The sequence below is a fragment of the Solea senegalensis genome, linkage group LG19, assembly GCF_019176455.1.
Source record: "Solea senegalensis isolate Sse05_10M linkage group LG19, IFAPA_SoseM_1, whole genome shotgun sequence".
In the NCBI taxonomy this organism is placed as follows: Eukaryota; Metazoa; Chordata; class Actinopteri; order Pleuronectiformes; family Soleidae; genus Solea; species Solea senegalensis.
This window is the reverse complement of record NC_058038.1, coordinates 1,316,767-1,377,142: the sequence shown is the minus strand read 5'-3', so window position 1 is coordinate 1,377,142 and position 60,376 is coordinate 1,316,767. Positions and strand designations below refer to the sequence as shown.

Sequence of the window (60,376 nt, the reverse complement as noted above, 5' to 3'; positions counted from 1 at the left end):
TTTACTTGTGCTGAAGTAGTATGTTGGTACTTTTGCTTGTGCTGAAGTAGTATGTTGGTACTTTTGCTTGTGCTGAAGTAAAATGTTGGTACTTTTACTTGTGCTGAAATAAAATTTTGGTACTTTTACTTGTTCTGAAGTAAAATGTTGGTACTTTTATTTGTGCTGAAGTAAAAACATTGACAGTGAGAAAAATGCAAATGATCTTCTTATTTTTTATGTAATATTTCATTCTCCCATCAAAGGGAAACCAGTTGTAACTGCTGCAGGCAGCTGGAGACAAATGTCAAAAAAATGTTGAAAGCATAGATAAACTCAATAAACATGATCCATGTCCTTATAATAGTACAGATGAATAGTTAAATAGTTTGTGCCACATAAGCTTTTCGCTTTCATTGTAATGTAGTAATGTAGTTTTTTTTTTTTTTATATATGTGTATTATGTGTGTTTGTTACCTCCCGAGATTTTAACCAGGAGATGATCCGAGGAAAACAAAAGAAAATATTTCCTGGGAAAAAGGAAGTGACATGGAGAGTGATAAATGTGTATAAAATTATTCTTTATTACAGAAAAAGCAAAGTAATGTGAATGCTGGTCAAAAACTAAATCCCACACACCAGGAACACAAACCACAGGAAAAAAGGACCGTTTATCAACAATCCTTATAGAATACTACACAGTCAAACAGAACCATCCTCATGCTTCCACCACTGATGTCCACCGTCTCACTCTTCCCTTCTTTTTTGGGCTGCACTTCTCCTCCACTCTTTCACTTGGATCAGCTAATTAACAGAGATGTCATCACCTGGAGGAGTAGAGTGGAGAGACACACACACACACACACATTGTGAAGGTTCACTGCCTCATTGTGTCAGCATGAAAACTAGAATGATAAATAATCAATCAATAATAACTCAGTCCGCTGGATTAACAGTTTGAGAGAGTGACATCATAGACCTCACTGGATTATCTGGTCTCCAGTTCCTATAATCTGTCTGCAGCTATATACAAGCCAGAGAGTCAGATCACTGATGCTGGGCCAGAGGCTTGTTAACCTCAGGGCTCTGCTCTGGGATTAAGGTGAATGCAGACTTGGCACACACACACTGAGGAGCCATGCACAAGTCAGAGCTGGTGTTTGGAGATGCTGCTATACCTATACCGACTTTGAAAGTCGGTCATAAACTGAGACCAAGACTAAGCAGTTATTTTGAGTCAGTGTGTTATTAAACTGAGTTAAACTCATTATAGTGACTTACATAATCATCAAATAAAGACTTTCAGTTCAGCCATATTCAATTCAATTCAATTCAATTCAGTTTTATTTGTATAGCGCCAAATAACATAGTTATCTCAAGGCACTGTACATAGACAACATCAAGGAGAGCAGAGAAACACAACAGTTCACACAATGAGCAAACACTAGGCATCAGTGGAGAGAAAAAACTCCCTCTTAACAGAAGAAGAAATCTCTGACAGAACCAGACTCAGAGATGTGCGGTCATCTGCCTCGACCGGTTGGGGTGAAAGGAAAATGGGGGACAGAGAGGTGGGGGACAGAAAGGGGGGAGAGAAAGGACAAGAGGGAGATGAGGTTGAGACAGAAGAAAGAGAGGGAGATCAGGAGCAGATACACAACAACTGTATCAGGTTACAAGTTTATACAGTTACTGATATCGACTTTTAATTATAGCACAATAATAATGGTGATGATAAGCGTAGCCTCGAAAACTGGATCTGGATCCTGCAACCTGCATGATGAGAATACAGAGAGAGAGAGAGGGAAAGAAGGAAAGACACAAACTAGGGAGAGAAAGAGACAAGGTTAATGATATACTAAGTAAAAGTAGTACGAGTAAAAGTACTTTTACCCGTGCTGAACTAAAATGTTGGTACTTTTACTTGTTCTGAATTAACATGTTAGTACTTTTACTTGTGCTCAAGTAAAATGATGGTACTTTTGCTGAAGTAAAATGTTGGTACTTTTACTTGTGCTGAAGTAAAATGTTGGTACTTTTACATGTTCTGAAGTAAAATGTTGGATCTTTTACTTGTGCTTAAGTAAAATATTGGTATGTTTACTTGTGCTGAACTTAAAATGTTGGTACTTTTTCTTGTATTCAAGTAAAATGTTGGTACTTTTACTTGTTCTGAAGTAAAATGTTGGTACTTTTACTCGTGCTGAAACTGTACGGGGAGCCAGTGTAGAGAAGCTAACACTGGAGTTATATGGTCTCTCTTTCTAGTTCCTGTCAGAACTCGTGCTGCAGCATTTTTGAATAAACTGAAGGATTCTAACAGACTTGTTGGAACATCCTGATAATAAGGAGTTACAGTAATCTAATCTAGATTAACAAAAGCTTGAACTAGTTTTGGGCCACACGGTGGTGTAGTGGTTAGCACTCTCGCCTTGCAGCGAGAAGACCCGGGTTCGAGCCCCGGTTGGAACAAGGGCCTTTCTGCATGGAGTTTGCATGTTCTCCCCGTGTGTGCGTGGGTTCTCTCCGGGTTCTCCGGCTTCCTCCCACAGTCCAAAAACATGCAGTGTGGGGATTAGGTAAATTGGACACTCTAAATTGACCGTAGGAGTGAGTGTGAGAGTGAATGGTTGTTTGTCTCTATCTGTGTGTGGCCCTGCGATGGACTGGCGAACTGTCCAGGGTACCCCGCCTATCGCCCGATGTAGCTGAGATTGGCACAGCACCCCCCAATCGGAGTTTGTCATCGTTGCACCCTACCTGATCTAGCACTTCCAGGATTTTGGACTTTTTTATTCAATTCAATTCAATTCAATTTTATTTGTATAGCGCCAAATCATAACATACATTATCTCAAGGCACTGTACATAGACAACATCAAGGAGAGCAATCTGCTCTAGAGATCTCAAGTTCCTTGAGGCACTTGTTTATTTTGCGAAGGATGTTGTTGCGTTCTTTAGGAAGGTTGTTTCTGTTTTTGCTGTGGTCCTTTTAGTAGATGCGTAGTCTCAGTGCCTTTTGCATCTCCGATAGTTCCATCAAAAGAGAGTCTTCTGTATGTTTCCTGCACCTGTTGCTTTTTAGCACTCCTAAGGTGCTAGTAGCTGACTGCTCAATGCATTGTTGCAGGGAGGTTAATGCTTTGTTGGGATTTTGTTCAAAGCTTGTGTTGGCTAATTTCTCTTGCAGGGTTTTCTTGTACTGCTCTTGTGTTTTGGGGTCATTGGTGAGCTTTGCAAGGTTGTATTTGATTTGACCTTTCTGTCTTTGTGTTTTCTTATTGGCCAAGTAGATTTTGGCATCCTGATGCGCATGACTACAGGTTTATGGTCTGAGTTTAGGTCTGTTCCTCCGTATGTGCGGAGGAACAGATTAGAGTTCATACAGTGGACACGTTGACAAACAGATGCATGAAGGTCCTTAAACACGAACATGAACCCACGTGTTCAAGGTCTCTCTCTCTCTCTCTCTCTCTCTCTCTCTCTCTCTCTCACTCTCACACACACTCACACACACGGGGAGAGAGCATGCAGTGTCCGTCTCATTGATCTGAAGAGGAGGAATGAGTGCTGACACATCCACAGAGTCAGCGGAGGAAACAGCGGCTCACACGCTCAGCCTGAGGCTTTTGAGGGATGGAGACACTTTGTTGCAGCAGCAGCAGCAGCAGCAGCAGTAACAACAGCAGCAGTAGCAAGACAGCCACCTGGAGTATATCTGGAATATGTCTCTGCTGAAACAGCGGGGCAGAGAACTCGAGCGCTTTGACGGACTCTCGCTCATCTACTGGTAAGTGAAAAGTGAGGTAGTTCATGGAGGACATGTATGTATATATGTATATACACATGTATATATGTACGTCCGTGGGATTTCAGGCCAAGTTATTTATATTCTGTAAAGGAACAACTAGTCAGACATTGTCACATTGCCAAATTTTTCCTGATTTGTCAAACACTGGGTCAGGACCTTTAGAAGAGTCGCGGGTAGGGCCACTTCTAAACAAAGAGTTAAGAGTTTTTGTTGTTGTTGTTTTGCCTGTAACAGCGTTTTATCTGAGGAACAAGTGCAACTTTTCTTGCTTCCAAAAAGATGAATTCCATGGTTGACGTCAGGGATGTCTAACTCAGATGTCCTGTGGGCCAATGAGTGTCTGCTCTGGATAAAACAGATGTTCAGTAGTGGGTGGGCAATATGAGCTTAAAATGAATGAATGAATGAATGAATCACAACATACCATCATGACATCACAATCAAGATATGTCAAAGTGAAAGTGCTTGTTTTGATGAGAAATGACTTCACAACAGTAAAGTGTTTATTATTTATTATATTCAGAGACAGAGCCGGCTCTACCAAATTTTGTGCCCTAGGCGAGATTGCTCTCCGGTGCCCCTCCCCACCCACACACACACACACGAATTACACCAGCTAAATGAACAATCACACATGTTTAATTTGAACAACAACAGCAAACAGCAAAAAATCACAACTTTCAAGTATTGAATTACAGCAACCACAAGAACAATCACAACAGTTTCATTTGAACAACAACAACAAACTTTCAGGTAACTCTTTCCAGCGTGTCTTTCACTTCAACTAAAATTGTACACATCTGGACTTCCTTGCAGGAAAAGCATCTATGGTATCATCAAATGACACCTGCCTAGACACTTCACGGTTGATGCTCTTTTCAAGAGAGAACACACAAATGAGGGCGACTGGGAATAGAAAATCATTTTTATTTTCATTGTTTTAAAAAATTTTTGCTGGAGGGGCGCCCCTCCAGCAGATGGCGCTCTAGGCGACCGCCTATATCGCCTATGCCAAGAGCCGGCCCTGTTCAGAGACAAACAACAACACATTCCTACCTTTCCTACGGTCAACTGTAACCTCTGCATGCTGCAAGGCAACAGTGCTAGCCTCTGCTCCACCATGTGAACAGTAAGACTGTTGATGAAACTAGTTTAATAACTCAAACTAATAATGAAGCCTCAATAACAGCATAACTTTCAATTTATTTGAATGTGTGTATTTTCTTTGGTTGTGTTTGTCGTGTCACCTGAATCACTGTTGCTACAACTTCACGGCTCATTGATGTGAGGAGCCGGCCCTGGTTTCACAACGCTTTAGTTTATTTGTATCTGTAAAAGTTTATTTAAATAAATGAAGTTTCAATACATTTACCAAAAATATCTTGAAAATGATTTGTTGATGATATTAGCTGTTATAGATGCTAAATTAGTCACTACTTCTATAGTTTAAAAAGTGAGAAATTGTGTGAGTGAACTGAGCTGATGGAAGCAGAACCTAATTTCTGAGGAACTGAAGTGGTTATGGTTAAGGATAGAGTTAGACATGAAGTGGTTATGGTCAGTAGCGTACCGTGGGGTTTCAGTCCTTCAGTAAAAAAACAAAAAACAAAAAAACGCGCCATAGCGCACACGCACACCACTGCGCATCTATAGGCTACTGCATCATTACCACCACATCTTCTGTTAGGTCACTCAGCAAACGCAGTTTCACAAACCACTATATGACACAAAAACAAGCTTCCACATAAGCATAGGCGTCAGCTACGCGGGGAACACGTCCCCAGCACTATTTATGATCAACAGTTTTGTCCTCACCACTTCTAAAACATGTTATAAATTCATCATTAACACTCCAACTACCGTAAATGATGTACCTCTTGGGTGTAGGTCTTCCTCTTGAAATCATTTCCTTCTTTTCTCCAAACGACCGCCGTGAAAAGTGCACACGAAGGAGATCAGAAACATGATTACATTACATGTCATTTGTCACATGATGGATCAGTGGTGTTAATGCAGTGATCACAGTTTACTTCAAAAGCCGCCAAAGGTTCAAACGTCGTTAATGACATCACTGGGGGCTAGCACCAGACACACCACTGGACCTGGGGCGTTCTGTCACTATGATATCACATTTTGATTGGTGGACGACACACGTCAGTCAAAGTTCATCCAGGAAAATCCAGCTCAGCTTCACACAAAATAACCATATTCTTTCTGGAAATATAATCATAACATACTGAAAAAGTCATTGAATTCAGACACGTTCAGACACATATTCATTTAATTATTAAAAATAATAATATAATAAAAGAATACTTTTTTGATATTGTCAGGGTCAGTCCACCACTGGTTATGGTTAAGGTTACAGTTAGACATGAAGTGGTTATGGTTAAGGTTACAGTTAGACATGAATTGGTAATGGTTAAGGTTACAGTTAGACATGAAGGGGTTATGGTTAAGGTTACAGTTAGACATGAAGTGGTTATGGTTAAGGTTACAGTTAGACATGAATTGGCAATGGTTAAGGTTACAGTTAGACATGAAGTGGTTATGGTTAAGGTTACGGTTAGACATTAAGTGGTTATGGTTAAGGTTACAGTTAGACATGAATTGGTAATGGTTAAGGTTACAGTTAGACATGAAGTGGTTATGGTTAAGGTTACGGTTAGACATTAAGTGGTTATGGTTAAGGTTACAGTTAGACATGAATTGGTAATGGTTAAGGTTACAGTTAGACATGAAGTGGTTATAGTTGGTTACGGTTAGACATTAAGTGGTTATGGTTAAGGTTACAGTTAGACATGAAGTGATTATGATTAAGGTTAGAGTTAGACATGAAGTGGTTATGGTTAAGGTTACAGTTAGACATGAAGTGGTTATGGTTAAGGTTAGAGTTAGACATTAAGTGGTGCTGGTTAAGGTTACAGTTAGACATGAAGTGGTTATGGTTAAGGTTGCAGTTAGACATGAAGTGGTTATGGTTAAGGTTAGAGTTAGACATGAAGTGGTGCTGGTTAAGGTTAGAGTTAGACATGAAGTGGTTATGGTTAAGGTTAGAGTTAGACATGAAGTGGTTATTGTAAAGGATAGAGTTAGACATGAAGTGGTTATGGTTAAAGTTAGGGATGACAGACAGTTAATGCAGCGTCCTAATGTCACAGCTGTGTGACATGAGGTCTCACCTCTGCATTTATCCCAATGGGAATGTGGTGCCTTGCTCAGGGGCACTCCAGCCCTTGACCTGTCCCAAGAGTTGACTTGACTTGGACATGGGCTGCCCAGTGGGAGATGATGTTCATACCTAGAGCAGTCATATATATCATCATACTGTATATTTTTACCAAATTGAAGATTTATTTTGCAAATACTGGCAGTTTTTGGCTGAATAAGATTCTGGCTGAATAAGTAATATTATACAGCAACACCACAGCTCAGATAATAACTTCTCCTCGTTTGTTTGTTTCAAAAAAGTATCTGATATGAATTTGGTTGGAAAAGGGGGAGGAGTTTGGAAGGACACGCTCTGATTCTGCTTGTGTTGTCCACCCAGAGGGGAGGAGTCAGTCAGCAAAATATAGGTGCTGAGTGGACTGATGAGGCTGGAATGAGGCGAGCTCAGAGGTATCTCACACAACCAGAAGTATCCCTAAAGATTCTCTCATGATTCTCTCCTCCCACAAGTTACCAGAGCTCTGGGACTACTTTCTGATTTATGTGTCAGGAGCCCTAGACTTTAATCCTGACAGCAAAGACGTGGACCTGGGACTGTTTCCTCTCAGGATGAACCCTTTCATTAAAAGCAGGTAAGTGTGACTCAGGGACAACAGACCGGGGATTTTGGGAGAAAGTGCAACTTTCTCATGATTCTCAGGAAAGATGTGTTGTTGCTTCAGCTGTGTTTTGTCAGCTCGGTCATGTTGGTACAGATTTTTTAAATACTTTGTTTAACTGTGCTTGGTTTTGTGTGTACTTATACATGTTAATAATTACAGCCTAGAGAGTAAATGGTCTATATTTATTGATGAGCTGCTTTACATCCATCCAAGTGCAGCACGTTTTTCTATCACTCATCTTTCATACGCATTCACACGCTGCAGCACGGCCACCACGAGCACCGAGGGGTTCAGTGTCTTACCCAGAGACACATTAGCATGTAGACTAGCAGAGTGGGAATCAAACCCACAAGCTTCAAGTTGAAAGACAACTCACTCTACCACTGAACGACTTTACTACCACGACATACTTTATTGCAGAAACTGCTTTGCCATTTACTTCCACATTCATACAGCTCGCCTCTCATATGCCTTTTTTTTCAATCCAATGTTTTTATTGATCAAACTTTGTGAAGCGTAATGTAAGGAGACATTATACATTCAAATGTTTGGTCTAGCCTGGTCAAAAGGGGGCTGGACTAGAGAAAAAACTGGGCGGAAAAAAAGCCAACTCGCAATATGAGCTTAAGATTCATTCCATCATTAACACTTCATTCCATCATGATATCCCAAGAAAGATATTGTATATATATATATATATATATATATATATATATATACATATATATATACAGTGGTGGGCTGTCAGGGCCAGCAAGGCCTTCTCTGCTGGCCCTGACAATATCAAAAAAGTATTTTTTTATTATTATTATTATTTTTAATAATCCAATTAATGTGTGTCTGAACGTGCCTGAATTCAATGACTTTTTCAGTATGTTATGATTATATTTCCAGAAAGAATATGGTTATTTTTTGTGAAGCTGAGCTGGATTTTCCTGGATGTCATTAAACGCATCATAGCTCCGTGGACCTGCTCTAGTAGTATTGCTGGCCTTTCCTATTTGGTTATAACTTTGAATGACGTGTGTCGTCCACCAATCAAAATGTGATATCATAGTGACAGAATGCCCCAGGCCCAGTGATTTGTCTGGCGCTAGCCCCCAGTGATGTCATTAACGACGTTTGAACCTTTGGCGGGTTTTGAAGTAAACTGTGATCACTGCATTAACACCACTGATCCATCATGTTTCTGATCTCCTTTGTGTGCACTTTTCACGGCAATCGTTTGGAGAAAAGAAGGAAATTATTTCAAGAGGAAGACCTACACCCAAGAGGTACATCATTTACGGTAGTTGGAGTGTTAATGATACCTTTATATTTTTTTAGAAGTGGTGAGGACAAAACTGTTGATCATAAATAGTGCTGGGGACGTGTTCCGCCGCGTAGCTGACGCCTATGCTTATGTGGAAGCTTGTTTTTGTGTCATATAGTGGTTTGTGAAACTGCGTTTGCTGAGTGACTTAACGGAAGATGTGGTGGTAATGATGCAGTAGCCTATAGATGCGCAGTGGTGTACGTGTGTGCTATTTTACGGTACGGTACACTACTGTACATATGTATATATACAGTATATATACAACAACCTGTGGACAAATTTAAAACACTTAACAGGTGCATATACAGTATATGTACAGTACATACTGTATATATGATATCATTTAATGTTGAAAGTAATACAGAAATGTGAGATGTTGCAGGAGGAGGCCACAGCATCTTCTGTTTCTCTCTTGGTATGAATTTAAGCAGCAGGACTCTAAATGGACTCTCTGTGGCCCTGTGATGGACGGATGACCTGTCTAGGTTGTGACCTCCGCCTTTCACCCAATGTTACATTACATTACATGTCATTTAGCAGACGCTTTTATCCAAAGCAACTTACAAAAGCGCATTTAAACATTTGGGTACAAATAAGAGCTAGAAGTAAGTAAGAGCTTCAAATAGATCAAACTATGAAGTGCTAGTCATAAGTGCGATGTACAAGTTTTTTTTTCTCGTTTTTTTTTGTCGTCTTAGTCGAGGTAGATTCGGAAGAAATGTGTTTTTAGTCGGCGGCAGAAGATGTGGAGGCTTTCAGCTGTCCGGATGTCGATGGGGAGATCGTTCCACCATTTGGGAGCGAGGACAGTGAACAGTCTCGAGTTCTGCGAGTGCCTCTGCGATCCTCTCAGTGAGGGGGCAGCGAACCGGTTTGCCGATGCAGAGCGGAGTGGGCAGGCTGGGGTGTAGGTTTTGATCATGTCCTGGATGTAGGCTGGACCGGATCCGTTTGTAGCATGGAACGCAAGCACTAGAGTCTTGCAGCGGATGCGAGCAGCTACAGGAAGCCAGTGAAGGGAGCGGAGGAGCGGTGTAGTGTGGGAGAACTTTGGTAAGTTGAAGACCAGTCAAGCTGCTGCATTCTGGATGAATTGCAGAGGTCGTATGGCACACGCAGGGAGACCAGCCAGGAGGGAGTTGCAGTAATCCAAGCGTGAGATGTCAAGAGCCTGGACCAGAACCTGTGCCGCCTTCTGGGTTAGAAGAGGCCGTATCCTTCTGATGTTGTGCAACATGTATCTGCAAGATCTAGCTGTTGCAGCAATGTTGGCAGTGAGGGAGAGATGGTCGTCAAGTGTCACACCCAGGTTCCTTGCGGTATGAGAAGGAGTTACCACAGAGTTGTCGAGGGTGATAGTTAGGTCTGTGGTGGGAGAGCCCTTTCCTGGGAGAAAAAGAAACTTAGTCTTGTCAAGATTGAGTTTCAGGTGATGGTCAGACATCCACTGAGAGATGTCAGTCAGACAAGCGGAGATCTGTTCTGCTACCTGTGTGTCGGAGCTGGGAAAAGAGAGAATGAGTTGGGTGTCATCGGCGTAGCTGTGATAGGAAAAACCATGAGAGAGAATAACAGAACCAAGAGAGTTGGTGTATAGAGAGAAGAGGAGAGGGCCCAAGACAGAACCCTGAGGGACCCCAGTAGCTAGAGGACAGGGTTCCGACACGGATCCTCTCCAAGTTACTCTGTATGTTCGGTTTTGAAGATAGGACGAGAGTAGGGTAAGTGCAGAGCCTGAGACACCTAGTTCTTGAAGGGAGGAAGTAAGGATCTGGTGGTTAACTGTGTCAAACGCTGCAGAAAGGTCCAAGAGGATGAGCACAGAGGAGAGAGAGGCAGCCCTGGCAGTGTGGAGTTGCTCAGTGACAGCAAGAAGTGCAGTTTCGGTCGAGTGACCTGCTTTAAAACCAGACTGAAGAGGATCCAGAAGGTTTTTCCGGTGAAGGTAGGAGAAGAGTTGATTAAAGAAAGCACGAGGATTGAACTTTATAGTCTGATAGAAAGCTTGTTTGGCTGCAGAGATAGAGGCAGTGAAGGTGGAGAGAAGAGAGTGATAGGAAAGCAGGTAGTCAGGGTGTTTTGATTTCTTCCATTTCCTTTCTGCTGCCCGTATCATGGCTCTCTCAGCACGCACTGAGTCCGACAACCACGGGCCTGGAGAGGACTTACGAACCCGCCGGGAAGTAAGAGGACAGAGAGAGTCAAGAGAGGAGGACAGAGTAGAGAGGAAGGTGTCTGTGGCAGAGTTGGGATGCATGAGGGAGAAGGAGTCAGCTGAAGGAAGTGCTGATAGAACAGTTGAGGAGAGAGAGAGAGAGAGCGAATGTTACGACGGACAAGTGCAATATCTGATGAGATGAGATCATCAGATTGGGAGAGTGGGAGAGAGTAGGAAATGAAGAAATGATCAGAGACATGAAGTGGGGTTACCTTGAGGTCTGAGGTGGAGCAGTTTCTGGTGAAGATGAGGTCAAGGTGGTTGCCAGCTCTGTGAGTTGGTGGAGAAGGAGCAAGTGAGAGAGAAAGAGATGAAAGAAGAAGAAGTAGATCGGATGACTTCTCTGACTGGATGTTGAAGTCACCAAGAAGAACAAGTGGTGGACCATTTTCTGGGATGTTTGAGAGGAGGACATCTAGTTCCTCCAAGAAGTGTCCCAATGGGCCTGGTGGACGGTAGATGACAACAATGATGAGTTTTACTGGGTGAGTTATAGTTACAGCATGAAATTCAAACGACTGTGAAGAGAAGTGTGGCAGTGGGTAAAGAGTGAAAGTCCAGTTGGGGTTGATAAGCAGACCTGTCCCGCCACCTCTTCCAGTGGATCTGGGTGTGTGGGAGAAGGAGTGGGCGGATGAGAGAGCCGCAGGGGTGGCTGTGTTGGAGGGTGTTATCCAAGTCTCAGTGAGAGCAAGGAAGTCCAAGCATTGCTCAGTAGCAAAGTCAGAGATGAACTCAGTCTTGCGGGTAGCTGACTGGCAGTTCCACAGGCCCCCTGCAACAAGGTGTTGGATGTGTGTGGAGCGGGTGGGATAGATAAGTGAGGAAAGGTTACGGTTATGCTGTGAGTGAATGTGAGGTTTGAGTCTTCATCTGAGGAGTCTGCCGCTGAAGCTGCCGCTTCAAAGTGAGTGCTGCTTTTTAAAAGACACCTGATTAGGTGCTGATTGGTTGCAGCTGAGTGGCCACTCCCTGTAGCCAGTGAAACTTCTCACCTGGTGATGGTGATGGCTCAATAGGAACTACTAAATAACTTTCACCTTAACTAAACAGACAAGTCAAAAGTCACTAAAGTCAAGCAACACAGTTAGATAAAATAGCAATTAATGAAATAGCAACCAGATAAGAAAGACCTATGAGATACCCAGATTGTCCAAATGCACACTCTATGTCAGCTGAGATTGGCACCAGCAACCCTCATGTGGAGGATAAAGTGGTAGAAGATGAGTGATGTGAGGGCAATAAGGGGTTGAAAAAGGTTTTTGGGGAACAGGAATTAATGTTGGGAATGTTGCAGGTGTAATGTATTCTGAGACAAACAGCCACTAAAGAGTTGCTGGATGTCCTCCATTGTTGCCTATTGTGTCATGTTCAATGTCGTTGTTTGGTGTCGGCACACCGGCACTGCTACGCCCAAAACAATATGTTAGTTTTATTACATATTCAAAATGATTGTCAGTTTAAAAGAGTAGGAAATCAGCATAGAGTCAGTCAGTGGTCAGTAGCACGGCGTCTGTGTGTGTGTGTGTGTGCCTCAGGAGCAGCGCACAGGTGGAGCTGGGCAGCCCTACCCATGAGCCTCCTTCAGTCAGTTCACTCTACTCATGTTAGATAAGGAGAATCAGTTGCTCTTCAAAATAGGTGAGAAGCTGAAATTCAAAAAGAGCAGTGTTAACATTCTATGGGCATGTATGCTTTTTTCAGCACCATGTAGAACATACAGAAGGCCTCAAATCCCAGAACATATATATATATATATACATACAATCTTATATTATCATTATAAATTAATGACTGTAGGGGTTTCATAGAAAACAACAGATCTGACTTTGGGAATTCCTTAGTTGATAAAAACATGACTGGGCTATTTTTCTCACATATACTGTATTTCTAGCCTTGAGTTATTAAATGTCTTAAATAACTCCCAGTGTTTTTGCAGCTGACTGAACATTTGGAGGAAGAGGGTCAGAAGAGGGTAAGAAGAGGGTCAGGAGTGGTTCTGTTTCAGTCAGTGATTTCTGTCTCGTCAGAGTTGAAGATTTCGGGACATCCAGTTTTAATAAGCACCTCTGTAATGAGGCGTATCTATGAGACATGATGTTTGTGAAGGTGTGTGGTCTCCACAAGAGTAACATGGTCCTGCTGAGGCTTCATTCCCTGAACTCTGCCTGTGTGGGGTGTGATGAGAGAAGTGCTTTAAGGTAAGTTCTTAAAACAGAACTTAAGGTAAGTTCCCTGCTGCCTTTTTGACTTGACCATTTGTTGTTGTTTGCACTCGCAGGGTCAACGGCACTCCTGTGATGCAGATCTAACATACTGTACTGTAGACCACTTTCCGTGGGTGTCCCTGATGTGTCATGATTGTCATTCACTGTGACACACTACATGATATCAATTAGAGATTCCACAATATAATAAAGATACAGATTTCACAACCTGGAGCATCTACTGATACAATATCAGTCCAATACACTCATTTTAGACGATGAAGCTGCCAACAACACATCTGTGCTGTGATCCACATCAAGCCATTTCAAAGACATAATTCTCCATCTGTGGAACACATATTCTGTTATGTAACACTGATATTCATTCATTCATTTTTAGTTCCCACTGTTCTTTTATGTCTAAACTATTATCTATTGGGTCTTCTTGGAGGATTTTATAAATGTGTGATATAATCTTCCTTTTAATCAGCCGTCTATCGTCAATATAAAGAAACATTTTATATTTTGATGGCCCTTCCTTTAATATGTTCACATCTTTACGCCTCTCTAAGTAATGTCTTCATTGTAGATATCTGGAGAAATCATGTACGTGAAGATCACATTTTCTTTGATTTCAGAACTCCTCATCTATCATTGTAAGTCAGCGTCCATTTGGGAAGGTAGAGAGTCTACAGTCAGTGCAATCTTCATCACTCTTGATATGGAAGCTTTGTTCTTATTGTGGACCACACTTTATCCAATTATTACTGATTATTGACTCTGGAGTAACATTCAGGCACATCTGTGCTATCTAAGCTGAGCTGCCCAGGTTTAAACCTCCCCATTTTTTAAGTCTAATTCTTGGTCTTTTGTTTTGCCAGTGTAATCAGTGTAGTCATTCTATAGTCTCTATTCTTCCTACTAACAAAAGAGTAAGGACATCCTATCATGTAAGATCTGCCTTGATTTCCTTTATTCAGTTCCCATAGTTAGCTTTGAAACGCTGTGATGTGATAAAACTAATAATAATTCCTAAATATCTGAAACTCTGATTATAAAATAAGATAATGATAATGATATATATCAGTGTCTCTAAACTCTGATATTAATGCTGATGCGTCTTCTTCTGTTAACAAAGGCAGGTTCAGTGTTCATTTTCTTCTCTTTGGAATTGGGCCCTGTTTCTTCATATAGTTTCTATAGAATGACGCAAATGCATCAGCAATCTATAGGATGAGACACCATCTTGTTCGTGGTAGGGTGCAGTAGCTTGGGTATCAGCTGAAAGGTAAGAGGTCGAATAGCTCTGTTACCCGTCTCGTAGTACTTGTGCTTGGAGACTCTCAGAGCTCCTTCTGCTTTATGGGTCAGACGCTGGTCTAAGTTTCAGTTCCAGCAGAGTCCAAACACACACATCATGGTTCCCATGTTTTTGAACTTACATAGACATGGGTCATTGAAAGTGCTTGAATTTTGTGCTTGTTTGTTATGACACCACTATTGTTTGCTAATCAATAAAAGTGGACAAAGCGACTCTTATAAGTTGTCCTCTCATCTTAAGGTGAGTCAGCACAGTCAGTGCTTTAATTTGAGGGAACTGATCCTGGAAAGTCCTTGAATTTGATGTCAACCCTGCATGCAGAGGTTAACTGGACAATCTAATTGACCATGGGTGTGAATGTGAGCGTGAATGGTCCTCTATAAGTTAGTCTCTGAACTTGAAGGTGTGTGTGCGTGTGTGTGTGTGCGTGTGTGTGTGTCTTTGTGTGTGTGTACCTTACCTCCGGATGGTCTCATTAGTGTTACCAGCTTAACTTCTGATACTGGAGTTAAAAGTGCTCTTTGACTCCTTGTCAGATAAGAAGACTCAGCAACTCTGTGAGGTGACACAGTGTCACTGTAGCATCACATCACTAACTGTTAATAATGACTGTTATGTTTTAAAAAAACAAAACCAAGTTTCAAGTTTACAACAAACTACTCATTGTGAATATTTCTGTTTTAGAGGATGGGTTCTGGATTGTTCGTTAAACACAATTAGCTAAGACATAACTTAATTATAATTCAGACACCAGGGAATTTCACTTGTTAAATCAGACAAGTGACAAAACAGGAATCAAATGTGTGAGTTTGTGTGTGTTTCACAGAGTTCTACACTGTGCTGGTGTCAGAAGGAATGAAAGACCTACATTATAAAGTAGTTTCCATATAATGAAGGTATGGGTTGACCAAACTGGTCTCACTATAGCAACATGTAGACCAGTACCTTTATTGTAAATGGTTTATATTTAGATGATTTGTTGTATCATCTAAATGTTGGCCATTGCACATATTTCACCAAGCTAACCAGAAATCAGTGAAGTAGAAAAATCTTGCTTTCAGTGAACTTCAGTTTTCATATTTTTATAAATTCCTTTTCTGATCATTTCTGGCAGGGTTTACACTGAGAGGTGTGATCACAGTTCTTCTCATCCTTCTTCGTCACAGTTTAAAGTTCAGCAGCTGCCCTCTCCTCTCCTCAGTGTCACACTTTGAGGTTCATCTTCTTCCAGCACACTTTATTTTCAACTTCATCTTACCATCATCATATGTGGAGGACCCAGGTGTAGCTGAGTTCAGTGCCCCTGTCACCTCTGACCCATCATGCTGTCCAAAAGTTCATACGCTGGGTGTATGTCCCCACGTCCAGCTCCTTTTTTGCTGTCTCTATATTCTTTCTTGAGTTTATTAATTACTTGACGTACGGGTGAACCCAGCCTTGGCCATCTCCTTCATCAGTTCAGCAGAAAGCATACCTTTTCTCTAGTTTAATTTGAAACTCCACTGATGCTTTCTTCTTTAATGCTAAGACACGCCCACTGGTGATGTTACGGTTCACAGGGAAGAACCAGGTTCCCTCGAGAACCAACATTTTTCCGTTTCCAAATCTGTTATTTTTTGGGTCTGAATGCGCTGGCAGGTTCAAATTGGGTTTGGGAACCAGCACGGAGCCCTCCCGATGTGAAAGCCCTATGAGAGGTGCAACGCTGCCCTTCACAGGAAAAATGTTATCTGCGCTATCAAAAGTTCTTCAACACAGTTTTAAGTTCTTTATCGCAGTTCAAACTTCTTCTTCTTCTTTTTCTTCCAGTAAGTTCTGGCAGGCTGAACACCATACAGTTGTATCAATCAAAGCATGTCTCGACTCTACACGGCTGCAGGAAACTGCTGTGAAGTCATGACACACAAACTAGTGATGAGCAAAGCAGTTTTGTTCAGTGTACTGAATCATTAGAATCAGTTAATTAAAATGACTCATTCATTAGGTACTATCCTTGATGGAAAGGCTAAAAAAAAAAGAACAGTAGAGCTGAGCCATGCTGTGTCCACCAAAGTAGTAAACCTCATCACAGCTCAAAGCTCTGATGGAACATATAATGTGAACCTTAAATATTGTCATATTGTATAGTAATGTAATGTAATGTCATGATCTGTCAGTACTGCTGGTTTTACATGTGTCTTAGACATGGTTTGTTGTGGCAGATGTGACTGGATGCACTTTGACAGGTTATTTACTCAACTCCCTTGAACTCAGGCCTCTGGTGGAAACTCACATCACTTCAGTTTTGCTGTGACAGAGGAAAACAGCATGCTCTTATTAGGTCACTTAGACTTAGCATCTCTCACCTTTTATCTGGGACACTGCTGTGATTAACATACAACATTTCCATCATCATATTTTCTCCACTCTTGCTCTCTCAACCTCAGCCAGTATAGTGCTATCTCACTGCAAGCAGAAAAGCTCTTAATTATCCTAAATGAACATGACATGACCGTTTTGGCCAACTTCAGAAACACCATGGAAGCACCATGGTGGGCTGTTCCATGGTTCTCCCCCAGGAAAAGACTCAGAGAAAACTAAAAAAAGTACTGTATGTTTGTTGACATGTTTTCCTTTGCATACATCATCCGGATCATTAGTCTGATTGGTTGTAGGTCTGTCCAGTTGTGTACAGTCATTTTTATCTACCTCTTGAAAGTGGTAGATGACCTCACCCTTTGCCAGGCCAAATCTCAAATATGGGCTGCAACCAATAATTATTTTATAATCAATTAATCAGTCAATTATTTTTTTCAATGAATCAATTAGTCACATAAAATGTCAGCATTTTGAAAAATTATGATTGCTGTTTCCCAAACCACAAAATATCAATGTTTTCTAATCTTGTTTTGTCCACAAACCAAAAAGATTCAGTTTTAATGTTTCTTTATGTAAAGAAAATAAACCTTCTGTCCTTAGACCTTCTGTCCTAAGACCCTCTGTTCTTAGACCTTTTGTCCTGACACCTTTTGTCCTTAGATCTTCTGTCCTGAGACCCTCTGTCCTTAGACCCTCTGGCCTGAGACCCTCTGTCCTTAGACCATTTGTCCTGAGACCTTCTGTCCTTAGACTTTCTGTCCTGAGACCCTCTGTCCTGAGACCCTCTGTCCTTAGACCTTCTGTCCTTAGACCATCTGTCCTGAGACCCTCTGTGGGAAAAAAGAGCCACAGAGGAGGAATTTCTGTCCCAGGATGGACAGATGTGCTGTAAGTGTTCAGCAGATTACAAACATATACAATGCAGAAATGTAAAATGTAGAAAACAACAGAAATTGTAACAGAAGCTAATAGAACAGGGATGTTAAGTAATAATATTTTTATAATATTGTGATAATGATTACGTAATTCATTCTGGCTTCCAGACTTGGGTATAATCCTCTACCTGCTGTGCACACCTGGAACCACACAGTCTAAATCCTCCTATCCTCTGTCAGACTGGATTAGGATCACTCATGAACTTTTATCTTAAGGTCTCTCCAGATTGTCAGTGGGTTTGGCAGGAGCATAGAGTGACATCCGGAATCCTGTCCTAAAGCTGCTTGTTTGGGTGTGTTGGGTCATGATGCCAAAAGGTAAAAACTATTTGTGTTGGGCTTAGGAGTATTTGAATCTTTTACGATGTCTCTGCTTGGACGTCATTCAGATTTTTGGCTTTAGTCTTTTGCACTTCAATAGTGATGCAAATGAACAGCACGAAGTAAAAGTAAATCAAATATAAGGCCAGGTGGAAAACAGGTGGAGTTAGCATCTAGTGATGATGAACTGGTACTTAGTTCAGGAGCCTAAATATTTGGACTTGACTTTCGAATGTTTGTTGGAGGTCCCATTGGTTCGGGTGTCATCTTATTTGAACATCTGTAATCTCTCAGCATCTTATTCTGCGAGTCACTAATAAAACTTACAAACAGTTGACCATGATCCAAAAAATAAAAGCCTAATCATTGCTCAGTAAAATTCATTTGCAAATGTGACAACTAATCTTGTTGTTCCCCAAGAAAATCTGTGTGTTAAGGTAACCTGTGAACACGACACAACAGACAACAATGGAGGAATTTCCAGCAGCTCTTTTTCTGCTGCTTAGTGTGTGGCTGTTTGTCTCAACAAGACGTCAAGATTTGTATGGGAATAGACTGTGGGCGTTTGCCTCGACTTCCATAGGATTTTACACCGATGGCAAGGGAGTGACGTTTTCTGTTGCCCAGTCAGCTGACTGTAATCAATCAAAGAAATTTAGCTCAAATCCGCTAACTTTTGAAGAGATATGTGAATCAATGAGAACATACATAGTAAAATACTTAGCTGATCACCGACCCATCACAAAAAATGTGATTGTGAAAAAACAGTAGATTATTAACAGGAGGACAAATTCACTCAGATGAAAACATAACCCTCTTGACAGAGGTACTAACATCAAGCTTGTTTGAATGACTGATCCAAATAGTTGTGGCACTAATTTATTCATCTTGTAGGAATGCTTTCGGCAAAGCAGTGGATTCTTAATCGTCAATTCTTTTTTTTCACAATGACAGATATCAACCATGAGAACCTTTGCCCTGAGTCAAAGGCTACATATCTGTCTCAGGGTCAAATGTCCCTTGGATGTCATGTATTTTGGCGGTGTTTCATGTCATTGAGGTATATCTTCATATAATTGAGTTAAGTTACAACCTTGTAACCCTCATAGTACTTTTTCATTACAGTATTTAATGGAAATAGCCAGATCTACCTAGTAACAGAGGAAACAGGATTAAAATGAATCGGTGAGCACACCTGAACTTCATGAGACTAAATGGTGGGACCAAGATGTCATACCAGAAAAATACTCTCTTATTTTTACGTCTGTTCTTAAAACCCAGACAGCTTCACTTTGTGATTGTCTCTTACATTTAACAGACACTGTGAGAATCAGCTCCATGTTTCCTCATCAGGTAAAATCAATGATCACTAATGGGATTTCAATTCGCCCCTCGTCGACCACTCTGGTCACTATTCCCTGTGGTGATGCTCCATTGATTTGCTGGAAATTACTTCATTGGCTTTGATTTTCTCTCCACAGAAGATGTGGATTCTGAGGCAGAATGCTGACTGCTTTCACCTCAGGGAATTTAGCTTGTTGCTGATTTTTGTTCTTCCCTCCCTCTCAAAAGATTGATTGTTCTGTTCCCAGCTGCCTGTTCAGGTGTAATAATGGTGTCAGACACATTTCTGTTATTTCATTACAAACAGGAAGATAGAATGGAAGCTGGAATGTGCGTGTTGCATTAAGCTGAAACTGACTCAATTGTTTTCATGCATTTGAAAGCTAATTAAGTGACTGAGGACTTCCTCGCTCATGCATTTCACCTTCCATTCCATCCCTGTGAAGTGAAGAGTGTAGAGTTTTCCTTCTATTGGTATTCAGAAGAAGCCCAGGATATCCACCCATCCATCCATTCATTCTCTACCACTGTATCCTCCACATGAGGGTCATGAGAGACTGACTGGAGACGCAGGGCTAGAGTTGACTCATATGCCCGTTGCTGCCAAGTGGGCATGAGGGGCTAGAGGACTCCAGGTTCTTAGGTGATCAGGTTGATTCCAGGAGCAGGAGTTGACCTGATCCCCAACTGGACATGGGGAACAGGAGTCTGCCAGACCACCACTGGGGGAACAGGGCTGGGCGGTGGTAGCCAGCTAGCTGAAGTCCAACAGCGTGGAGTCTTACCAAATGGGAGATTGTCTGGAGGCTAACAGGCTGATGGTTGACTGAACCTGGAGTTTAAACCAAGTATTTAAGCCACTGAGGTTTGAGCTTCTAAGCCAGGGCTTACCATTAACCTCCTTTTATGCTACTTGTCGGGCATTCTCTTTCACCTCTGGACCTCTGGACACTTTAAGTGTTTCTTAAAGTGTCCTTAAATGCAAATTAGGATTGTGCTGAACTGTAACGTTATACTTTAGGACCAAAATGTAGCCGTTTCTGTGTGAACATTTACAGACTTTACAGACTTTAGTGACTAGTGACAAACAGACTTTCTGTCATAAATCTGAATACTTGAGAAGGAAATAAACAATTCTGCCACACGAGTGAGATAAGACACACACACACACACACACACACTGTGTTTCTATGGACACAGAGAATACAATACTTTAGAATACGCTATCATTCATTCTCTTGTGTTTGTTTGATTGTTGACAGTTTTCCCTTTAACTACTGTCAATGAAAATAACTAAAGTCAATGTGAAAAGACTCTGTTACAGTGTCACCTACAGTCCTGTCATATGTACTACAGCGTTTTGAGTGGTTTCAGGAGGTTCCATGTGGACGGAGATATTTCCTGAAACAATGCCATCTTTGCAAAGAAAAAGATTGTTGTGTTATATGTGTGGGCATGGCCTAAAACAACTGCTAAAAGACAATGTAAGCATTTTCATAAGTTTTAATCGCTAAAGTTACCTTAAAAAATCCACGTTTTCCCTTAGCGACAACTGAATATATGACAGCTCTGTCATATAGTTTTTATAGTCAATTGAATATTCATTAAAGTAAACTGTGCACTTGGTATTGTTTTAAGAGGTGTGAAGGTTAGGGTGAAGTGACTCAGGGTTGTAACTCATATACTGTATGTGATCAAATGGAAATAGATCCTCTACTCATGCGTCCATGGTGGCTCCAAGAATATTCTGCTGGGGTCTCTGCACTCTCCCTCTCCCTCTCCCTCTCCCATGCGCACACACACACACACACACACACACACACACAGAGGAGAAAGTATGCATGCATGTGTCTTTGTGTGGACTGCAGGCCTGTTTGATTTCTCTGTGTGGATTGGATAATCCCGTAATCTCATAATGACATGCTGTGCAGATTTACTGATTGAACCTGTGAGGCAAATGGTTGTTGCCATGGCTGCTGGATAGAAGAGGAGAGTCAATCTTGTCAGAAGTCAGAAGTGTAGAACTACTTCCTGTTAATGCTAATGACATGGAAGGTGGGGAGCAGTGCAGGGGGCGTGGTCTGATAATGAAGGTTCTCAGTGAGACGACGAACCTGTCCGTCACTCACAACGCACTTCCTGTGGTGCAGACAGAAAGATGTAAAGATGATATCACAACAGCAAGCCTCACACAGGCTGGACAAGAGTGAAGCAAGCTGTGTGGCCCCTAAAATCATTATTATCTATATTATATGTTGGAGCCTAAGCTTGTTCTTCATGGGTAAGGCCTCTATATCTCCAGGTCCTGAACTGCCTTCCTACAGAGACACAGAGGAGCATCAGCTGTTAACCAGTCAGATTAAGGTTCTGTAAACTTTTCTTTGTGTTGGACTGCACACCCACACGTTTGTATTTTTTCTATCTTTGTTAACAGTTTGTATTTTGTTTTTATTTATGAATTCCCTTCTCAAGCCATGCAATCACATAGTGAGATAGTTTTCTTTGATCACTCTGTATGTTTGTGTCCTTGTTTCGCTGCTGAGTGCAGAGCTGCAGTGAAATGTCCCCCCCTGCTGTGAGTGTGTAGACAGGTCACATGGTGAGAGAAAGTCGGTATAAACGGTAAAATTCACAGACTGTCTGTGTCGAGTCTGTGTGGTTTACATTGCTGTAGAGGCAAGTGTTCGACCCAAGATCTGCAACCTCATGTTTATGTGTTTCTGGCGCCATCTTTGGTGGAGGCGTGCATCTACAGTCACTGCTACTGCGCATGCCTCCTCCACTTTGGAGTCAGAAGAAGGAGTGGCTTAGCTCAGCCAACCACGTCACTCCCCTCTCTTATCTTTACCTCCTGTTACACACACACACTGGTGTTTATAGCTTGTGTGGTTTAGATTTAGAAAGTGAAAATTGTTGATTTAAATGAATAGATTTTTGTTAAACATTAATGTTTAATTGATTTTTGTTATTTGGTTTAATAAATGATTACTTTTAATCACCTGAAGTAATGCTCTGTGTCTTTTGTACATGAATACTGTGACAGATGAGGGTTGAGAGAGTCAGTGCTCGGATTCATACCTTCAATACTGTTTAATTGGCATATTTGCATACTTTGATATCATAGTCAATTACATTGATTATTTAGACTGATTTTAAAATGCATAGATTGATTGTCTTTTCCCTGTTTAATCTTATTTCTTCTTATTATTATTATTTTTAATTTATCAATCAAATTATTGCCACTATTGTTGATCCCCAACATATATATATTATTATATATCTTATATTATTATCTGCTCTAATATAAGCCTCACATTTTTAATGGTACGATTTAGGCTAGCACATTTTCTCCAGGTTCTTTCTCTGGTTTCCTCCCACAGTCCATAAATGTGCAGAGGTTAATTGGACACTCGGTACAGTACAATCTGGAACGGTAAAGCCCAGGGGTCAGGCTTGCATTTCCACTGTTCTCAGTCATTTTCTGACTTAGACATTGAACGCAACACAGCAGACAACAGTGGAGAACATCCAGCAGCTCTGTTTTCTCCTGCTCAGTTGTGTTGAAGAGACACCGGTTGCATGTTTTCTGTCACCCAATCAGCTGACTTCATTACCAACCTGAACCAAACTGTACCAAACTGTACCAAACTGAACCAAACTGCACCAAACTGTACAAAACTGAACAAAAAACCAAATGAACCAAAAACTGCACCAAACTGAACAAAACTGAACACCAAAATGTACCAAAATGTACTCAAACTGTGTACCAAACTGAACCAAATGTACCAAACTGTACCAAACTGTACCAAACTGAACCAAACTGCACCAAACTGTACAAAACTGAACAAAAATGTACCAAAATGTACTAAACTGTACCAAACTGAACCAAACTGTACCAAACTGAACCAAAATGTACCAAAATGTACTAAACTGTACCAAACTGAACCAAACTGTACCAAACTGAACCAAAATGTACCAAAATGTACTAAACTGTACCAAACTGAACCAAACTGTACCAAACTGAACGTTCTACACAGCTAAAGACAAACAACAAACTAATGGCTGTTAACAGAAAAAAATCGGAAATCCTATCATCCTAATAGAGGTTGTGTTTTAATGTTTGTGTTGGGTTACAGAACTGTAGCATAATCTGTGCTTCATGTGTAAGTAGCCCTCTTATAGAGGCCTATATTTAGCACATGGTCGTGCCATATGGATTTGAGGGTATTATCCTATGATAAGCTTATCATCTCTTCATCAATTTGCACTCTTCATATGTGCTTGGCAGTCGCAGTGGTGCATCATGACAGGAAACATGCAGGGCCATTATTAACCATGAGAGTCAGACATCCAAGCTGTTCCATGTTCCACAGGTTGAAAGTTCCTCTTCGGTGCGCCAGGTACGTTTTCAACTGCTTTGTGCTCATGGATGTTTCTGGTGCTTGTGTGTCAGGGACCATGAGACTACACTGAGCTGATACAGGCTGCTTTTCATTTGAATTGTATAAATCCACATTATTTGCATGTGTGCAGAGAGAGGACAAGTCAGTTATTAATATAACCAGTACTTAGTCAGTTTTCAGTTATTTTGAAGTGTTTTGTTACTTCATCCCACAGTGTGAGTGAACTATTGTTTGTAGTGGCTCTGTGTGTCTGTCTGTTTGTGTTTCCACACTTGCCAATATGACCAACAGAGGCCGACAGAGGCTTGTTGCCTTGTTTCTAGTGTATTTCAGAATAACTTCAATGGTGTGCAGGCTTTTGTGGTGATTTTGAAATAAAGGTGTGTGTTTGAAGCTTCTGAAGCAACATTTGTTCCGGAGTTTTCTGTTACCAAGGCTTTTGGGATCAGTGAAGTAGTCTGATGAGTTCAGTTTGATGTATTAAAGGAAGCTCATTACTGAACTGCTTGTCAAGGCTGATACATGTAGTCAAACTTGTAGAGTAGTCATTGACATAAAGCTAAAGGCTAAAGACGGCTTGTGCTCTCTCTCTCTCTCACTGCCATAACTATCAAGATCCGCCCTTTAAACAATTTCCCCCCGGGGATTAATGAAGTATTCTGATTCTGATTCTATGGTGAGCTACTCACTCTCTTGACCAAAGTATAGTTTCTCTGTCTTATCATCACTTCTCTGAGAGTTTGGGAACAAAAGGCGTCCTGTGACCCTACTGTCTGTTAGCAGAAAATCAGCCTTGCAAGATCAGGGCCACCGACCCAGATTCTCCTGAATCGGGAGATATCGCCAAGTCTCGGCTCTCACAAGAAACACATGTCACCTGCTTCCATGCTTCATGTCACCACATACTGTACATACTAGCCAGGTAGCTGCTAAGCTCAAGTCAGTGATAGCAGAGAAAACTGTTGTCAGAGGAAGAGGAAATGACCCAAACCATCTTTTTTCAAATGGCGTGAATTGAAAAACACAGAAGAATAGAAAATGGACATGGATCCACAGCTTGTGTGCGCCGACTCCACTGGAAACAAATTCACATGGAAGGGAGGAGGGAGCATCAGTGGTGAGTTTTTACAACAGTGAGGATAAAGCGATAGACAATGGATGGATGTTTGCGGTGATGTCACGTAGTCCTGTAGGGGGTGCTCTGTAGAGAAGAGTACATTATGAATCGTCACAGTGAGTGATCAGGGCCATCCCTACAAACAAAACTCCTTCATCAGTTTTAATTAAACTGATGGAAACAGAGGATTCAATATTTGTTTCAGGGAACGCATGTATTCATGTATTCATGTGTTCATGTGTTCACGTGGAAGATGGCACCTGGCGAGCGGCAGCCTGTTGCAGCAGCGTTTTATTACCCAGCTCTGAGCCGAGTATGGTGCTACTGTATTTTTACAACCAGACTTGGATTATCATGACAAGGCTCACCTTTATGAGGGAAGAGCTACTGAAGTGTCGAGCCCACACCAGGCCACCGACAAGTGTCGGTGCAAAGACTTTGGAGACGGCTCATGGTGAATTTACGGGCTACAGCTGTGGTGACGTTCCTGCAGACAGCATGCCGACTGCACGCTCCAACAAAACCTGCTGTGATAAAACTGCACATTTCAGAGTGGCCAGCCTAACGCACTCCTGGTGCAATGCAAATGAGGTGGGATGGATTATCTCACTAACACAGATTTGTGAAAAATATTTGAGAGAAATGGTCATTTTGTGTAAATAAAAAAATGTTTTAGATCTTTGAGTTCAGCTCATGAAAAATGGCAGCAAAAACAAACAAAGTGTTGCGTTTCTATTTCTGCTCAGTAAATATACTTCACTGACATCATTCCACATGGATAAATATCATGATATAAATCAAATCAACTTTTTCTGTCAGGCTGGCTAAATAGTATCTGGATAATATATCTTTATAACCCAATATACTGTATGACATATATGTGGTTATAAAGCTGCACACAGTTTGTTTCTCTGGTCTCATGAGAAGTTTTCTTTTGAGAGGTTTGTGCTTCTCAAATAGACTGTAAATGATTAGGCTTAAGTTAAAGAAGTGTTGTTAAGTATCTTTTTAACTGTATAATTTTGTCGATTCCATGCATGTTTTAATCTATACATAATATTTAATTTATGATATTTAGTGTAATTTACAAGTGTATACACTATAGTAAATACGATGATTATCAATGGAAACGTCATCACAGATACTTTATTTTGATAGCGTAAGTTTTATTTTGGTTTTATTTTATACACTTAGTGCTTCACTTTGAATATGAAGGTGCTGTTGTGACCGTTTACTGCCCTCTAAGGTTAAATATAAACATAAAAACCTTACATCTCTATCAATAACAGTCAATAATGCTTAAAGCTGAGGGCCCCATAAAGGCTCGCGCCGCCCCTGCTGGTTGAATGGTTTAAAACAAACAAAGTCTTTGTCTGTTTGTGTGTTTGTGTGTTTTCTTAACATTTCGGAGATGCTTATGTAAGAGTTTAAATGTGTTAGTGGAGGTGGAGGCGTGAGGAGCGCGCGCGCAGGCTGCTGCTGCCTGTACACAGACAGACAGGCAGACAGACAGACAGACAGAGCATCATGTGGCTCAGAGCTGAAGGCTAAGAGCTGGAGCAGCGGCACAGCGAGCGAACGACACCACAGCTCCATGCGTCAACATGCCAACGTTCTCAGTCATGTATAAAGGAGCAGTGATCATCAGCAGGTAAACGTGTGTGTGTGTGCGCGTGCGCGCGCGCGCGTGTGTGTGTGTGTGTGTTCACACAGCTTCTGTGTGTCAAACAAACTGTAACGGGGTTCACGTTCACCTTAAGTTTAGATGACGTGAGGTTTGGTTTCGATCAGGTTATTCTGTGTGTGTGTGTGTGTGTGGGACTGTGTCTAATTGAAGTGTGGCTCGTGCAGCGCTCGCGAGCTAAGCTGGAAAACGCGGAGCTGCAGCTGACGGTGTGTGTGTGTGTGTTGTTTTACAGAATCATTAAAAACAAATTTTTGACAGTTTCAAATCAATAAAGACTTCGTGTGTATTTCAATCTTTAATCCAGATTAAAATGACTCTCTGTGACCCTGTGATGGACTGATGACCTGTCCAGGATGTCACCGGTCAGTGATTATCACTAAAGACAAAGTAAAGCACGTGTGTGTGTGTGTGTGTGTGTGTTCACCAGCCTGTAGGAGTTACAGTTACATACTGTCTACTGTCTCTACTTCATTTGCTTCCCTGCACTTTGACCTCTTCCTCTCCTAAATATCGTTATAATTTGATTGATGTTCGCCCCCTGCTGGTACAAAAACGTTCACAGTCCAGCTGGTTTGTTTGGGTCTGTGTGAATGTGGTTTTCATGTTTGTAGCCACTTTGTAGCCAGTGAAAATAATGCAGGGTTCACAGTGTGATGATCACACTGTGGATCATCCCTAAATGACTCTTGAACTCTGAATATATAATATTACTATGTAGGGAATATAAATTGCAGTTGAATAAAGGTAATACATGGTGTTATATTACAGAATGTCTTATATAACATCATTACAATAGTAACTGTTACTATCACGATAATAATCTAAGAAGCTGACGTATGAAAACTTGTCTGCACGACACAATCTGAGACCAGAACTTTGGAAGATGTGCTCTGTGTGTTTTTGTCCCACAGGACGTCCTGGTGTGTCTTTATGGAGAGAATATTACTGACACTAGGAGACTTTTTGTCTTGTTTTCGTTGTGCCATACCATAACCACATTCATAATCAGAAACAGATAAGATTGTTCTCTTAGTTTCCACAGAGTCACATCACTTTTCTGCTTGTGAAACATGTTGATGAACGTCTTGTGTATCGTTCATATCTCCATCTCTAACAGGACTCTGATGGGTCCGTACGGAGTAGACCGAGCTGTTCATTCCATGGAGTTCACAGACTGTGAGAATGGCCTGGGTAAGTCACACCGACAGTCCCAGGACTGTTTCATTTACTGGCTCGCTCTGATGTGGCCCTGCTGTGAATCCCCACATATCCAGTAGCGTACCGTGGGGTTTCAGTCGGGGCCTTCAGTAAAAAAAAAACAAAAAAAACACGCCATAGCGCACACGCACACCACTGAGGCTACTGCATCATTACCACCACATCTTCCGTTAAGTCACTCAGCAAACGCAATTTCACAAACCACTATATGACACAAAAACAAGCTTTTCACTTCTAAAAAAGACATATCCCACCATTCCGTAGAGCAGTGTATGGAAACCATTGCACAAAGAGACTCTTCAGCATTTAATAGTCGCTGTTCCACCGTGTCCTCACATCTTGTTGGAACCGTTTTATTGGTGTTCAAACTGATCTTGGACAGACTCTAATCGGGAGTAGACAGGCGCGTCTTTCGGGCGAAAACCAAAAATGCCTTTTTTTGCCGAAATGTTTTGTTAGCTGAATTTTGGGTGCATCTCTAGATGATTTGAGACTTTTGGGACGATTTGATATTAGCTCATATTAGTGTCAGGGACGGATCAACGTCCTTGTAAGAAAAGTATTGCACAATGTTATTCTGGATATAAATAAAATGAAATAGTTTGTTTCCCAGTAGCAGCTAACAAAAATGCATTCAATGACGCTGGTAAATTTCGTCACTTCTGTGGGATCTACGGGTGTTGAGCATAGAGGAGGAACCTTCAAGATGCATTCAAGAAACCCCTTAAATGTCATGATTTCTGCAAACATTTTTATTTTAACGTTTTTTTTAACATTATTACATAAACTACCAACTTTTTATGATCAAGCAAATAATCAAATACTCCTGCCCATCCCTGTTTACTAACACCATGTGCAGCTTACCTCATTATCCTCCATTATCGAGCTGTGGAGCCTGATTTTAAGTCACTGTGTTCACTGAAGTCCTACTTTTAAAGGGATTTTCTCTGCAGTCGGCAGAGTCCTTGTTTGTTTTTGCCGGGGAGGGGGAAGTGGGTCATGCAGCAAAGCCCTAACCCACTTAACACAGCTGTGTTGTTTATGTCTGCCCACGCAAGTACAAACGGCTTTTCTGCATTCAGACTGGAAACAGCATCCTATCATAAACTGTGCATTTAGTCTATTTCATTTCATTTGTTTTTCATTTTCAACCTGTGATATATTTAACCTGTCAATCATCACTGGTGACGCAAAGATATTTGACTTTGTGCCGATAGTCGATTTAGCATTATGTTATATAGTTGTTATATTTGTCGCAGCACCATTTCTTCGTTTTGCAAAATTATAAAAAATGTAAGTTGGAGAGGTGCAAGCGTATAAGTCGAGGAAGTTTTAGTCTGTCGTGTTTGTGTACTGTCATTCCTTTAGAAACATGAGTACGAGGACAGCAGCGATGCCTTTATTATGTGTTGATTAAATGATTACTAAAGTCATTTTGATACTCGATAAATCAAAAAAAGCTTCTTAAATGTGAATATTTCCTGATTTCTTTGCTCCATAAAACAAAGAAATCCTTCAGACTGAATCATTTTGATTTGTTCAGGTTTGAGTCAAACACTGATCAACATGTTTCAATATTTTCTTACATTTTATAGCACAAACAACTAGGGCTGGGTGATATTAGGGATGTCCCAATACAACTTTTTCACTTCCGATACAATACCGATATTGCAGCCTTAAGTAGTGGCTGATACCGATATTGATCCGATACGATATCAGCACGAATCATACGTACTTTTTTGACTTATTTTGTAGTGTGGAATGTTATAATAGGCTTGATCAAGTCATATTACTTCAAAAGAGATCAATAGTATGAGACCCATTTATTATTAACCAATGGGTTACATCAATTTCAACCTTCAACATAAGAATATTGGATTTTTTTTCATGTTAGTTTCATACAGTCTATAGTTAATTTCATCAGGAGGAAAGTACCAAGTGCTCATGGGGTTGTTTTCAGAGCACCCATGTTTCAGAGAACAACCCCCTTGTTTTCACTATTTTGGATTAGCCCAACCCACACAGGGTGAGTGACTCGTCCTTCAGGTAAGCCCGGGGACTGGCCCCACAGACGTACTTAGCTCTGTATGTGGAGGTTCAGGACACATTTAAAACTAAAGATGTTCCGATACCATTTTTTTCCCTCCCGATACCGATTTGTGCCGATACAGAGTATCGATACCGATACCAGTGTGTTATATAAAAAAAATATATCATACTACGCCTGCATGACTGTGATATGATTATCATTGGTGGTAAGGTTTGACTCAGGTTAAATCCTCTGTAAGACATGAACGAATACAGCAAATGGACACCATTTATTTTTACCAGTGATATGTTATTTCGTTTTTCAGCTTGTACGTTTGTTTTGACTCCAAACACCGCAGCACTAGCAGAGCTTCATGTTTCCATGATGACTTACTGGGAAAGGACGCGTGTGACATAATTTTGACTCCAGATTGTTAAAATGAGTCTCTGAACTAACGGTAAATTTTAAAAACAGAGGTATACATACGCATGACACAGGTACGCAGGTTAGTTGTAGCGCTGCTATTTTCGTTCAATAAACGGGCCGCTCCAGTTTGACTGTAGGCGTGCTAACGGAGCTAGCATAGCTAACAACGCTAACGGAGCTAACTGGTAAATACTGCCAAACCGCAGACATGATGAGCTAACGTTAGCTCCTTGTCTACAGGTGTCGGGTGATCAGTTCTTCTTCACACCTCTAAAACAGCGCAGCGCAACTGTTTCAAGAGCGGCAAAGAAGAACCATGTCAGCGCTAACAGAGCTCTAATAAGTGACGTGGTATCGGATCGGTGCATGGACTCCAGTACTCGCCGATACCGATGCCCACATATTTGGCAGTATCGGAGGCATTTCTGATACTGGTATCAGAATTGGAACTCTATTTAACACAAAGCTCTTGGGATGACTGGTTTCTAGGGTATAATTAACAAACGGCGCTGGATTATGAAATAATGTTGTTTTAGCAGCTCGCCTCAGGATGAGCGAGCATGGTGCTAATGGCTAACTCGAGCTTTCTGTGCAGCTTCGTAGACTCTGAAATAGCAGTAGCACACACGCTGTTGTTGTGATCACGTGGGCTCTATATGCAAGATTTTAGAGGCACTCCGATATAATCCGATATGCGTTTTTTGGCTGATATCGGACCGATATCCGATATCTATATCGTATCGGGACATCCCTAGGTGATATACCGGGAGTAAGAGTTATACCGGTATATTATATATTATTTTTATTTGCCTTGTGAACGCTGTTTAATAAAGCTGACCGCTTCTCTCTGAGCCTACAAGCCTAGTTCAGCTGCTCAGCCACGCCCCTTACATGTACGTACTACGTAGTGTTGTCCCAGTAGTGTTGTTGAGCAGAAAAAGAATAATGGCGCTGTTATTTTCCTAAATAAAATGTGTACTTTTACTCCGATACATTTTTATTAACCATCTTTGTTATTCGTTACTACAAAATAAAAGTTGAGCTGGTGACCTAATGCCTGTTTTTAGCTCCAAGTGGACTTAAAACACATCAGCGGCTTGTTGTTTACCGTGTCCGACACCGAGGCTCTGGTCTTTGGGTTTCTGTTGTACTCTCCGGACGGCGGGTTTCAGCTATCAGCTGAGCAGCCAACCGGTGAGCTAGCGAGCTCACACAGAAAAAACTTACTTTCGTCTGAATTAAAACAGTGTGACTAGAAGCTCCACAAACTCCAGAAGGTTAGTTTTAATATTGTTTGAAGTTATTCGTCTGTACCTATTATTATGCTAAGAGGCCACAATAAATGTCATATGGAGGTATGAGTTTTGGTCCATATCACCCAGCCCGACAAACAACTAATCAACTAGTGTATTAGTTAGTTAGTTTCCCGTGTTTCCTGCCACTGGTCACTGCACACATCACAACGACATTACATTTCAGTGCAAATGGCTGTGATCTGATTAAAGAAATGACTATCATGTATTGTAGGGGTGACCCCCCCCCCTCGAGTCAGCAGCGTCTCTGCTGTAGGGACGGGAAGATTGTTTGGGGGCGGGGTCATACTTAAAGGTACAGTGTGTACAAATGTGTTGGTGAAGTTTCATGTTGTCTCACCTCAACCTTACCTTACCTTTGTGTGTTGAGTGAGAACCTATGTAGCCTGATGGAAATATAAAAGAATTGATGTTCAATGAACCTATCAAACTGAGTATAATTATTCTATTTTCAGTTTCTGTCAAATAAGTTAAAGTTAGTTTTTATTAATCCCCTTAGGGAAAGTATTCCTCTGCATTTTGACCCATCCTAGAATTAGGAGCAGTGGGCTGCCACACTGAGTGGCGCCCGGGGAGCATTGGGGGTTGGGTACCTTGGGGTACCCCAGCCCTTTTTGGCCGGGTGGGGATTTGAACCGGCGACCCTCCGGTTACAAGTCAAGTTCCCTTTCCCCTTGGTCACAGGCTGCCCAAATAAACTAGTTTGACATCAATCTTCCACAGAGCCTGTAAGCAAGTCTGTGCAGAGCTACTTTGCATTTGCCTTCAGTTGTGTTCAAACCAAAACAAGGCTCAGTGTCCCTCTGCTGGAATACTTTTTATTGTTGAAAGTGTCAACGAAAGCATAAATGATCAGTTTGCGTGTTGGACCACAGTGTTGTAAAGTACACACACACAGTCAAGTATCCCTGGGCAACATGGTCGTGTTACTGTTGGATTAGTGTGAGTGAAAGCTGTGTCCAGCCTCTTATTCACTCACTCTCCTGCGTTCACCCTCTTGTCTTTCCTCTCTCTGTAAATGTGATGTTTTCTTTGTAATCTGCTGAACGTGTTTCTGTACATGTGACACCGACTGACAGAGCTTTCTCCAAGGGTTTTTGTGGAGTTTTTCCTCAGGACAGAGGGATCTAAGGACAGAGGGGTCTAAGGACAGATGGGTCTAAGGACAGATGGGTCTAAGGACAGAGGGTCTAAGGACAGATGGGTCTAAGGACTGAGGGTTATTTTCTCTTTGGTGTTTGTGCTACCTCTGTGTTGTGTGTAACTTTGTCTTGTTGGCCTTGTCTTTTGAGTGAAAGGTGAGGGGAGGGCAATTGTTCTTTTACATATTCAAATGTGAAACTAGACATTCCATAGTACCAATGCAGGCGATGCAGACTTGCTCAGACTGTGACTGGGGTCCCATTCATCCTGTTGTAAGTTGATGTACCATGATAATGACCTTGAAGACATTATTTGAATAAAAATCCTACATTTTTTTGTTTTAATGTATCAGATATCTATGCTGTGTTTCCATCATGATACAGTACAGTACTGTATAGTACAGTACAGTAAAGTATGGTTTGGAATGGTAAAGTCCTGGGTCAGGTTTCGATGCAGAACAGAACCTTTACTTGGTAAGGAGGGGTGAGCTGTGCCCGATGGCCACATAGTGGTGCGATTACAACAAACGAGGACATTGAACAAGGACAAGTGACAACAAAGGAGGGTGTCCAGCAGCTCTTCTTTAGGCTCAGTTTGGGGCACAAACTTTGTATGAGAATAGATTTCCATGACACATTTACAAAGAATGAAATGGAGTGACGTTTTTCTGTCGCCCCATCATGTTTTTGGCTTAGGACTTTGTGAGTGCAGCTGAATGCTGTCATTCCTGTCACTGTTCACTTCAGTCTGCTGTGTATTCTTCAGAGAACCACACTGAAGAAGCAGTTGCTGTTCTTTTATCTATTATCATGTAAGTAATCAATGAGTATGAGCTAATGTGCCCTCAGTGTGTTACAAGCAGGAAAATAACTACAAAATAAAATGTGGAGCTGGAAACAGGCAGCAGAACACAGAAGAAGCCAGAGGAAGGACCGAGATGAAGAACTTTAAAACCCCATTTTCCCAGCAGATGATAATTCACTTCAGACCCAATTAGTGTTAGTTGCCATTCTGTAGATACATCCCAGTTCCAGCCTAAAGCTAAACATCAAATACGACTTTTCCCAGAGAGGCATCAGTGAGACCTCTGATGGAATGTCTGTGGAAGATGATCAGAGATTACTTTTTGAACTGGACCAGATGACAAGGATTGAGGTGCATGGAGGATATGGAGGCACATACTCACAGAAACAGATTTCAGCCACTTGACAAAAGAGTTACCCTTTAACATTCATGAGATTAAAAAGAACATAAAGCAATAAAAGTATTATTCAATATTTATTTGAACAAATTACAGATTTCATAATAATTTAACCTTTGATTTTGGGCAGTTATTACTGGGTCCTCGTTCTTATTCAGGTTCAAGTCTCTTTCTGCTTTCTGTGTGTATGGCGTTTGCATGTTCTCACGTTAGTGTCCCGTACAGATCCAACACATGTGTTTTGGGCTGAGGTTGATGGGGACTTTAAATTGACTGTTGGTAGAAATGTATGATAGTCTGACCTGTAGGGCTGTAAAGTCCCGCTCGACTGGTCCATTAATCAGTCGATACGTTCTGGTTCGACTCAAATTCTGATAAGTCGACTCTTTGCCGTGTTAATTTCATAGAGTCTATGGTTAATTTGATTTCATCTGGAGGAATGTACCAAGTGCTAATGGGGGTGTTTTCAGAGCACCCCTGTTCCACAGATCACAGTGTGTTCTGAGAACACCACCCTTGTTTTCATTATTTTGGATTAGCCCAACCCACAGGAGACAGAAAGACTACAGAACGTGCGGTGGTTTTATTTCATGTTGAGCTACAGTCAGTCGTCCTCTAACATTCATATCACAGACGTCACAGTGTGGCAGCATTTTACAAAAATAGATGGTGATAAAAAAGTCAAACGTTTTCATATCACAGCTCGACTACAAACATATAATATAAACTTGCTAAGCTAACGTGTCTGTGTTATGTTGCTCTATCTGTTTTGAGTACATGATCATATCAGAATATGCATATTTCATGTTTTAGTCCAATAATCATGGATTGGTTTTATAACTGCTGGCGCACTCCCCCGCAACAAGGACAGCGATCTGTTTGTGTCCCAGCCATGAAGCTGAGCTCCTGTGTTCAGAGTCTCTGTGTGAGGACATGAGACAAATCATCTAAATGTTCCTCAACAATTGATGTTGCGCTGATATCAATGTAGTATAGTATAGTATAGTACATAGTATATTTTCAGAAATCATGCACTATGATATTGTGCAGATGCACGTGATGCAAACCGCTTTCAGAGCCGTCAGCCCCGCCCCCTCGACTAGTCAATTTATGAGTCGAAATGTCAGGGCTTCAGTCGACCAAGAATTTCTTTGGTTGATTACAGCCCTACTGACCTGTCTGTCCTGGACATGCCTGTGTCTCACCTCATGTCTGTTGGGATTAGCTCCAGATCTGCCACCCTCTACAGATAACATGAATGAAAACAATTCAGTCACTTATTTGTTGTAGTTGTGTAGTTTAACAATGACAGTTGACCACATGTGGTGAATCAACATGTTGACCACCTGAGTTTAACTAGCTTTGTTTAAATTGTGTGATTTAAACTTCCGTAAAGGAACCAGAGTGTAAGAGTAAGTGACCTCTAATAGTGAGACCAAGTGTACAGAGGACTGAATGTGGATTCATGAATGAACACAGAGACAGAGAGAGACTGACTCGTATGACCCTCCCAATCGTCTTCTGTCAGCAGTACACTCATACTCCTGATCAATGACCTTCCCCTCTCTTCCCTGTGACCACAATATTCAAAATCCCATCTGTTTCAGGTGATTAATATTCATTTATGCGCTCTTATTAGCATTTGTTCTATTTGGACATAAACGTCAACTCTCTGAGATGATAATAATACGGGTGATTTAGTTTAGCAATGTGACGTACAGGTAAAATCAAGGTGCAAAAATACTGTGTGCCAGGTTACAGCAACATGAATGTCATTAATGTCTGATTAATGCTAATGCTAAAGCCCCAGGTCAGGCTTCTGTTTCATTGACTTAGGAAGGAAGGGTGTGGCCACGTCACGTGGCATACACAACACGAGAGACAACAATGGAGGACATGCAGGGGTCTTGTTGTCCTGCTCGGCTGTCACAACAAGGCGTCAGGCTTTGAATGAGAGTAGACTGCAGGCTTTGCCTCGGAATATTTACACCGATCGCAATGGGGTGACGTTTTTCTGATGCCCAATCAACTGACTGTTGTGGGCGGTGGAGCCACACTGACCAAACCATGCCATTTCACTCTGGTAACCCAGGGGAAATGTGCCACAGAAAGGAATTGTTGGGGTTGGTTGTTTTGGTACTATTCCTAATAGGGATGTCCTGATCCGATATTGATATTGGATAATGGTCCGATATCAGCCAAAAAATTTTATCGGATTATATCAGACTGCCTCTAAAATCTCCGATATAAGCACTCCGATACAACCGTCCATTCCGCTCCAGCAGCGCCCGCTGTGATCACGTGGGCTCTGTGTGTTGGATGCATGTAGATCACATGATCACAACAACAGTGTGTGTGTGCTACTGCTATTTCTAAATAAACATGTTTCTTTAACCTCTGAAATCAGAGGCTACGAAGCAAGGTAGCCATTAGCACCACGCTAGCTCATCCTGAGGCGAGCTGCTAAAACAACATTATTTCATAAACCAGGTTAATGATTTTATTCAATATCATGGTGGGAATCTTACCTCACAATCCCATTACCATCTTGAAGGAAACAATTATGATTCTAATGTGATTCTAAAGTCATTAGATCATTGTATTTTAATGCAAATCTGTGTATTTAAAGAAAATGGAACAACATATTATTTCAAGGTAACCTTTGAGTTGTGATGAGCTTCATGTTTTCATCATGTTTCGCTGGTCGTTTGTTTGTGGTAACGTGACATCTATGTGTGAAACTAAAATACATCAACACAAACAACATGAGCAACAACGCTCATGTTGTTTGTGTTGATGTATTTTAGTTTCACACAGCGCTTCTTCCCCATACTTCATATAAACCAACATTTTTCCACATGTCAGCTTTTAATCCAGAAAATCCTTTTTACACTTTAGCGATAGCTCTTGCTAAGCTATCTTTGCTAAAGCTAATGAGATGACACAGTGGCATGTGTTGGGTGCCTGATCCCTGCTGAAAAAGAGAAACCATTAGGAATATTCTAATGGTTCGGTTTGTTTTTCTAATGGGATTCTATTATCTCCTACACAAATATACTCTTAATGGTTCCCAAAGGAGTCTAATGGTTCCTACAGGAGTCTAATAGTTCTTATAGGTACTAATGGTTCCTACTGGAGTCTAATGGTTCCTATAGGAGTCTAATGGTTCCTACTGGAGTCTAATGGTTCCTATAGGAGTCAGTGGTTCCTACAGGAGTCTAATGGTTCCTATTGGCATTTCTATACCAGTCTAATGGGTACTATACAGTGGTCACTACAGGGTGTAGTGGTCTCTAATGGTTGCTAATGTGATGGAGGTGATTTCTAGTGGGTCCTTGTGTAGGATATACAGTATGTTTGAAGATTGCAGTGTTCAGTGATTTCAGTGAACTGCTATGGAACAAAGATGATTTCTCTCACAATAAAGCACAAAGCAATGCATCCTGACATGGTGATACACTGATGCACATGGTTATATTTTCATCAAAATAATCAACGTTATCAGGGGGTTCGGAGCAGCCAAGATTCATCTTGTAACTGTGTTGTGTAGATGAGGCATGGGTGCAAGGCTCTGAAAGGGACCTTTCTGATTAGTTAGTTCTGATTAGTTCATTCTTGTTCCCAGGGAGTAAAGACACGTGTGTGACGGTCAAGGCACTTAATCCCACGTTGGTCCTGATTTCTGTGTGAATGGGTATGAGAGACATACATGAGAGACTTACAATTTTTTTGTGGAAGAGAGCAGCGACTGTGAGTGTGTGTGTAATACTGTTAACGTACACATACACACACTGTTGTCCATGTTGTATTGACTTCACTGCTGTTAAAAATGCTAACGTCCATTTTAAGGCAGTGTTACTTTGAATCTGGTGAAATCATCCTCTCACGGCACACATCTGAAAACACTTGCCTTTCATTTTTAAAATGGCCTGTTCGGCGTCTGTAGCACATGGCCTGATAATAATCCTAATAATAATATATTTATTTCCCATTATTCAAGACTTGGGACCAGCAGTACGAGTACACTGGTTGACTGGCAGGAAAAACATAAAAAAACTGTCTTCTCCTGACAGGAATTAAAGTGATCGGTGGAGTGAAGGAGCTGACGGGAGAGGAGTTTGGAGTCTATGTCAAACGGATTTTACCAGGTGGCCTTGCTTCAAGTGACGGTAAACAGGATTTCTCACCTGTCCCAGGTTTGCCTCTGTGACTTCAAAGTTAGATTTATTTTTATTAATCTCAAAAGAAATGTGTTTGATCAAAGTAGAAAGGTGATAAAAAGTTCTAACTGAACTGTGCTCAGTGATGTCAGTCCAGCCCATTTCTCCGACCTCTCACAGGGAACCTGCTGCCAGGGGACCAGATCTTGGAGGTGAATGGTGGAAGTCTCGTAGGAGTGACAAGTGAAAGGTAATCTCTCAGAAATGTCATTAAGAGTCCTTATGTTTGTTTGAAGACAACAGTGTTGCCAACTTAGTGACTTTGTCACTATATTTAGCACTTTTTCAGAAGAAAGCGACTATAGCGACAAATCTAGTGACTTTTTCTGGTGATATCAGAGACTTTGGGAGACTCTGACGTGAAAGCACGGACACACACACACACACACAATTTGTATTCAGCAAGTCAGGTGATGACGCCATTTAGTGACTTGCAGTGGCTCTCCTGACTGAGGAGTTGTCAGCAGTGGTAGACTGAGGTGGACTGAGGTGATGCTGGATTACCACAGGTCTTGTGTGTGTCTCTTTGTTTCACAGGGCTGTGGACATCTTGAGAGCAGCCTCTGCGACCAATCACATGCGACTTCTCATAGCCAGAGATGAGGAGGCAAAGTAAGTACTATTGGTGTGTTCCATTTGTGGTCAGAACTCGGAATTTCCGAGGTCGATGTGGGTTTCTCTGTAACTTTGTCCTTCTGCAGTTTTTGAAAGAGTAATGTGATTTTTGTGTGATGGGTAGTTGATCACCAGAGTTGGTAACAATCTACACACTTATGACATGACGTAGTACATTTTCTACAATCAATGTATATATCCGAGCAACAGCGTAACACATCAGGATGAATTTTGTCATGTTTAAGTAAGATGACAATAGTTATACAGTTAATGTTCTATACAGATCCAGTGAATCAAACCTAACAAATATTAAAAAGTGTTTAAAGCTCTCTGAGCACTTTTGTTATTTATAGATTCATTTTGCATCATTAATATGCTTTTTATTCAAACTACACGTTATTCAATATCAAAGAAAACACTTTTACTTTGAAATTCTGTGAAATCTCATCATGATCGTAGGTGGGTTATTATGTTATATTACAAGGGTTATATTTGGGCTGAGAATAATATAGTACAAGCAGGTTTGTTTGTGCTTTCCATGGTGTACCCACCTGTGTTTGTCCACTTTAAGCTCATGCCCTCTTAGTTCACTGTCCAAGCTACCTGAGTACTAAGCGGATATGGTTGGTTTCAGTAACATGGGCCCACATAGGAAGCCCATGAGGAACCATAGACAAGTCTATTCTGGAGCCAGGCCAAATACAAGCCTACAGGCCACATGGACCTGCTAGCAGGGGCGGTCACGTCACTCCTACGTCTGACTTCTGGGTTCCAGTGTAAATGGAAGGCAACTTAAGGGTCAGCTGCCAGCTTCGGAATCCACTCCAGACCACTTGAGTTTTAAGTGTGAGCTAATGACTACAAAGATGGTGGATTTGCGTAAATCCTCTGAGAGGAAACGGTGACACAGGCAGGATTTACACCTCAGCTGTTAGAGAAGACGCAGCCATTGTAACATAGCAGCATGTTTACATTAATGACAGCGTGGGACATGTCCTGTATGTCATGTACAGTATAATTACAGGATGATTATGTCTCTTACAGCATGTTTTCACGGGTTCTTCCTCAGTGGTGAGGAGTTTCCACCCCCTCAGCACTGCCCCTCGTTGTCTTTGTGTTGCATGCTAAAGGAGAGTCAGCAGGCCGAGGGAGGCAGAGAGCTTAACCCAGGGCAGAGCTGCTGACAGGATGAGCTGCATGTGCTAATCTGTGCTCTGTGCTTAAACTACCCTGCAGCCCACAGCAGAGGAGGCAGGGGGCTGCAGACGCCAGAGAATTATGCTTGTTGCTCTATAAATACATGTCAAACTAGCTTAGCACAGATAGAATGAAATGGAATCCATGCACTCAGCTGGTGCATCACACCAATACATGGAAGATTGTCAACAAACATTATATTTCTATGTTTTTCAAACCCAGTAACACCTCGAGTCCAAGTTGAGTGTTTTGGAAACCTCTGTATCCTCACTGTTGTTAATGATGTTAAGGGTAAAGTGAAACATCTGTAAGAGAAGCTGCTGACTTCATGTTGTTTTTCATACGATGACCTGGATGAAAGAAAGTCTACACAGAAGACATTGTAGGCAGGACGTCATGTTTTGTCAGGCAAGTTAGAGCGAGTGGAGCTAATGCGACATGAATAATGTATTTCACATTCTAATACAAATGAAAAGAGACACTGTGGTGGAGGAAGCAGCAGCAGCAGCAGCAGCAGCAGCAGCAGCAGCAGCAGCAGCAGCAGAGGAACGTCTCACATGTGTCACATTATGAAGTCTTCTTCATTGTTGTGATTATTTTCATTTCTGCCAGTGTGGAATGAATGAATGAATGAATGTGCTGTTGCTAGTACCTTTCACCCAGTCATCTGTCATGAACAATGTGTGTCCTTATTTACCATCATAATCATTATAATCATCTCACAATCACTGAATTCAAATCAACAACTACAGAGACATCATATTGCTGTGTTGGAGTTCAAGATCAAGATACTTTGTGCTGCAGTGCAAATAAGAATGTTTCTGCATCCTGTAGTTCTGAAACAAACAAACAAACATCCTGTAGTTCTGAAACAAACAAACAAACATCCTGTAGTTCTGAAACAAACAAACAAACATCCTGTAGTTCTGAAACAAACAAACAAACATCCTGTAGTTCTGAGACAAACAAACAAACATCCTGTAGTTCTGAAACAAACAAACATCCTGTAGTTCTGAAACAAACAAACATCCTGTAGTTCTGAAACAAACAAACATCCTGTAGTTCTGAAACACACAAACATCCTGTAGTTCTGAAACACACAAACATCCTGTAGTTCTGAAACAAACAAACAAACATCCTGTAGTTCTGAAACACACAAACAAACATCCTGTAGTTCTGAAACACACAAACAAACATCCTGTATTTTTGAAACAAACAAACAAACAAACCTGAAGCTCAGGTGAGTCAGTAACATGAACTTCATTCACTCAAAGGTCAGAATCTTTGCACACAGTGACTTTAAGTCTTGATGAGTTCACCTTAATGGGATTAAATTGTGAATAATACGAAATTGATGAACCTGCAGTAGAGAAGCAGCTCAGTTCATCCTCCTGCCTCCATGTTTGAAAACACTCACATGGAGGGAAGGTCAAAGGTCATATGCATCAGCCTCTAAGTGTGTTCAGTGTCAGGTTATGATGGACATTTTCCTGTTTATGAGATAAACAAAATATCAATCAACATATTAATGAAATATTGTGTTCAGGTTAAAGTTGTGTTTGAGTGAGTTGTCATCTTTACAGGTCCTTGAATGCAGCAGGATAAAGATTCATTTCACAATGTTTAACAGTTTTCTATTCATATTTTCTAAGGAGAGAATTTGCAGAGCTGATGGACAAATATGGATCTAATGGCAGCACAGGATCAACACGAAACTCTCCCATCCAGCAAGGTAGGAACGTCTGTGCACACACACACGTACACGCGCACACACACACACACGCGTGTAGGCTGTGTATTAACTATCTAAAGCAGTTGTAGGCTGTTTATTAACTATCTGATGCACTTGTAGGCTGTATATTAACTATTTAAAGCACTTGTAGGCTGTATATTAACTATCTAAAGCACTAGGCTGTATATTAACTATCTAAAGCACTTGTAGGCTGTATATTAACTATCTAAAGCACTTGTAGGCTGTATATTAACTATCTAAAGCACTTAGAGGCTGTATATTAACTATCTAAAGCACTTGTAGGGTGTATATTAACTATCTAAAGCACTTGTAGGCTGTATATTAACTCTAAAGCACTTAGAGGCTGTATATTAACTATCTAAAGCACTTATAGGCTGTATATTAACTATCTAAAGCACTTGTAGGGTGTATATTAACTATCTAAAGCACTTGTAGGGTGTATATTAACTATCTAAAGCACTTGTAGGATGTATATTAACCATCTAAAGCACTTGTAGGATGTATATTAACTATCTAAAGCACTTGTAGGCTGTATATTAACTATCTACTTAACTATCTAAAGCACTTGTAGGCTGGCTGTATATTAACTATCTAAAGCACTTATAGGCTGTATATTAACTATCTAAAGCACTTGTAGGGTGTATATTAACTATCTAAAGCACTTGTAGGGTGTATATTAACTATCTAAAGCACTTGTAGATGTATATTAACTATCTAAAGCACTTGTAGGCTGTATATTAACTATCTAATGCACTTGTAGGATGTATATTAACTATCTAAAGCACTTGTAGGCTGTATATTAACTATCTGATGCACTTAAAGGCTGTATATTAACTATCTAAAGCACTTGTAGGGTGTATATTAACTATCTAAAGCACTTGTAGGCTGTATATTAACTATCTGATGCACTTATAGGCTGTATATTAACTATCTAAAGCACTTATATGCTGTATATTAACTATCTAAAGCACTTGTAGGCTGTATATTAACTATCTAAAGCACTTGTAGGCTGTATATTAACTATCTAAAGCACTTGTAGGATGTATATTAACTATCTAAAGCACTTGTAGGATGTATATTAACTATCTAAAGCACTTGTAGGGTGTATATTAACTATTTAAAGCACTTGTAGGCTGTATATTAACTATCTAAAGCACTTGTAGGATGTATATTAACTATCTAAAGCACTTGTAGGCTGTATATTAACTATCTAAAGCACTTAGAGGCTGTATATTAACTATCTAAAGCAAGGCTGTATATTAACTATCTGATGCACTTAAAGGCTGTATATTAACTATCTAAAGCACTGTATATTAACTATCTAAAGCACTTGTAGGCTGTATATTAACTATCTGATGCACTTATAGGCTGTATATTAACTATCTAAAGCACTTGTAGGCTGTATATTAATGATATTAGTCTCATGAGCAGGCCCTCATGTGTAGGGTAAAGCAGTAGAAATGAATGAATGAATGTTTAAAAAGAGAAAAACAAGCAGCTGCATGCTGTTGCTGGCAGGTGACCTTGCTATGTCTGATGAGGCTTTAGTCTGCAGGGTAGATGGAGTAAGTCAGCCTTTAAAAATAGCTCATGACAGTGCACTCGTCCATCACTAGTGCCAACATCTGTTTCAGTGGGGAAGGAGGCGGACAGCTGGTACAGATTTGTCAACACTGGGTTTCATCACGTGAGGTGTGCGTGGAGGAGGAGGAGGAGGAGTGTGTTACATCATCATTAACTTAACCATCTTTCCATGACTTTTACATTACATTACATGTCATTTAGCAGATGCTTTTATCCAAAGCGACTTACAATGAGTGCATTTAAACATTTGGGTACAAACAAGAGCTATAAGTAAGTAAGAGCGTCAAGTAAACCAAACTATAAAGTGCTAGTCGAACTATAAAGTGCGATTTATAAGCAAGTGTTGTTGTTTAACTTTAAATACAGAGAGAGTGTCCGCCTCCCGAACCATCATTGGAAGCTGGTTCCACAGGAGAGGAGGAGCCTGGTAACTGAAGGCTCCGCCTCCCATTCTACTCTTACAGACTCTGGGAACCACAAGTAAACCTGTATTTTGTGACCTAAGTGGTCTATTAGGATGATAGGGTAAGACTAGGTCTTTCAGGTAAGAAGGGGCCTGACCATTAAGTGCTTTGTACGTGAGGAGGAGGATTTTAAATTGAATTCTAAACTGTGGGTGGAGCCAGTGTAGAGAAGCTAACACTGGAGTTATATACACTCTTATATCAGCATTCGTGCTGCAGCATTTTGAATTAACTGAAGGATTCTAACAGACTTGTTGGAACATCCTGATAATAAGGAGTTACAGTAATCTAATCTAGATTAACAAAAGCATGAACTAGTTTTTCAGCATCCTGTAAAGACAGAATGTTTCTAATTTTCATAATGTTCCGCAGGTGGAAGAAGGCTGTTCTGGAAATGAGTTTTATGTGTGAATCAAAAGACATTTCCTGGTCAAAAGTAACTCCAAGGTTCCTCACAGTGGAACTGGAAGCCATGGTGATGTCATCTAAAGTGACCATGTGATCAGAAAGTTTTTCTCTGAGGTGTTTAGGGCCGAGTATAAAAGTTTAAAAGTAGAAAGTTACAGGTCATCCAGGACTTAATGTCTCTGAGACATTCCTGGAGTTGAACAACCTGATTTATTTCATCCGGCCTCATTGATAAATATAGCTGTGTGTCATCTGCATAACAATGAAAGTGTATGTTATGCTTTCTAATAATGTTCCCTAGAGGAAGCATATATAAGGTAAAAAGTATAGGCCCAAGCACTGAGCCTTGTGGAACTCCACAATTAACTTTTGTTTGTAGTGAGGCTTTATCATTAACATGAACAAACTGGAATCTATCAGATAAGTATGATTTAAACCAGCAGAGGGCAGCACCTGTGATACCAAGAGTCTGCTCCAATCTCTGCAGTAGAATATCATGATCAATGGTGTCAAATGCAGCACTAAGATCTAACAGGACAAGTAAAGAAACTAGACCATTAACTGAGTTACTAACTTTAACTAGTGCTGTTTCTGTGCTATGGTTTAATCTAAAACCTGACTGAAAATCTTCAGAGAGGCCATTAATGTGCAAATATTCACATAATTATCGGTAATTAGCTAAAATATCGGGGTCAAGGGTCGCTTTTTTGAGAAGGGGTTTAATAACTGCTACTTTAAATGTTAGGGGCACATATCCAGTTAATAAGGATAGATTACGGATGTCGAAGGGGAGTTATTTGGACTTCTTCTTCTTTGTGCTTCAGTGGTTTCTGCCTCTCTAGCATGTATAGAAGACTTGGTTATATGCTGCAAGGTGTCATTCTATGTGGTATAGGTATATTATTTTGTCAGTGTGTAATGAACAGCATACCAGGGTATTCATCAGAAAGTCAGAAGCTAGAAGTTGAAATAACAGTGGCAAAAACAGAATGACTATGGAATCCAAAGGAAAATAAAGAAACTCAGAGTGACAATATTAATAATTATTCCTGACCATAACACACATTTTTAAATGGCACATACAATATCAAAAAGTCAGTTTTGTTGTTTTGATGAAACAGTTGCCACTTTTGTTTTCTTTTTAGTCCTAAACGACAAATTAAAGGTCCATTTAATTCTTCAGGATTTGTTAAAAACTTCTTTGTGGGATAGAGGTGTTTTATTTAAATTTTAGGGGAATTGGATTGTTGGATAAAATGTAAAAAAAAAATGTCTGTTTGGGATATTTGTAAGAGTTATTGTGCACCTTTAGACTCTCAAAAACAGCAACAATAATAATTTAAAAAGAAGTATAGAATTTGTGTGTTTGGTTCAGAGCAGTAAACATCTATCCATATCCATCATGTGCATTTGTTTTCAATGGAGCCGGCGAACACAGAATAAGAGGGAAGTCAGACACGAATGATTACCTTCACTGTGGTTTAAAGGTGACGATGTGGACCCACCCACCTACTGTACAAGCACACAGTGATGGACTGATGTCAGGTTTCCATATTCACTCCAAAAGCAAAACCTTTATCAGAGTTCAGTGCAGAAGTGTCACGACACTCGACACTAAAGTCTGGTGATTCATTTGGTGTTTGGTGGTCAGCACAGAGGGTTCTATTATTATAATTATTGTTTTTCTGTGGAGAGTCTCAGTGACATCGGGGCCGTCTGTGACTGAACACAGTGTTTACTGACGACATCTCCTTCATATATTAGCGTTCCCTTTGATGATAGCAGTGCTATGACACCACTGTTTCTGGGTTTTTATTACCATCAAATATTAGAACAGCATTTCTGCTCTAATATGCATCAAAAGTATTTAAAATGATAGACGCACACACACACACACACACTGATGCTGCGATCACTGTTAAGGTCACATGATAAAGGGTTTAAAAAAAGGGTTATTTAGCTATGCTCCTCCTCTTTAGCCTGTCACAATTATTGGTCCCAAGTAATCCCAAGTGTTTTGAATATTATTAAACTTAATCCAAACTTTGTCCTCCACATGAGGGTCACAGGGCGTTTTTAGACTGAACCAAACCAGGTCTTCTTTATCTTTGTAATCCCTGCTCTCTCTTTGATTTGTGTGTTTTCTGCTCATCTGAAGGCGGTCGCTGCCTGGAGAGCACCTCGTCTGGCTCGTCGTCTCGCTCTCAGAGTCCTTTGGCGTTGAGCCCGGCAGGCTCTCAGAACATGTACAACAATGGTGGTCCCATGCTGCGCTCCCTCAGGTCTGACATGACGCCACACACTGCTCTCACTTCAGTTCAATCCAAATCGCAACATACATGATCTCATATCATGGAGAGCAGAGAAACACAACAGTTCACACATGAGCAAACACTAGACATCAGTAGAGAGAAGAAGAAATCTCTGACAGAACCAGACTCACACATGTGCAGCATCTGCCTCGACCAGTTGGGGTGAAAGGAAAAATGGGGGACAGAGGAGAGGTGGGGGAGAGAAAGGACAAGAGGGAGATGAGTTAGAGACAGAAGAGAGAGACCAGGAGCAGATACACAACAACTGTATCAAGTTATAAGTTTATAGAGTCAATGATGACATGTTTATACAACTATGATGTCATTTACACTGATATCAACTTTAATTATAGCATCATAATAATGGTGATGATAAGTATGATAATAATAATGATAATAAAGTGAATTGCCTCACTGTTCTCCCCTTGTTCAGCACACATCTGTTGACTTGTTTTAATGTAATTACCTGAGGAAAGTTTATTTTTATATTTTTCACCCTGTGTGGTATATATGTCTCTGTGTTTTCAGTCACCCGGGTGAAGGAGTGATTCAGCTGCTCACTGTGGCACGATCCACTAGTTTTGGCATCACCATCGGAGGAGGCTCCAACAGGCCTGACGGCCCTGCTGTCTTCATCCAGGAGGTTCTGTCTGGAGGAGACTGTCACAGGGTGAGAACTGAACCTGAAGCACAAGTTACACAAAACACATCACTGTTATACACTATATGTGTGTGTGTGTGTGTGTGTGTGTATATATATACACATATATATATGTATATACGTATATATACATTTATATATGTATATATATATTCATATATAAATGTATATATATATATATATATATATACATACATACATATATACATATGAGTCTGAAAATATTAAAGTGGAACTTAAAAACTATGATATCTTATTAAATCACAGTGTTCAGCATGATCCACGTTTGTCTCTATGTGTCCCTGTGATGGACTGATCTGTGCAGGGTGTGATCCCTGTGACCCTCATGTGAGGATGAAGAGGTAGAAGATGGATGTTGTGATAAAACACAGGCTTGGTTCATCATGTTGTGATGAGAGGAACTACCTGAGATTCTAACTGTATTTCAGGATAAAAAGATGATTTCATCAATCAGACAGTATGGAAACCACAGGATGAACCTGCTGAGCCCTCACTGAGGATAACACCTAAGTGAGATGGATGCAGCATTGCAGCGAGGGACTGAAACAAACATGGTGGAGCAGGGAAACAGAGGGATGAGGAATATACTGCTGAGCCATGCAGTCTGACTGAGTCTGTCTCTGTGAGCTGCACAAACAGTGACAGCTACCTTCACCCACATCGTCACACACACACAATGACCATGATGTGACGGTCCTCAGCAGCAGACATGTCCATGTCCATGGACCATATCATTATTCTACAGTGATAAAAACAAGTCTTTGTTTCCCTTAAACACTAAGTATATGCAGGATTCCTCTGTTCCTGAAGGAAATTAGCATAGAGTGACAAATATTATTCATAATCCTGTTGAATATTTAGGAATTAAAGGTGGATCAAAGAAAACAACACTTTGGTGTCAGCACCGCTCTAAAGAGAAAGTCCCAGAATGCCACAGCAGACACACCACACCAAGTGTGAAGGTCAGCTGTCAAGGTCCAGGACTCTGCCCGAGGCATGAGTCTCAGCCTCCTGCTGCTGCTGCTGCTGCTGCTGCTGCTGCTGATATCACTAATATTATCATTTAACTGCAGCTTCACTTACGTACTAAAGACAGAAAACACTCACTTACTAACCCTAGCCCTGAAATTAGCCTCCTGTTTCATAAACCAGCAACCACCAATGCTCTCACAGCACTTTACATAGTAGCACAGAGACCTGTCAATATTAGAGAAAGAAGAGAAAGCAAACAGTTCACACCATCAGGGAGAAATCTCTGACAGATGTGCAGCATCTGCCTCAGCCGGTTGGGGTGAAAGGAAAGAAAGGAGGGATAGTTCTATATGGTTGTTACAGCCTCTTTATAGAAACAGTGGCTTCAAGGGGATGGATTTCTTCATCCATCGACAGTAACTACTACAACAACTCATATGTAACTTGTGTAATAAAGACATTTCACAGCCTTCTCTTGATGACATGAACAATTAATTTTCATTTTCACTGACCTTCACACACAAAATCCCCTGTAAACAGATGGTGAATGGTACAGATGCTAAAGCTAAGCTACAGGTCTCACTGTGGAGAGTATACAGCCATAAGGTGAATAAGGAAGAGAAGATGGACTGATAAATACAGCTTGTATTTAAGGATATTGTTTGGAACCACTTGCTTTTGGGTTCTTTGATCATTGACACCACGACCCTGGGTGAACCCAGCTGAGAACCAATCACTAACCTAACATGATACCTGAGAGAAGTGACATCTAACAGCCTGTGGATACATCCTACATTCAGCTGTTCAGCAGGAATACTTCCATCCCCCACCAGTAACTAAACTGTGTTGTCTGTGTGTCCCTCTTGTCTAGGACGGACGTCTGAGGCCTGGCGATCAGCTCATTGCCATTAACAAAGAGTCCTTGATAGGTGTTACCCAAGAGGAGGCCAAGAGCATGCTGAACAGAGTCAAACTCAGGTGCTCTGGTACTTGGTCACATTGTTTCTGAGTGTCTTAGGAACAGTTGGTGTTCATGTGTATTCTGTCTACAGCCAAGAACACTCGCTGGAGATCGCCTTCATTCCAGGGAAAGGACTTTTTCCAAGCAGCTCGTCTCTCCACAACGGAGTCCAGCGAGCCGCTGGGAACAGCTACAACTCTGCACGATTAAAAGTTCACATCAGATCACCCGAGGTAAGCTTGACTTCCTGCCAATGGACAGTGAACCAGGCTCTGGTTGTTAAAACCAGATCACTGATCTACTTTATACAGTAAGTGCTGATCATTGTATCATCTGTGACATCAGTCAGTGTATGTGTGTTTTCTATGCAGATTTGTACAGAGGAGCCAGCTCCAGGGTCCTCACTGTCTCCTGACATCTGCCCACCAGATATTCATATATCAGGTAGAATGCCTAACTACACACCTTCTCTCTCTCTCTCTCCCTCTCTCTCACCACTTCATTTTTGCCTGAATCATTTGATTACCGTTATATTCATTCAGAGAACACTGACACGTCACAATAAAAGCATGTGACACCATGTGTAAGGACTGAAGCACACAAAGTTCAACTTAACTTAGAACAAACTTTGTCTATTTGATGTGTTTACATACATGCGCTTTAACATCAGTAAGACGATGATTATTGTAAGTCACATTTCCCTCAAGTTTGAATGTGGGTGTCTGACACGAAGAGATCGTTGTGTTTAAGTTGCCAGGTATATACAGTATGCTGCTGGTTATACACTATACTGTATAACATATATATACTGTATGTCTATGTACTTGAATGGCATGGTCACCTTGGTTGCATGACTTATGGAGCTCTATGTTTAAGTCAAATCTCTCATTTACTAACTGTTTAACTGTCCAACTCTCAATGTTCACAGCAAGTTGGAAGGTTTGTTGTAGAGGAGAGCAGCAGCTCTGATATGAAGGCTCGGCTCAAAGCCACAGTCCCAATCCCTTTGTCCTGGATTAGCTCGGCTCAGGTGCTGTGACACTTGACTCCCAGGCAGGCTCCTATTGATTAGTTAAGCCAGTTGAAGCTGTGACAGATGTCAGCGTTTACATTGAGGTCAGCAGACACATCATGGATAATAACTCTCAGTGATAGAGAAGAAAAAGTGTATTTACACCTATTATTTTTTGTCTTATTTTTGGTTCTCATTTCCTTTTATTTCCATTTGTTTTAATGTGTATAGTTATATTTTTTGTATTTCAAGCTCGTTTTAGCACTTTGTTCAACCCTAATATCTCAAACACTTACAGTAAATGTGAAACTCACAGGTTCGGTAACCAGTGAAGGGCAGTGAGCTGTGATGTGGTTAAAAGTGTATCTGATTTGGTTTGTACCACTTTGATTATTTGAGCATCACATGGCATTTGTAACTCTGTCGTTGCAGACTTGGTGTACACTTGAGAGAAAATGTGCATTGTGCAAATGAGCAGTTTTTTTTTATTACAGAGAGTTATTATAAGTCCTGATGGCTGATGGCAGGAATGTCTTCCTGAATCTGTCCTTGTGACAGCAGAGCTGTCTGAATCTCTTGGAGAATGTGCTCTCCTGGGCCTGGAGGATGTGGTGGAGAGGATGATCGGTGTTATTCATGATGGAAAAAAATTTAACATCCTCCTCTCCACCACTGTTTCCACGGTGTCCTGTTTGCAGCCGATGATGGAGCCGGCCTTCTTTATCAGTTTGTTGAGTTTGTTAGTTTCACTGGCTCCATGCTGCTCCCCCAGCACACCACAGCAAAGAACAGTGCACTGGCCACAACAGACTGGTAAAATAACTCCAACATCTCGCTGCATACATCAAAGGATCGCAGCCTCCTCAGAAAGAAGAGCCTGCTCATCCCCTTCCTGTACACAGCACTGGTGTTAGCCATCCAGTCCAGTCTGTTGTTCAGCCTCACACCAAGGAATTTGTATTCCTCCGCCATCTCAATGACCTCCCCCAGTACCCTCAAAGGTTGTGGAGCTGTCCTCTTCCTCCTGAAGCCCACCACCATCTCCTTGGTCTTGGTCACATTCAGAATCAGGTGGCCCACTTCACAAAGTCAGCTACCACTGTCCTGTACTCCCCCTCCTGTCCATCTCTCATACACCCCACCACCGCAGAGTCATCGGAGAACTTCTGCAAGTGGCATGACACAGAGTCATATTTAAAGTCTGAGGTGTATATGGTGAACAGGAAGGGGGACAGTACAGTTCCCTGTGGGGCTCCTACATCACTAACCACCACATCAGACAAACCACAACCCAGTTGGACAAACTGAGGTCTGCCTGTCTGGTAGTCAGTGATCCAGGAGATGGTGGGCATGTCCACCCCCACCACCTGCAACTTCTCTCCCAGTAACAGTGGCTGGATGGTGTTGAAAGCACTGGAGAAATCAAAGCAAGTGATTCTCACAGAGGGACTGAGCTCGATGCAGCAGATAGATGAGGGTGTCATCCACCCCCAGGTTGGGCTGATAGGCAAATTGAAGTGGGTCTAGTGAGGACTTTACCTGCGGTCTGAGGTGGGCCAAGACCAGCAGCTCCAGCACCTTCATCACATGGGACGTCAGAGCCACTGGGCGGTGGTCCCTGGGTTCACATGATGCTGATGACTTTGTCTTGGGGACAGGAACCAGGCATGATGTCTTCCATAGCACTGGGACCATCCCCTGTTGGAGGCTCAGGTTGAAGAGGTGCTGCAGGATCACAGCCAGCTGGGTAGCACAAGCCCTCAGTAGCCTGGGGCTGTTAACGTTCCTATTGCTGCTAGATGATGGCAGCAATACAAGCACTTTATCTCCCAGTGAAAACTGTCTAAGTTTTGCCCCTCTGTTGTACAGATGCTGTTGACATTCCTGGGCCTGGAGCAAATTCGCCCGTGATAACTGACCCAGTGAATGGAGTTTTGCCCACAGGTCCAGGACGTACTGTATCTCGTTTTTGCTGGTGCTTGGACCCGCCTCCCAGTTTTCCTTAACCAGGTTCAAGACACCCCGAGGTTTTCTGCCAAACAGGAGTTCAAAGGGAGAAAATCCCATTGGAGTCCTGGGGAACCTCCCGCACCGCAAACAACAGAGGGTCCAACCATTTATCCCAGTTACGGCTATTCTCGTGCACAAACTTACGAATCATGTTCTTTAGTGTCTTGTCAAACCGCTCTACCAGGCTGTCGGTCTGGGGATGGTAGACACTAGTCCAGATTGAGCGGACACCCAGTAATTTGTATAGCTTGCGTAGTGTACGTGACATAAATGATGTGCCCTGATCAGTCAGGATCTCTTTAGGGATCCCAACTCGGGAGATAACTTGAAAAAAGTGCCTGTGCAACACTCTTCGCAGAGATATTGCGCAGGGGCACTGCCTTGGGATAGCGCATTGCATAGTTCACTAGGACTAACACAAAGCCATATCCCTGTGCGCTCCGGTCTAATGGCCCGATAAGGTCCATGGCAATTCTATCAAAAAGGACCTCAATTAGTGGTAGCGGACGCAACAACGCTTTTGGGGTGGCCAGTGGATTGACCAGCTGGCATTCACGGCAGAATGCACACCACCGACTTATATCCGCCCGAATGCCGATGTGAGCTTCACCACCCACAGCATATTCAGAGGAGGAAGGAAGAGTCAGCTGGTGGTGGAAAATAATGCATTATTGTCCCAAAAGAAAACATCCACCAAAGACAATTCCACGTATGTCACCGCAGTCGCTCTGAGAGTGTGCCTGCGTTCTTCACCCAGTGGACCCAGCCTACCTGCAAGACACCAGAACCAGGTTTCAAATGTGCTTATATAGCTGACTGATTACCTGATTCTATGCAGTTGTCTGATCACCCGCCGCTCTAACCATACCCCACTGCCACAGGCAGTTTTCAGGCTGATGGGTACAGTACCGAGTTGGAGAGATGAATTAACCATGTCTCGAATTTGGCAGCAGACAGAGAGAAGGCAGGCTTTGACCAAAGCCGGGGGCATAGGGTCAAGAGAGCATGTGGAGGCCTTCGCCTTGGTGACCAACTCAGCAATATAGATGGTATCAACTGGATTAAGGGAGGAAAGGGAAGTAGAAGAGACAGGGGACGTTACATCCTGGGACAAAGACACCCAGGTGGTAGAGGGAGATGATTGTAGCTGCTGGTGGACAGACTCAACCTTAGCCTGAAAAAAGTCCTGGAACTCGAAGCAAGTCAGGTCAGAGGGGGGTGAGGGGCAGTAGGGGCAGTCTGGTAATGGTGGAGAATAATGCCCCGGGGTGGTTTTGCTGGGACCTAACAACAGTCAAGTAGTATTGAGTTCTAGCCAGGGAGAGAGCATCATTGTAGGAGCTGACTCTTTGAAAGCCAGCTGGTGGACAGTGAGGCCAATTTTTCTGTAAAGCCTCTCTAGCCGCCAGACAGTGGCTTTCATAGAGCGAAGTTCAGTGGTGAACCAAGGTGCAGGACGAGTGAACGAAACAGTCAGGACTTTCAGAAAAGCAAGAGAGTCCAGGCTGCAGGATAAGGCCGCATTGTAGCAGGCGACCATGTCATCAAGTGAGGAAATGGAGGAATCTAAGTCCAAGATAGAAGTAGAATATCATTTGCATATAAAGGGACCAGGCACAAAACTGAGCATTCTGAAAAGGGCTGTTTTGGCAGGGTTATTGAACTGCTATGGTGCTTCATCCTTATGGTATTTTGACCAAAGCATGTCCCAGACATGTTCATTAGGACACCAGGGAACTATTTTAACTTGGTGAAATAAGGTATAATATGTCCCTTTAATGCATTTAAATCACCATGGATACTTGACAGAAGTGTATTGTTATGCAGAGCAATATTTATGCATTTTTAAATAAAAAAGACTCAAGTCACTGAGCTAACACTATAGATCAGTGAGAGCCGTTAGAATACAGAGCTATTTAACAATGTTTGGAACTCAATCACTGCACAGACAGCAGCTTTACAGATTATCATATTAGTCACAGATGTGTTGGTGTTGGTGCTGGTGCTGGTGCTGGTGTGGTGCTGGTGCTAGTGCTGGTGTTGGTGCTGGTGCTGGTGGTGCTGGTGCTGGTGGTGGTGCTGGTGCTGGTCAGGACAAGCGGGACATGGAGGTTAGAGAATCAGCTCATGTGCTTGTGTGCAGACACTCGCTGTCATACGAATGTGGGACAAACAAATTCATCAAGTTAATATTAAGCACTGTCTGTCTGTCTGTCTGCCTGACCCACCCCACCTCTCTCATCTATTTAATCATCCACCTTTCCCCCACTCCTCTCCTTTTTAATCATCTGCCCTTCACCACACATCCCTCATTCACCCACTCCTCCCGTCACCATGACTCCCCACATCCACCAAATCCATCTGTCTGTCCCTCTGATATTACAGATTATCTAATGATATTTTTCCCTCTGTTGTTTACTCGATAGATAGACAGACAGAGAGACAGACAGATGGTGAAGTAATATGAGATTAAAGCCAAATATGCATTTAGAAAATGAAATATAAAATAAGATATAGGTGTACCGTGGCCTTTATTTCCCCGTTGTCTTCTTCATCTTCTTCTTTTTCTGCCCTCTAGATTCAACCAGCCAACGGTCACCAACGGCAACCAAACCCAAGATCACACTGGACCCCCACATACGCCTCAAATCAGACAAGTTAGACTTGGTAAGTGAAGTCGAACGTCTTTACCATAATCCCTTGTTTAAGGGTTAGGTCAGATTAAAGCACAGCACTCTGATGATACTCCAGCGCACACAGTAAAAATGAGGGGGAATAATGGAGTAATCATTTGTTGTGTTCTACACAGAGGAAAGGTCCCGGCTGTGTTAGGTCAGCTTTATGGTTGCAAAGGGACGGAGCTCCCCAGTACATTCCAGAAACCTTTCATCAGAACATTAGCTTTAAACTAGCCATGAGAATTATGGGAATGAATGAGAATAACTTGAAGAAAATGTGTCATATACAAATATAAACATATGACACACAACTAACAAAACAAGTTAGTTATCGTCACTTGAAGTCACTTTACCTGTTATTCTACAGCCATTCTATTTATTATTCAGTTATATTTACTGTCATAGAACTTAAAGGTTATATTACTTAATGAGCACATACTTAGGTCGTGTAAATGTTTCATATTAAGGTATACTTGTTCTGCTGCTAATTTTGGGTTTTAGTCCTAATACTTATTTTGTCCCTGAGTGTTATTTTAATTCTGAACGAGCAAATGAAACACATGGAAGTTTAAAAAGTATTGTGGTTCTGATGTGGATTAACCCAGAGCTATGATAATAAGTACATGGTCTGTATTTATGTAGCACTTTCTTATCTTGATGACCATTCACATTCATTCACACTCACACACTCATTCACAGTCATTCAGTCATTCACACTCATTCACACGCACACACTCACTCATTCACACTCATTCACACCCACACACAGTCATTCAGTCATTCACACTCATTCACACTCTCACACACACTCATTTACACGCACACACTCATTCATTCACACCCACACAAAGTCATTCACACTCATTCACACTCATTCATACACATTCATTCAGTCATTCACACTCATTCACACTAATGCTTAATCTACGTGCTACTGTGTCTCTGTATCACACAGGCCTTGTCTTTCCTCGGGTTGGACGTCACCGAAGAAAAGAGGAAGAAGTTGAGACAGGAACTGACCACAGACCCACAAGGCACTGTGGCCTATGGAGGTAAAACACACATGCACACCACGCACGCGCACACACACACGCACACACACACACACACACACACCGCACACACATACACACACACACACGCTACGCACACACACACACACACACACATCCCACTGAAGCGGAGTTCCCGTAAAAGACGTTTCATAAATCCCAGACTTTGTGTCTTTTGTGTCATAAATGAAGCCCCAGGTTTTTCACAGTTGAATGAGCTCAATAATTGAACTCCACACACAACTCATGATTCAGTCACACAGAATCAGCAGCATGCTTGTTGTGACTCTGCTACACGTACTTGTAAAGGATTTACATTTAAAAACAGTGATTGATCTGCACTTTGAGCCAGTGCATCCATCCCTCGATGTGGAACACAACTGTAAGTCATGATAAATTAGAATGATCACAGTGTTGATTTAAGGCACACAGACACAAACAGTAGTAACAATAGTGAAGGTAATGATGGGTTTATTGTGTCTTAGTGGAACACTTGTGTCTGTTGATGGGTTTCAGATTTTGTGGAGGCCATTCGGAGCATCTTCCAGGAGAACCTGGAGGAGCTGGCTTTAGGGGAGGCTCCCTTCATGTTCTCTTACCATGAAGCAGCCAGCCTGCTGGACACGTCTGCCTTTCATTCACCTGTAAGCACGGCTCAGTCTGCAGGAAGGAACGCACTTTAAACATGGTCACACACACAAACTCAGCTGTCACTCTGTGTGTGTGTGTGTGATTGTGTGTGATTGTGTGTGCAGACATATGAATCAGAGTGCAGCTACAGCAGTGAGGATATGGACCAGTTTCAGACAGAGGTGAAGCAGCTGCACACCCAGATGAAGCAGCTAAAGGTGAACACACACACACACGCACTCACACACACAGGTGCACACACGACACACACACACACACACACACACACACACACACACACACACACACACACACACACACACACACCACACACACACACACACACATGCACACAAACACACGCACACACACTCACACACACACACACAACGCATCACACACACACACAACACACACACACACACACACACACACTGCTGTTAATTCATAGAGTTTTCTAGTTTGTTTGTGTTGAGCTCCCTCTTGTGGTCATTACTGGCTAAGCTGGTGTGCAAATCAGCATTTTATGTTGTGCCTCATTTATAAAGTTGGAGGTCCTGGGTGTGTGTGTGTGTGTGTGTGTGTGTGTGTGCATGTGTGTGTGTGTGTAGGGTTGGTATGAGGATAATAATAAACACTGAGAGTGACGTTCAGCTGCTGTGGTCCCCACCAAAGTGTTTGAGAACAGAGAATGTTAGTGTGTGTGTTCTAAACTTGGAAGAATGATTTTATTGTTGCAGTGTTTCGGTCCTTGACTTTCATCATAAACAGTGAAATTACACTTTTTTTACATTCATATATGTTAATAATAGTAATAGTAAAGTCAAAAACAGGGTATAAAATTAAAATTGAAAAAAGCAGATAATGAGATGAAAAAAGTTGATGACAAAGTGAAGCTGGTGTCTCATCTGTCTCTGTGGGCTACAGGTGATGCTGAAGGACATGGAGCACAGCAAGAAGACCCTGGAGGAGGAGCTGCAGAAGACCACAGAGGTGAAAGACCGTGGAAGTGACACAATAAGCAGGCTGTTCTAGAACTACATCATCGTCATTATTATTATTCACCTTCACAGAGAGCGTGTCTGACTGTGGAGGAGAACCTGCGTCTGAAGAGTCGCCTGCAGGCAGCGGAGGCTGACGTGGTGCAGAGGCCGAGCAGCAGCGCCGAGCAGGACTATGAGGAGGTGATCCAGCTGCTGGAAGCTGAGATCAGAGACCTGAAGAGCCAGCTGGTCACCACGAGGCAAGCAGACGCAGAGGACACCGCCAAGGTGACGCCCACACTGATCAGTTCACTGTCAGCTCCACATACACACACATTATCTCTGTATCCTTGTTCTACTGATGGAATGGTGGGTGGGGCTTAAGCCTCATTACTGCCACCTACAGTGTGGATAAATGTAAAATACTTAGAAACATAGAAATCTCTACATTGCTGTAATATATGTATTTTATATATTAAATATATATATATATAATATAATATTCAACATTAATATCAAGTTAAAATAAATAAATATGTGTGTGTCTAAGGGGGGAGGTGCTGGAGGTGAACAGGAGTCTGAAGACCACTGACTGTCAGCTGAAGAGGTCAGAGCTGAGCACGACAAACATGCATACATATATACATATATCTATATATCTGTATGTACATGTATATACATATACATGTACATATATATATACATATATATGTACATACAGTATGTATGTACATATATACATATATACGTATATGTATATATGTACATACATATATCTATATATCTGTATGTACATATATACATATACATGTACATATGTATACATATATATGTACATACATGTACTTACATATATATGTAAGTACATATATACATATATATGTATATCTGTATGTACATATATACATATATATATATGGAGAGAGAGAGAGATTTGTGGTTATTCACAGTGTCCAGATTAAAATGAGCCTCATGTCTGTGTTGAAGTGTTAAATCCACTTGCTGTAATCACCACAGACACACACAGCACTGTGGTTTGATTGGATGCTGGTGTTTGTTGTGATGCTGGGAACGTGAGTGTGTGTGTGTGTGTGTGGGTTCATCAGCCTCCACCTGTTGATAGGTTAACATCCACACACAAAGACTAAATATGTCGCCTCTAACATCAGTGTTTCTCCTTCACCTGGATCAGGATATTCTAATCAAAGGTGTTGTAATTGGACCTAAAACATGTGTGTGAGCAGTCAGAGAGGAGGAGGAGAGGGAAGTGGTCTGGGTTTATAGACCTAATGTGAAACTGATTCACTGTGATGATCATGTGAGCAGATCTGATGTTGAAGCTTCTTTTCCTTCTGCTTTTATTTGATGTTTTCCTTTGATTCAGATAAGTGAACAATGTTATCTCTCTCTTTAGAATGTCCACAGTGCTGACCACACCTAGTCTGTTTGGAGGAGAAGGAGGGTAAGAGACCGCTGATTCACATGAGTCCTGAGTCCAGGGTGGACCAGGGTAACTGACCCATGCTCACGCACATTTACAGGAGAGACGAGAACTGTGTCTGTGACTCTGAAGAAGCAGAGACCGTTGACGGCTTACACACACACACACACACAGCAGATTAAAGTGTAACTTGTGTATAAGAGTAAGTGTCATCATGTTATTTGTTGATCCAGGTGCAAATATTGAAAAGAAACAATTCTACTGCCTCTATGATCAAACACTAGCTACTGGCTTTGTTAGTCCACTCTATTGTCATTTTTTGTCCAACCAGCAAGAGGCTAATTGCTGCAGACTCCTCCCCCTTTTTGAACACCTGAGCTGTCTCTCTGTCCTTCTCTGGTGTGAGTGACTGAGAGTCTCGTCTCACTGAACATTACTGTTTAATAGTGTGTCCTCAAGGGTGTGAACTGTGTGTGTGTGTGTGTGTGCATGTTGTGATAAATGTGTCCTCACCTGAGCACAGATCACTCAATCAAAGAATCAATCAATGAAACTGAAGTTGAGTGGGCGCCATGTTTGAGGGCAGGGTGGAGCCACGTAGTCACAGTGAGGGAATGTAGCAGCGGCTGCACGGATCTGTGTGGCTGCATATTTCATGGCTGTTAAACCTGTAGAGCGAGACTCCTGTCACTGACACACGCCCTTCACCCTGATACGAGAGAGCAAAGAACTCAGAGAATAGTTTTCTCATTCAGTCGTGGAGATTTACACAATGTTGGTGCATCAGATGCAATAAAATAACAGGATTTTCCAGTGGCAATGTCTTATTTATACTAGATAATCCACATAAGTCTCCAGTCTGCACACAGAGCACTTTCTCTGGGTTCTCCAGTTTCCTCCCAAAGTCCAAATCCATGGCTGTGATCTGTCCTGTCAGGTGGGATTAGCTCCAGCATCTCCCACAACCACATGTGGAGGATAAAGCGGTAGACAATGAATGAATGAATGAATGAATGAATGAATGGGCAACATTAGCCTCAATCAATAACAACATTTGTGATGATATTTGACATCATTTCAAATTAAAAGTGTTTGTTTGAATGCATGACGATTTATACACAATAAAAACCATGCAAATATCAAGAGAGTAAGTTTAAATATCAAAGAACATTTAAAGGTGTTTAAGAAGAAGTCTGACTGTCTGTTTAACACTTTTATTTATGC

General features: G+C 41.5%; 1 protein-coding gene across 2 annotated transcripts; it reads left to right on the top strand.

Annotated features, from left to right (window-relative positions):
* Positions 1 to 23,943: 23,943 nt before the first annotated feature.
* Positions 23,944 to 59,188, top strand: si:dkeyp-72e1.9 (syntaxin-binding protein 4). 2 transcript variants are annotated; one of them, XM_044051479.1, is made up of 19 exons: positions 23,944 to 24,041; positions 27,966 to 28,039; positions 38,252 to 38,347; positions 38,519 to 38,588; positions 38,936 to 39,010; positions 41,863 to 41,942; positions 46,578 to 46,701; positions 47,260 to 47,401; positions 49,257 to 49,363; positions 49,438 to 49,579; positions 49,718 to 49,790; positions 54,947 to 55,035; positions 56,002 to 56,098; positions 56,615 to 56,742; positions 56,854 to 56,946; positions 57,656 to 57,721; positions 57,802 to 57,999; positions 58,262 to 58,318; positions 59,126 to 59,188. In XM_044051479.1, exons 1-18 carry the CDS (start codon positions 23,977 to 23,979, stop codon positions 58,301 to 58,303), a joined length of 1,761 nt encoding a protein of 586 aa, XP_043907414.1. In that variant the 5' UTR covers positions 23,944 to 23,976; the 3' UTR covers positions 58,304 to 58,318; positions 59,126 to 59,188. The 2 variants fall into 2 exon arrangements, with proteins under 2 accessions (XP_043907414.1, XP_043907413.1); XM_044051478.1 differs by lacking the exon at positions 23,944 to 24,041 and adding an exon at positions 26,646 to 26,812 and having other exon boundaries at positions 38,252 to 38,374.
* The last annotated feature ends 1,188 nt before the right edge of the window (positions 59,189 to 60,376 follow it).

Bases quoted from the DNA above. Each gene is read 5' to 3' on its own strand.
- si:dkeyp-72e1.9 (XM_044051478.1), top strand. From the start codon at position 26,766: ATGCCAACGTTCTCAGTCATGTATAAAGGAGCAGTGATCATCAGCAG. The intron at 38,589-38,935 runs GTAATCTCTCAG...TTTGTTTCACAG, and splicing joins GTAGGAGTGACAAGTGAAAG to GGCTGTGGACATCTTGAGAG. The intron at 56,743-56,853 runs GTAAGCACGGCT...TTGTGTGTGCAG, and splicing joins CGTCTGCCTTTCATTCACCT to ACATATGAATCAGAGTGCAG.